This window comes from Haemaphysalis longicornis, unplaced genomic scaffold (genome assembly GCF_048455015.1).
Source record: "Haemaphysalis longicornis isolate Haplotype H1 unplaced genomic scaffold, Haemaphysalis longicornis Haplotype H1 scaffold_2, whole genome shotgun sequence".
Lineage (NCBI taxonomy): Eukaryota > Metazoa > Arthropoda > Arachnida > Ixodida > Ixodidae > Haemaphysalis > Haemaphysalis longicornis.
In genome coordinates, this window is record NW_027526295.1 from 278,345,646 (window position 1) to 278,417,734 (window position 72,089).

General features: G+C 45.8%; 1 protein-coding gene across 1 annotated transcript; it reads left to right on the forward strand.

Annotated features, from left to right (window-relative positions):
- The first annotated feature begins 548 nt into the window (after window positions 1-548).
- LOC144170746 (steroid 17-alpha-hydroxylase/17,20 lyase-like) lies at window positions 549-31,199 on the forward strand. Its single transcript, XM_077700726.1, has 10 exons — window positions 549-716; window positions 16,195-16,358; window positions 16,966-17,145; window positions 18,302-18,395; window positions 19,027-19,182; window positions 19,905-20,113; window positions 20,764-20,889; window positions 21,769-21,873; window positions 23,348-23,479; window positions 29,533-31,199. Exons 2-10 carry the CDS (start codon window positions 16,205-16,207, stop codon window positions 29,889-29,891), a joined length of 1,515 nt encoding a protein of 504 aa, XP_077556852.1. The 5' UTR covers window positions 549-716; window positions 16,195-16,204; the 3' UTR covers window positions 29,892-31,199.
- The last annotated feature ends 40,890 nt before the right edge of the window (window positions 31,200-72,089 follow it).

Here is a 72,089-nt window from a genome sequence, read left to right on the forward strand (position 1 = left end):
TCGACGTGCAGACCAACGTTACTAGAATATTCTAGTAACGCTGGTGCAGACTAGCTTGAGTTAACATGAAAGAAATATCTCAGAAATATCTTTTTTACCGGCAGGGGAGTTGCCTCCAGAGGCGGTTAAAAAACGCAAACAAAGGGGACGGGGGGTAATTGCTTACTTCTACCCCCGCCAAGGGTTTCAGCAGGTAGCACGTATACCAATGCTGCAGTACATGCCATTCCCCCTCCCGTCCCGGCCATGCTTTAAAAACCAGTCTCGGTCCCCTATCGCAAAAAGGGCCCACAACGGCCCACACATTGTGATTGTGGCCACTCCTTTTTTTTTATTGCAGAGCCAACAAGGTCCAGTGAAAAAAAGAAGTATCCGTAAGGCAAAAGCTACAACAGCTGTAACAACACGGTGACGGGCCCCTGTACTCTCGCTCGTTTTTTCTTTCCCTCGCTTGTCCATCAAGGTCAAAAGCTTTCTCGCTCTCACGCTGGGCGCCGCAGTTCTCGTGTGCCCCCATTGCGAACCTCCATCCGGTTGCGAGGAGGTCCTCGTTCGTTCGTTGGTGCGACGCGGCCAGGCCGCATCAAAACAGAACTCTTAAGCAGTTTCGGCAAGGCGGCAGAACTGCTGTAACAGTCCGAATACCACGACTTCTGCCATGAGCCTCGGTTGTGTTTAGCTGTGTCATAACTCGGACATATTTGAGAGCATCAACGGTGAGTGGATGCAAGCGTTTTCGTCCTCGTTTACGATTTGAAACAACTTGCGTTTTGTGACTAGGGCGTTCCCAGTCCACTCATGGGCTCAGCGGCCCTTCGAGGCTTCAATAGCTCCCCGTAGGCAGGCAGCATGCGACCTTAGCAAACTGTTAATTTGTAATATCTTTGAAAAGGTGTGACAACGCTGCGGAAGGCGCTGTAACACTACCGAGACGAAATTTTAGGAAAACGTTTGTGTCACATCTCTTGCCTTGGTTGTCCCCATTGTGGCAGCCTCTATTTTCATTTCTTTTTTTTTTTTTTCAAGATATGAGGATACGTTCTTAAATACACCTCACTGTGAAAAGTTGTGCATTCTTGTGTCCTCTCTCCATAAGATGTTACAACCTTCCTCTTAGACCGGGCAGCCCGATTGCCAATCCGTAGGTGGGCATGTCCCGATATCGACCCATCATACTGGGTGAAATAGAAAGACGAAATAAACTTAACAGTGCTCAGAATTAGGCTTGATCACCGAAAAAAATTTCCGAATTTTCGCGTGTACGTTGGTGAAATTCACAGCGCACACGTGCGGACTGCACTGGAATTTGAACCCGTGTCTTCTTGATAGTGAAATGAGAATAGGAACTCGCCGAATTTTCGGAGTCACTATAGAGTTTCGGCGCTATTCTTCAATAGCAATTAGAAGTGTCGCCATCGCGACAGACTAATTATTCCCAGTTTGTTGACCCCTGCGCACGTGCATGCGGTGCTTTCCGAGCGAAAAATAGTGCGCCCAGTGTTTTAAGAGAGAGCATTGCCCTTAGATACGGTGAAGCGCTGCAAGTGCGAAAAGAAAGGAAAACTGTCTTGTTTCCGTGCTGCCCGGGAGCTTTTTCAGCTTCGTGTCGCGTTTCGTCCGCTCTGAGCTCATATCCTCCCGGTTTCCAAGGCGCTCCTCGCTTATCTCCCCCTTTGATAGCTCAGTTGCTTGCTATTTAGCGCGCCGTCCTGTGTTCTTTTGTACGTGTAGTCATTTTCCGCGGTTTTTCCCAAAATGTATCTTCTGTTGTCCATTCCCTCTCGATCATCCTAGCTCGCTGGCCTGCCGGCTTTCTTGCTCGTGCTGCTGCCTCGTATGCCTGCCTGTACGCTTCTTTTCCTCGCTTATACTCGCATCCGTTCTCGCTTGGTCGGAATTCCGTTCACCCTTGGTCATAACTGTTTTCAGGCCAGCAGACATGCCATCAAGTCGTTGTCGATATTCCTGTGTAAGATAAGCGGCCCGATGACAGTTTTACGTCGAGCTTTGTGCATCTTATACCTTTTCTTTGATATTTTCTGGGGGTGGGTGATGGGGGGAGGGGGGGGGGGAGTTGGTGAGCGGGCAGGGGGGAACGGTTCACGCGAGTTTTTCTCTTCTCGTTTCTAACTTACCTATCTACGTCTTCGTCAACGACTTTTAACGAGCATTTCAACGGATCAATAACTTTCAAAACAACACCGGCATGCGTGGTGCACCCCCACGCAGATTCATTTCATTTATTTACTTTCAGTGCCCGAGGGCATTACTGAAAGGAGGGGGTTTAACAAGAAAAAATGTGCAAACAATACATTCAAAGCACTTCTTTATGGGTGATGACCTTGAAGTTATTTACGTCCGTGATGGAGGCGATGACGGCGGGAAGGTTGTTCCAGTCTGCTTGTTCGTAGAATGAAAGAGTTGTGATAAGGATTAGTTCGACTATATGGCACACCAACTTTTAAACCATGATCCAAACGGGACGAAATATAAGATGGGTTTGTGAAAAGCTGCTCTTTTAAAACGGGGTTGTGACAAAAGATTTTGTGAAAGAGTGAAAGCCATGAACACTTACGGCGGAATGACAGGTCAGACAAGTTTAGCGACTTCTTCATGGCAGTTGCGCTAGAATGGCGAGAGTAGTTGGAAAATACAAAACAAGCTGCGTGGTTTTGAATTGATTCGAGGGCGAGGTGAGTGTGTGTTTGGAAGGATCCCAGATGTCGCATGCGTATTCCGATTTCGGACGTGCTAGCGTTTTGTAAAAAGTTAGTTTCAGCGATGAAGGTGCAGATGAAAAGTTATGAAGTAGATATCCGAGTATGCGATTGGAATTGTTAGTTATATAATCAACATGCACTTGCCAAAACAGGTTATGTATGATATGAATACCGAGGTATTTTTACGAATCGACGTGTGATAAAGAAGCACCACGAAGAGTATACGGACACGGGTTAGCAGTATAAGCACGACGTGAAATTCCCATGTAATTACATTTCGTCACGTTAAGTCGCATGAGCCATTTATTACACCAATCGGATAGGTTGTTAGGATCGGCTTGAAGTTTGAAGAAGTCAGCTGGGGTAGAAATTTTCAGATACAATACAATCGTCAGCGGATAGCTTAATTGTTGAAAAAGAGATGCAGACGGGAAGATCGTTAATGTAAATAAGAAAGAGCAATGGCCTCAGCACTGACCCTTGAGGTACGCGAGAGGTTACAGCACAGGATCGGGATAAAGAGTCATTAGCGGTTACGTACTGGGTTCGGTTAGAAAGTCTTTAATCCAAGAGAGAACAATAAGGTCAATGTTGAGTTTGCTAAGTTTCAGAATAAGTAAGTCGTGAGATACAGTGTCAAAGGCTTTCGCGAAATCAAGAAAAATGCAGTCAGTGTCGAAACCTTCATCAGCGCTAACAAACAGCTTGTTAGTAAAGGCGAAAGCTGGGTCTCACATGACAACATCTTCCTGAAACCGTGCCGACAGTTGTTGAAAAGGAATTTCCTCCGAGAAAACTAATCAAATGGGAATATACTATGTGCTCTGCTCTAACATTTTACATGGAATGCTTGTCAATGAAATTCTGGCGAATTCGGGTTACCTGATTTATGAACTCCGGTGAATTCATGTTACCTGATTTATGAACGGGAACCACCTTGCCCTGTTTCCAATGAACACAGGCATGAACACTGCACAGATTGATGAAATATCTTCGAAAGAATGAGTGATGAGTACGTGTCTGTACATTTCAATATTTTAGAAGTTAGCCATCAGAACCCGCTGAAGAAGACATAATCAAGTTGCTGATTAGTTTTCTAACTCCATAGGAGCACCGACAAGTGGGCAAGTTGGTACAGGACGAGCGGTTAAGCGCTCGTCCTGTGTAGTTCTTCTTTTTGTCCCGCGTTTTTCTGCGCTTTTATTTAGTATATTTCTAACTTCTACCCAATCTATTACAAGATAATCCATGTGGAAAAAAATTATGGCGGGGGGCCGATGGAACAGAAGACGGAGAACTTTCGGAAAACCATAAGCAAAATGCATCGTTTATAAGCTTGCAGCATTCATTATTTAGAACAGGTAAGCCACAGTGTGTTAATAGCACTACCTTCTTTTGTTACCGTTCCCAATGGACCAAAATTTTCGTGGATTGCTTTGTAGATAAGAGGGAAGCGTGGCATTGAAGTAAGCGTTTTTCGCGTTAGAAACTTCACGGGCGTATTCTGCGTTAGCGTTTTGGTACTGGGACGAGCGGTCGGGTGGTCTACTCGCTTGACAGCGAAACAATCGCTTCTTTTTGTTGCGTAGTTGTCGAAGTGCAGCATTGAACCACGGCGAACGGGGGTTAGTGTGGACATGGCTTTCATAATGGTCAGTTAAATGTATAAGTTTATTTTTAAAGATAGCCCAGTTTTCGTGTATAGACCGTTCTTCAAAGTTCGCCATAAATTCATCGACGAATCGCTCCATTTCTTCTGTCATTGACCTGTTGTCTGCTCTAGAGTAATCCCGGATAGTTTTAACGCTTTTGTTAGAAAAAACACGTGCCTTTAGATTGAAGTGTAACATTGAGTGGTCGCTTATTCCTTGAAGGTAACTAAGGGAAGTAACTAAGTCTGGCGCGTTTGTTAAAATCAAGTCTAAGGTGTTGGACAAAGTAGTGGTAGTGCGTGTGGGTTTGGGAACGAGTTGGGTTACGTTGAATTCAAAACATACGTTTATCAAGTCAGCACACTCAGACGAATTTTGAGTAATGGTTACAAGGTCGCTTTGCCACTTTATGTGTGGTAGGTTAAAGTCTCCCGAAAGAAATAACGGCAAATTCGGGTATCTAATAATGACGCGGTTTAAAACATCATGTAGTTCGACAGAAAACAAGGGCGAGGCGGTAGGCGACCGGTAACATGCGCAGATAATGAAATCTTGGCTGGCGGGACACATTCGTACACAGATAAGTTCTGAGCCGGAATTGACACTAACCACAGAAGATTTGAGAGCACTGCTGACGCCAATCAATACACCTGCCTCAGAGCGTACGTCACGGACGTAACGATAAATTTCGTATGATTTTTCGCATTCAAATATTTCACTGTTCTTTATTTTAGCTGACAGCCAAGTCTCTGTACAAACAATGATATCTCCGGAACATGAATCAATTGCAGAAGATAACTGCACCTGCTTGTTCTTTATGCTTCCCGTATTTGTGAAAAGTACGGACACGTACTCGACATGTGGCTGCGCTGAAGATAACTATGAATGGGGACTGACGCGAGGTGTCTGCATTGACGCGCTACCGCTCGATGCACGCGTCTCTCGGCTAGGGGTGGATTCACAAACATCACCGGCTGCCGCGCAGTAGACGTACGTTTTCTTGTTCATTACAAGTTTGTTGCTACGTAGTGAAAAACGCTGACCGCTTGCATTGCCAAATTAAATTAGCTCTTTCCGCGACTGTCGAGTGGTTCGGCAAAAGTCCTCCCCTACTGATACGCCTGTGCTTTTAAGTTTGGCTTTTTGTGACAGGATGTGGTCCCTAATTTTGGAAGAAGAAAACTTGACGATGATGGGTCGCATTTTTCTGGCTGAAAAAGCGCCCAACCTATCGGCTCTCGAGATACTACTAGAAATTTCAGAACTTTGCATTTCGAGTTGAGAGGCTAGCTTACACACATGGACCTCAGTTTGAATCCATGTCTCCGATTCGTTGTGAACTATTCCGTAAGAGATAAGGCTGTCCCTTGTGCAACGGTCTTCAAGCTGATCCATCCTTGACTTCAATTCTGCATTTTCACTTTCGACAGCGGCAGAAACAATGGCTGTTATGTAAGCGGCACGTGGTCCGCCGTCAAGGGTATGGACAACAGATTCAAGAGCGTCCATCCTAGTTGACAAGTGGGAAACCGTTTGCCTCAGTATTTCTTGATTGTTTTAAGGTCAGCAAATTTCTCCAAAACATCAGCGTGACGTGACTCCATTTTGGCTGAAAGATCGGCGATAGCCGTTATGACTTCTTTATTAGGCCCCGGATTTAACTCTGCGTCCCCGCAAAGCAGCAACTGTTTTGATACAAACGCATTCACAAAACATCTCGCAAAGAACGCTTACAGTACAGTTGCGGAATTTCACTAACCTGCACAACACATGCCTGTCGCTCTAACGTGCCCACTAAAGGCTGGCGTGCGATGCCCGTCCTTTAAAGGGGCCCTGAAAGGCGTTTTGAGCACACTAAATGAAGTAGCGCAATCGTTAGATTGGGTCGTCAAGGTCATCTGGGTCAAGTATTACTCTTTTACGCGCAGCGGAAAGCTCACACTTTTGTTGCAAAGTTTGTCGCTTTTTTCTCACCCTTTCCTTCGTGTTTTTGGACGCCGCCATCTTCACATGTCTACATCATCGATTCCCAGATGTTCGTCATGAGCTAGACATCCTGCTATTGGGCGGCTTTTTCACGCACTTCCGGCAAAGATATGAGTCGTCTGCTCAGCGTCGGCTGGCCGGCTGATCTGCCAGCGGAGTGTCGGAGTGCTTGGACATTTTACGACAAACGAAACAAGTGTAAACAAACGCTTAACCGTTCGTATTGAATGCAACACGGCCATAACACGACATGGATATTCCCTTACCTCAGTACGTTCCATAATGAAATCGTTGAAGCCCCGTGGCACTTCTTTAGTGCAACCGCAGAGAACGCCCCGAGTCGAATTTCCGGGTTTGACGCACACACTTTATTCAACTTCAAAACAATCCAGAGATGCGTTTCGAACGAACACAACGTCACAACATGCGTTGCAAGTCTGAACCGCGATTGAGAGACGATGGGTTGCCTCCTCCTGCCCGTCGTAAATTCGGCACTCTCCTCGCGCGCGGTTTGCGGGGACGAACAACAAGTCACTTAACTCTGGCGCACAAGCCGAGATGGCTTTTAGCCACGCACACTGCAAATACCCCATACGAGGTTGAGTCGTACGTCGCTCGAGAAAGATAATCCAGACCATGGGAAGCACCATCCACCCGCAGAAGCACAACGTCGCATTTCATCGCGAAACAAAGGCGTCCACAACACACGCACCATCGCCTCCTGTAATGCCAAACGCATCTCACACTTCCCAATGGGAGTGAGTAGTACGCCTGCAGTGCCCACATGTCGCGAGGTGGGGCCCCGAGCTGAACCGGGATCACGCAACCGTAACCGACTTCTGGGGCGGTTTGTGCCAAGGCAACCGATGTTTGAGATTGTCAAAGAAATGGCGCTCGCTCCAGCGCTAGAAAGATCAGAGCCGCGCCGGAGCATGTTTTGCATAGAAATGTTTTGCCAACGTTGCCGCTCTCCACCACGCGTCGCCCCAAGCTGAACTGGTCATGATTGAAGCGTTTTGTGCACGGGTTCTGTATCGGTTAAAATGTCTTTTTCACACGCCGCCGGCAGGAATTACCACCACCGCAAAGACCCGGCACCAGCGGGGCCACATCTGATACGGCGCTTTTTGGATAAACAGTGCGCGGTGAATGAGGGGCATGAGGGACCGAGCGCACGGTCCTCCCTAGCGTCACTAAATAAAGGCTAGTGACGCTAGTCCTCTCCGAGCGGCTGCGAGTTCGCCGCCGATTAAAAGTCACGTGCTGCCCTGCAGCAACGCACACCGCGAAAGGGCAAGGCCAGGCCGCCGCACAAATGCGGCCAGATTTTTCGTTCGCTTTTCCAGCCTTAAGCCCGTAGCAGACGGCAGTAGAGCAGCGCGATAGCGGAAGTACGTCACCGCCGAGGAGCGCAGCATCACGGGAGGGAAGGCCTCGCGCCGTCAACAGCGGAGAGTAAGTTGAAAGGAGGAGGAAACGCGGCGCGACGATAATGCGCGGTTTTTGATTTACGATTTCTCAGCTAATACTCATCGCTTCAACACAATTCTTGCGGGAGGAGATTGCTAATACATTGTCTTATTTGGTTACATGTACATCCATGCATCGGCGGAAGGTATTTCAGGACCCCTTTAAGTAGTCGGTGGTTGGTGTTGTCCGTGTCTATGACGCTTGCTTGTCGAGAAAGGGCTGAAAGGTGGCTGCCAGATCCTGTAGGTGACGAAAGCACGGCTCGTTGATAATCGGCGCCGAAGGCACCAGCTGAAGTTGCGAGACTGGAACAGTCGATGCGTCATGATGCGTCATTATTGCGATTGGAATGCAAAAACTGCCTTTTGAAGTTCCTTGTTCAAACTTCTACAGGTACAAGTCAGTTGTATGATCACCGCCATCAGTATGTTTCTGTTAGTCACAAAAAAGACAACCTTTTAAAAATTGAGGTTACAGTTCTTTGGTCAGACAAAATATGCAACTTTACCTGGAAGCTTCGAAAGCAGGGACCACGTTTAAAGCTATTTTCCCTGCCTTCCCCACGGAACAGTTCTTACTTTTATTTGTCATAAAGCAGCCCTTGACCACGACAAGTACTTATTGTTGCGGATGTCAACCTTGAGTCGGTATTTTACACGCTCCCAATGTTATTGTTCAGCACAGTGTTTATTTTTTATTTTCTTAATCCTTCGGCAACGGCTAGAATGGGCAAGATTTCGCAGCCTCTTACGCACCGCTTCTATTTTCTTTTTTGCGACTCACACAAGCGTCAAAACTGGAACTAAGGTAAGTTGTGGTAGCAACAAACACAGCGAGCGCATGGCCTTTGAAGGGTGACCCGGATTGGCTGCCCGTTTTCTTTTCTACTCTAAGCGATAAAAAGGCAAACGAACATCCACCTTGTATTATTTCCGGAGTAAAAATTTTAACATGTCATAAAAGATGCTCTCTCCCCATAATGGAATTGTGCGTGAATTGTGAAGTCAATGACAAAATTCCGCGGAGGCTTTAATAGGTATTAGCCGCCAGGGCCAGCACTGGAGAAGCCAGCGCTGCAATTGCTTTGAAGGCACTTGCACGATCCCCGTTCCTATCTTGCTGCGTAGTTGGCTTGCAGCGCATGGCACTTCGTCTAGAACGCACTTTCTGAGTGTATTTTCATGTTAATTCTCGGCGTTTGAAGTTCATTATCAGTGCGTGAAGCGCTGTTTCACCTCTTGGGGACTTTATAACCGTAGCAACTGTGGTAGGCTGCCCGCAAACAACTGGAACATGGGGATGTTTGCGGACGTATGCGACCGAACCCGGTGTAAGGGTAAACTGCGGCTAGATTCCCGATCAAAACTGCAAGCTACGACGATGGCCGAGCGAAATTATTAATTTCGCTTGTCGTTCGCAAGAAATCGATAAAACAGGAAATTACGAAGCGTTTACTGCTCGCAGAAACGCTCCGCACACACGCCAGCCGTGCCTGCCAGCACGGCCCACGAAGCGGCTCGAACCGACGCAGGCCGCGCCAGCAACAAACACGGGCTTTGCGCGAAAAAGACACCACACACAGGACGGACGGGACGAGCGCTCGACCCGTCCGTCCTGTGTGTGGTGTCTTTTTCGCGCAAAGCCCGTGTTTATTCACCAAGATGCACCAACTCGCCCAACAACAAGTTCTTCTAAGCAACAAACACCTTGTCGCCGCTTTTTAAAATCTCAGTGATCGCGGAAAAGAAGCTCCACATTCGCAGTGGGGTGAAAATTGTTCTGAGCATTGTCATCGGCGATGATTTTCAAAGCGATGCTCAAATATATGCCGTCATCTACGCCGACCGGCTGCGGAGGTCGGTCCTGGCATCACCGGCTCGTTCACGCGGGGTGCAGCGAGCGGCCGAAGGATGGCGGTACCTGTGCGCAAGAATCGTCCGAGGCCGTGGCCGGTATCTTGATCACCGATTGCTTAAATGGCAGTCACCGTCAATGCAAAGTTCCACATTCGAGAAAGGGGTAACAGTGTGGTGAAAAGTTGTGTTAGGGACTATCATTCGCTACCGTAACGATAGCGGCGATCAGGGGCGTCGGAACTATTATGTGTCTTTGTGAGCGAAAAATGGGCTACCATAATCAGCATCATCCAGTCTACCATCCTTATGGCTTTCATATATACCCTAAATTATTTTTACTACTTATGCAGGTCTTGACAAAGATGCCACAATGACTGGTATACATAAATAATCACAATCGACCTACCAACACCGGACGAACTCAAGCGCAAAGAAATATTTACTGAGCATCACAGATTCTGGAGAGCACCGTAAAAAGGCCTGTTAGTGACTTAATGCTGACTGTGGTCTCCACACAAGGCAACGGTAGCACCCACCTTTTTTTTCTTTTTTTTTTAATTTGCCAACGCGGAAAAAGCAGTGTACATCTGAATAAATAGAAAAAAAATAGCAAAAGCAATTCGTACTCCCAGCACATTTATAAACATGCCTCCTAACCGCGAACAGAATACTAGACCTAGAGATTCATGATACCAAATTAAGGGAGTTAAATACACAGATCCATTGAAGAAAGAAGTTATCCTATGCGTGAAAATGTACATGTAGATTGATTCATGTGTGTTTTAGTATTCGAGTACATGTATGTACGACGGATTATTATTTTAATTTATTCTGATTAATTGTCTGGTGTGCCACTATATTAGGAAAATTGCAGTGGTATGAGGCCGAGGCATTCATATTGTTAAGTGGCGGCGAAACACAAGAAATGAACCATGGAAGATGCGAGTGATGCATTTACACTATACAGGGTGTCCCAGCTATCATGCACCAAGATTTTAAAAAAGAGTAAAGACGTAACTCGAAGGAAACCAGGTGCATATTGTTTGCAGTACTGTGAAGAAGCGTACAGTATTTTTTTCTTTAATGAGACCTAATTAACTAATTGTAATTAATTATCTAACTCGAGAAATACTGTCCTAATCACTAAAGTGTCAATGAGGCACTTGTAGGTAACCACGAGGGGCATCTAACAGCAGCATTTTCAGCGATGAACTAATTGCGTACACAATTATTCTGACTGATAAAGGAAACCCGCGAAATATGAAAAATACCACGTGACGCCGCCTCCGCGCGCACCGTAAAGCAACGCCCTCAAACAGGCTGCCTCTGAGTTAGCCAGAATGAAATAGACAAAAGAAAGAAAGAAGAAATCGCGACCGAGTTTGTCCCTTATCTGCACACGCATCCCGTGAATCTTGCTGCTGCTGCTCCTTCCATGCATGCAATTATCAAGGTGATGCGCTGTCTATTCGGGCGGGTAACACGCGAAGCAGTTGCTTTCAATCAGCTTTGTTTGGGGACGCTGCTTTACAATGCGCGCGTAAGCGTCGTCACGTGGTATTTTTCATATTTCGCGGGCTTCCTTTATAAGTCAGAATAAATGTGTACGCAATTAGTTCGTCGCTGAAAATGCTGCAGTTAGATGCCCCTCGTGGTTACCTACAAGTGCCTCATTGACACTTTAGTGATTAGGACAGTATTTCTCGAGTTAGATAATTAATTACAATTAATTAATTAAGTCTCATTAACGAAAAAAATACTCTCCGATTCTTCACAGTACTGCAAACATTATGCACTAGATTTTCTTCGAGTTACGCAATTTCTCTTTTTTTAAATTTTGGTGCATGATAGCTGGGACACCCTGTATACACGATGTTGGCCATGGGAGATCCCGCACAACTGTTCTTCTTCTTATTCGGAGATTCGGCCCACAGCTCTCTTCGCTTCTCTTCCCATGGCATGCCCCCGAGCTCGTCCAAAGCAACCGTCCCGGTAGAGGCCGTACTAAATGTACGGTGAGGTGTGGTGACGGATGAAAGGAAAAGTGCAGAAGTCCTCGCCGCCACGGATGAGGATGATGGTCGCGGTGATCGGCGGCCCCAGAACAGCAATGTCCGCCGAAGCAGTGACGCAACGTCCAAGGGCCTCCGAGACATGCCGAAGATCTTGGGCAGGGGAACGGCGTCGTCTTCTGTTCTGGTCGCGGCTGGTCAGGTCTTCTGGTCTCGGCAGGTGATGGGCAGGGGACACGGGGCCGGGGAATGGTTAAGTTCGTTGCTCATCGGGGCTGGGGTGGGCCAACGCCATCCAGGAGCCATCAGCTTCATGAGCTGATACGAAGCAAAGCTGTGGGCAGGGTGGGGATGAAGACCGCACCCTCCACGAGAACATGTTACGTGGCGGCAGGCCACAGGAAATGAACCATGGAAGATGCGAGCGATGTATATTACACTATATACACGACGTTGGCCATGAGAGAGCGCGCACAGCTCGTTCTTCTTCTTACACGGAGGTTGGGCCCTCAGCTTTCTTTGCCTTCTTCCCGTGATAATATTTTGTAATATATAAATATACAGCAGCAACGCTTATTCTGAGCTTACGACTTGTTACAATGTGAACAATTATGCGATTGGTGCAAGCGGCTCCGAGAACCGCGATTTCCTAAGAAATTTTAGCTTGTTAGCCAAAGAGATATTGGTCATATATCCAGTCGAGCTGGTTAGTATCACAATTTTATGAGAAATTAAGGATACGAAGGGCAAAGCCAGCATACCGTCGATCTTTTAATATCGCAGGCATAGAATATTTGACATGGGAGATTAGCCTGTGAAATGCCTCATATGAAGGCATTTCGTCTACTGAAGACGGGAAACGTCGAAAGCACTATTCTTTTTAAATTTGGGGGCATTTGTAACGGCAAAAAATGTTCAATTAGTGACCAGTGCCACCCGTATTTCGGCTGAATATCGCCTGATCCTTAAGCATTTTGCCTTCTGCAAATAAACCTAACCTTCCCGGAGCCATCTGCGGCTCAGCTGCAGTCTTCAGGTGCCCCTTGACTGGGGGAGCCGTGCTACCCCATCTGCCAAAGACGGGGAGCCATCGCTTCTGCTGCCACTCCCATGTTCTGACGCCGCTGGCGCCGCGGCGACGAAATATCTGCCGCGACGCTAAGCATTATGTTCCCAACATACGACTCTGAGCATCCGAAGCCGGCTGCAAGCTGTTGGAGAAGACCCTACTCTAAAACTAATCGCGAGCGACCATGTTGCGTTTGGGTTCCCCTGACTTTTTGGGGGCCCGCAATGCTTCGCTCCCCTATTCTAGAACTCCCCATTACCCCACGACGTGTTTCGCCTGGTACACAGCCTCTCCTTCTGTGGGCAGTCGCGAGGTCTAGAACTTGATGCTAGAGAAAGGCAGGCTCATTGTAAACACACAAAAGCCCACTTTGCAATTATAAACTCAAATGGCAAAGCCCTAATGAAAAGTAAACATAGGCATGTCTAAACCCACTCAAAGCCGTTGGAAAACTTGCGTTCATACCATTCACACACTGCGGACAAGTTGTAGAAAATGTAAACATATCAGCCTACAGAGTACAGCAGTGATCGTTAATCAAATCAGGACCTAACTATAAAAAAACATTGGTGGGGGAATAGGCGCTGCTTAAGCCAGACTGCAGATCATACCAGCACTTTTAAGCATGTGCGGTGAAGCAATCCGGTCACCGTTCTCGCGTAGTCATTCATATACCAGGCAATGCGCAGTACGCGCGGTGGGATCACCGCGGTGGGATCACTTATTTTATTGCGCAAGGTTTGTGCAAGCTTTATTTTCGTTGCACACACAGTCTCGTACATGTTACTTCACAAGTATTTCATAATTAATTAACTGCGTACTTTTCTCTGTATCAGTTGGATCGTCCTCGGCGTTAGCCGGCTGCGTACGAGCTGTCGGTCGCGATGCTATCTCTTTTGACGCGGCGGTGTCACCGGGAGCAAGCTAGTCGCTGATTGCTTGCCCGGCGCATTCGGTCTGTAGACTACTTGTTTGTGTAATTTGTATGAAAGCCACGGGGAGGGGGCACACGGGGGCACAACTAAAGAACACGCGGTCGCATAAACCCAGGAAATGTGTTCTACCGGGCGGCAACATAACCCGCGGTCCCATAAGTGGCGTCACTCGTAGGAGGCGCCGCGGTATGTCCTCGAGGCCAATACTAATGAATTTATGAGGAAAATTGGACTATGTAAGAACATGTGAATAAGTGCAGACCGATACGAAGACGCTGTAGCAGGTGGGCCCGGTTGTCTCCCGCCCTCCACCTCTCTCTCTCTCTCTCTCTCTCTCTCTCTCTCTCTCTCTCTCTCTCTCTCTCCTCTCTCTCTCTCTCTCTCTCTCTCTCTCTCTCTCTCACACACACACACACACACACGCACGCACACGCACGCACACGCACGCACGCACACAAAAGCAATTACGTCACGCTGATTCGTAAGCACTCCATCGGTGCCAACGGTAGCCTGACAGTAAGTTACCGTAGCACCAACCGCAGGGCCTTTCCAAACAGTGGCTGCCTGACGCACACGCAGCCACGCACATGCGTTAGGCGGTACGCATATCATTGAAATAAATTCATCCTTGGTTGAAATCGAGGAAAGTAACATAAGCTCGACATCCCACAATCTTAAACGTATTTTGAACTGCAAATACAAAAGCATTGAATAGAAGAAGGGCTAAACATGTACAACAAACGTTGCAGAGACTAAGCTAAAAAGTCTATACTGCTGAGTAAAAGTATCAATTTCTACGGCCATAAAAAAGCCCGGCACAACGCATCATCAATACCTGGTCATGCTACTCTTATTGCGCAGAAATTACTGCTAGTCAACGCAAAAAAAATACAGCATGTTTTTGCAGAATTGCCATAATTCAATGTGCAGAGGAAGTAGCGGCCACCCCAAGAAACTGCAGAGCGAAAGCCCGATCTTTGCGAAAGACAGTAACAGATGAGTACACTGAGCACGAGGTCGCGGGTTCGATTCCCGGCCGCGGCGGCCGCTTTTCTGATGGAGGCGAAAAGCAAAAACGCCCGTGTGTACGAGATTTCGGCGCACGTTAAAGATCCCCAGGTGGTCAAAATTAATCCGGAGCCCTCCACTACGGCGCGCCTCATCGCCTGCGTTGCGTCGGCGCGTTAAACCCTACAATCAGTCAACAGATGAGTACATCTTTGTATGGTAGAGTGGGGTGACACGACTCCTATAAAGGGAGACGAGGCAGTAAAACCGCTCCTTACCAACCGCGTGCGGAACAAATTGAGTGTTCACTACTTTGTTAGAGTTCAGGCCAAGGTAAGACTGAAAGATTCGTTGTAAAAAGATACCGAGCCATAAACATTGCTTGCTTCAAAACTAAATAGTATCAAGCTTGCACCAATAGACACACACACGGACAGAAAATGGACGCGCATAAATTGTATTGTATGTAGGAAAGAGATGTTCTGCTTCACCCTAAGTCCGTAGGAACCATTATCCTTCCCATCGCGCACGAGCGCTTTCAAGTACAAAATAGACAGCAACCTGAAAGGCGCTACATTATCTCTGCCAGTGCACACAGTCTGACAAACGTCCCCGCATCAAGGTCGTACTCCATGGCTGCAAGGCGACCCAAAAAGGAAATGTAAATATTTTCGTTTTGATCGCTGATGGATAGCCATTGTCCCGAGCCTGTTTCAGATGTTGCTATGGAAATGGTATGTTTCTCTCATCGCATACATTTTTCTTTTTATAAAACATCAACCCAGTTTTCCTTTCTTCTTTGTTGAGGTAACGTTTTATGTGACTGACGCAAGTAAATTTGGTCACTTGTTTTTCCCTTTAACGTCTCAGTCTTACTTCTCTCAGGTTCACCTGTAGTTAGAATAGCTGACGTCTGTTAAAGCGACTAGCCATTTAGAAATCAGAAAAAAAATTCTGCCGCGTGGCCACTGTAGAACCATGACAAGAGGTTTCTTCTGCCGTTGAATGTTTCCAACTGCGTGTTATTTCCACACCTGAATTGCTGAGAGTGTCATTGATTACGCCTGAAGTTGCAATGAGGCAACAACCAGCATGTTAGGTTCAGGGAGACAACTGAACACGCTTAGAGGGCTCAATGATGTGCTCACCGCTAAACACACTAAGCTTGCTGATTTGAGCGAGTAGTACGGGAAGTTTCGTGGGACGGGTAGAGAACTCTACGACACTTTTCGCGCCCTTCATCATCGCGAAGGTGGACCGAAGAGCTCGTACGCTTTTCGAAGTCCTCTCGCAAATGCAGTTGTATTTGATCAGCATGACCAACTGTTTTTGGCTTGGCCCACATTCGCCGTGGTAAATATAGTGGAGCTTCTTATCAAGCATTTTCTCTAGGTCTTTTATTTTGCTTGTCTTTTATTATGCATGCCAAAATGGGTGTGTCGTTCGTGATTGTTATATCTACTGTTTTTTTTTTTTTTTTTTTCAGTGAAAGCAGCATGACGCTTCTTGCGACCTTCGTGGCGTGGGACTGGCGTTTTCTGACAACCAGCCTGGTTTTCCTTGTCGCTTACTACGTGGTACGCTTCTACTACAAAGTTTCACAATTTCCAAAGGGACCATTGCCCCTGCCTGCAGTCGGCAACTTGTTAGGTGAGCTGAAGAAACCCGCACGTCAGCATGATGACGGCTCAATGAAACCATGGTGCAGTTTCCCAGCGCTATCAATATAACTTTTTTTCCTGGAAGGCATTTTGTTTCCCATGAATTTTGATGCCCGGCTGTCCCGCTCATCAGCTGTTTAGCTCAGCAAAGCGCCTGTGCATAGTAGAGCTTTTAAGTAAAATCAAAGCGGAAAGCCTATGCGCTAATTAAACGTGCACTAGATAATTTGTCGGCGCAAGATTTGTAGCTTCTGTTATCGAAAACGGTCTTGTGAGAATTAAGGAGGAAGAAACACGTAATGCTTTCCGACCGCTGCCTGATCTCGCAATTAGAATAGAATTTCCGGATGACGAGTATGTAGCTTGTGAATGGTACCGCTCATATTTCCTACTTCGGCGATGTTGCTTAACGCCGATTAGGCGAATGCTTCTTGCAGCATGCACCAAAACACATAATTGCCCCGCATGGTGTGCGAGTTACTTTACGAAGAACCGGCAGACGGATCATCATTAGTCTTTCTTTCCGGCGTTTCATCTCCCGAGGCACAATGGAGACGGTTGACTCAAGCGTGCGTTCTGTCTACCTTTCCAAACAGCCCTCTACCGGGAGAAAGAGTTGCATAAGAAAGTTGTCGAATGGGCAAAGGTCTACGGCGACCCGTTCACGCTGTGGATGGGATCAAAGCCGATGGTAGTTCTCAATGGCCATACCGTCATCAAAGAAGGCTTCATCGAAAAGCGACACCAGTTCGCCGGACGCTTCCCCACCAATATGGGTCAGTCGAATTTTCAACTTCATTTCTGGGCTGGCGGGGTAGTAGTACTAGTAGCTTATGGTACAGGTAGTACTGGTAATAATGGTAGCCAGCAGTCTATAAAAGTGTACAGCATAATACCGGCAGCCAGAACCGAATTCACCACAGCCCGAAGTTTATAAAAAGAGGGGGCCTCCCAGGGCAAGAAAAAAGGAAAGTGAACTGAGCACTTTCGGACTAGAGTAACCCGTCAAAGTACGCAATGCGTTCCACGCTACCGGCTGCCGTGGATTAGTAGCTAAGTGCCGCTCATCACGAGGACGGGGGTTCGATCCCGGTCATGACGGTCGTCTGGCATGACAAGATCTCACGCCACTTCTCTAGCTTCGCATTCCATGCCCTGCTGTGTACTCCTGTCTGAAATGTAGAAGGATGGGTTTACGAAAGGGGTGCTTTGCGTCCAGCAAGTATCTATAGAAAATACCAATGTAACGAGAGAAATTTGTGCACATTTTTATGACATTTCTGTCACTAAGTGTCAACTGGTACAGCCGATAAAAATACCTTTCATATGTCTGGATCATAGGAAAACTTAATGTTAGCTGTGCAAGGAAACTTTGTACAACAGCCCGGAACCTCAGACCAATCAGTCATCAGAATAATGCGATGTCTAAGAGTGCTGGACATTACCGCACTTGATACTGGTTGGTACATCTCACAAAATGGAGAAGCAAAGACAGATGTATAACTGGTCGGCTAGAGTTCTTTTTTCTTCTACGATTTTTTAAATGTGTTCAAACTGTACAGCACCTGAAATCGTTTCAATAAACAATGAGCAATTAAACACAAGCTTACGCGGCACAAAGCTGGAGTGCCAGATTTTTGCAGATTTTTTTCTTCTTACAGGCGCATAGATATTACTGGGTTAAATATAACGTGTAACAAGTGTGCGTAATTAATCCAGAGTTCCTACGCACTCGTTTTAAGGTAAGCGTCTCTCTGACTACCAGTTTGGTTTCCATTCCCGACGACGTTTATTGCGGGTAACAAATAACTATGTGATTCGGAGAAGGTTGTGATAGCTAGCTTTCACGACGCCAAATTTCGGAGCAGCAAATACCCGATAGTTCTATTCGAAGCTTAAGTTCGTGCTTTCTGCGGATTCATATATGAATAGGGGACGCCCAGAGACACAATGACTCCGACGTCATTTTCGAAGACTACAATGCCACTTGGAAGGCCCTCCGCAAGGTAGCTGTCACTGCTGTCAGGTGAGACCGCATTCGCTGTATGCTTTCCCAAAATCCGCACCAGTTGAAACATGGGACGAAGGAGGCCATCATTTATTTCTAAGAATTGTCAGAAAAGATCGAGCTTTACACTAACCTTGGGCTTCACCATTTCACATGCCTGCTATGTATCGCGAAGTTCTAAGGCGGGAACTGGCCGAATCATTTTATAAAATGACCACGAAAGAACACGAGGCACTACGATTATTATGAACTAAATTGTTGTGCGGTGGCATTTGCAATGTGAGATGGAAATTGAGAATTCGGGCATGACTCCGTGCAAATGTGAGTGAGTGAGTGAGTGAGTGAGTGAGTGAGTGAGTGAGTGAGTGAGTGAGTGAGTGAGTGAGTGAGTGAGTGAGTGAGTGAGTGAGTGAGTGAGTGAGTGAGTGAGTGAGTGAGTGAGTGAGTGAGTGAGTGAGTGAGTGAGTGAGTGAGTGAGTGAGTGAGTGAGTGAGTGAGTGAGTGAGTGAGTGAGTGAGTGAGTGAGTGAGTGTGTGTGTGTTACGGTTGGTGTTCGTGTTAGACAGCCAGCCAGGCAATCTACACATGTGTCCGTTGCGACATACTCGAGCGTTGCGAGGCTTTAGCTGCTTGCATTTCTTGAAACCAGGAAGTATGCCGCAAGTGAATCACTGGAGAAGCTGTCTGCGGAAGTGGTTGACGTCTACGTCGACTCACTCGATGATACACCCAAGACGGTTGATGCCAGGGATCCGCTCCTTTTTATAATAGTAAATATCATCGGAATGTCTGCTTTCAGCAAAAAGTAAGTCAACCTTGTGGAAATCATACAGCATGTCTTGTCTAAGTCTGCTTAAAAAGACAGAGCGGTACGATCTGGAGAAATTTACTTATGGGACACTGAAATTGCAGCCTCTCTCTCGAAAAGTGCTGCTTTATATATTTGAAATAGAACATTAAAGATAACCAGAAACTGCAGGAAACTTGTCTACCTCTTTCTTTGCTGCATGGTAAAGTTCGTGGTATTTCATGGTAATTTCATTCTAGCCACTCTACTACTCTGTAGGTCCACTGATTGTTCGTTCTCCGCCTTACGTACACAGCCCAACTGCACTTTTTTTTTAATTTTGAGCCAGAATATTCACAACCTTGTGTATTTTTATTGCGACTACTCTAAGCACTGCCCTGTTTAGGGCCCCCTATTAAAGCGCACTTTACCTGCATACCAGCTCGATAATCTCGGTACCACTGAATGTAGACACGCTAAAGAACCCTGTTCCGAGGCATACTTACCCCTCAATGTTGACACTGAATGTAGACACTAAATGTAGAATGTAGAATGTAGAACCCCTGAATGTAGACACTGATAGAACCCTATTCCGAGGCATACCTTCAGTTCGTCCCCGCCTATTTCAGCCTTCATAGAACCAAAGTAACTTCGTACTTGTTTCGCTCATCTCTTTATGTCAATATCTTGTTCGTCACCAACTGGCGTAATTTCTACTCTCTGCTCTACTTTCTTTTCAGGTTTGATCCAAACAGCACTGAACTTGCTCGGATAAAAGAAATAAACAGTACCTTTGCCGAGCTCGCACCGAACGGGTTCCCAAGTGACATATCACCTTTTCTCGGTGTGCTGTACCGCGCTAGGGAAAAAAAATTGGAACGATTGTTCGAAGACATACGATGCATCCTTAATGAACTTTATGAAGAAGCTAAGTCAAGCTATGCACCAGGTAAGACGCTAAGACGCGAGAGATTGGGATCGCCAACTATGACCACATTACACGTAGCATGATAAGCGCACCTGGGGCTATATCGCAGGAAAAACTCCATCAGCTCTTTCCTCTGGACGTTCTAGCCTCGCAAACTTTGTCTGCGTCCAAGCGACGTGCTCTTTAGTCATAGAACATGACGCATGCCCCCCTCGCAAGAAAAAAATACTCTACCCCTGTACGTACGAGCGTACTTTCGGAGGCGCTTACAAGGCGCATGGGTGCTATTGCAACCCTCTCCTTCCTTATCGGGTGACGGCGAGCGCTGGGATAAGGATCCGCCCCTCACAATAAATATATGCTCACGAAAAAGTAGCGTGCAGACTTCAATGACATGCGATTCCCTCTCGTAAAGAGCCGGGCATCGTAAAGACCCACAGTCTTAAAGTCGTAAAGACCCAAAGTCGTAAAGACCCACAGTCGAGTGATCTTGATGTGGCCTCCTTGATGTGAAGGAGGAGTGCCGTCATGATGCCCGCGGGTGTGTTTCCGTGCGCTTGGGTGATTGTATTCATGATCTATCGTCATATCAGTGTTCTTACAAAAACATTAGAGAGAGGAAGGGGCATTAAATTCAAATGCTCATGCTTTCAACAATATTCTCGTTCCAGGAAACATAGAAAACTTCACCCACGCAGTAATGTCGGCAAGAGAGGAAGCTATCAAGCAGGAGAAAAGCGACGCTGAGTTTCTGACCGAGGGCAACATGGTGCAGATCCTGATAGATTTATTCAATGGCAAGGGACTATGCACATATACCTTTGCTTGTTGATGCAGGTAAAAGCACTAGGTAGGTCTGTGGTGTTCGAATTGAAAGCAACAACCAGTGTGGCAGAGCCAGCATTGAGCGGGACAAGTGATCGAAAGAATTACCTGCCTGTTGAAGTGCTTGAATAGGGCAAGCTAATGGGCCTGGAAATGACAGTAAGCTGGTAGACATTAACAGTTTCCTTTGTGGAATATCGGACAAGCACCAATAGAAGCAAATGTTATTGTAGACGCAGAATAAAATAATGGATATGGCAAAGAGCATGGTTATTTGAGGCCAGTTTAGGTTCTTTTACTGTTTTTTTCTTGTGAACTAGAAGGTATGTGAACGCTGTCGAGACCAAATTCTCAGGCAGAACATGAGAGGAAATGTTTAATAGAACACAACACAGGGAAGTAATTCAGAAAATGAATACTGTAGCACTGAAAGCAATGATAGAATCGATCCGTAGCAGTTCTTCAGATGCAAATTTTATCTAACACTGTGTTTTAATTACCCAAAATCCCGAAACACGTCTGATTATTTTGGGACATTTAAATGTCATATCGGGGACAATTGCGAGAGAGATGTGGCTTCAGATATCAGATGGTATTTGCCGGCTTCCTGCCGGCACAAGGAGTGGTTTGTCGTCACAAGGGGTGCTTCCACCTCACATCACCACCTTCAAACGTGTAGCTCGGCCACCAGGCACTAAAAAATTAATTTTGATGCCAGAAATCGCGTCCCACAGACTTATCTCTCATGCGACGCAGCAACATACTCAGAATTCTGGCCTCCTTAAACATGGCCTTTTGAACAAGTGTTTCACTGTGCAAGCCCGCTTCCTGACGCTTTTTTTCTGCCGTAGCTGGAACGGACACGTCTATTGCTGAGCTCCAGTGGCTCCTTCTGAAATTATCGCGGGAACCGAAGGTTCAAGAAAAGATCCAGAAAGAGATCGATGACCAAATAGGTAACTCACTCTGTCAATTATTTTTTAGTATTTCAATAATGAGACCTATATCTGACACAAGACGTTCCTCACCTATATCTTACCTACACCTCTATAACTATATCTATACATATATCTATTCTTACCTATACCCATGTTATATCTCGATCTCACACCTGTACACAATGCGAGAGGTTCCTCAGTGATCATCTGCATTTGTTCCTTTTGCAACACAGGGAATGCGCCTAAGTTTCGATCGGTCCGATTTTTCATTCTTCCTCTGCTGACAAATGTCTCTCGTCATCGTGTTCATTATCGTCATTCGCCACGACCACAATGTTCGTATCCACTGCAAACTGAAGGCCTTCCCATGTTCCTTCTGCCGTATGTGCTTTGCTCTACCCTAGTGTATTTGTTGCCTCCAAATTTTCAAAATTTATCCTTCCGTGGAGTTAATCTTGTTACTTTATTCATAGACCCTTCTTGGTAGCCACTCCGTTATCCTGGCGGTGCGCCGGATAAAACGCAAGAAACCGCCACTGCCTCACTCAGCGGCGCAGTAGCCACCAGCGAGCGGTGCCATTCGTGGCACTGCGGTCTCTTGCTCCTCTCAATGGCAAACGAACAGGAGCACTCAGATACGCACTGATTTTTTCGCATTCGCAACATCATAAGCACCGCTTAGGTACCCTCGTAGTTTTCACTCTGAATGCTCCTGCGAGAAGCTTGGCAAGAAGACATCCCGAGGCATCAATTTACGACTGTGTAACATGCCAACATCCTTAACGTTTCTTGTAGTTGCACTCGAAGAATGTGGTGGTTGTGGTGGTAAAAACTTTATTTATCCAAAGCTGAATAGAAATAGGCCCCGGCTGGGAGCACCAGCACACTGCAGACCCCTAGTCGACGGCCAGGAGCCCGTGGGCCTATATAGGCAAATTCGGACAGCTCGATGACACACTCTTGCACTAATGGGTCGCAGCTGAGGAGCGTAGCCTCCAATTGCTCTAGCGTGCTAAGGGGCAGGGACAGAGTAGGATGGGGTAGGGGGGAGGGGGGTTGTGTTCCAGGGCAAGCGCCCACTATGTGGTGTATTGTGTCACCTCCACTTCTCAAACAATGTAACATTAATTTTCTCGGCTCCAAAAGCAGCTCACTCGCGGCAGCTTGCTGTTTTCATGGTCAAACAGTACTAGATAGCAACAACTGTGCTTCCGTCTACCACTACGCGAGCAGCGGCTGTCACAGGTTGGTAGAACCATACAGTAATTTAGAACATTCCATTTTCTCCTGCCTCATTGCAATTCAGTCCCCCAATTTTTCACACGCTCCTCATTCAACATGGCGGTCTTGGCTGAACTAGGACCAGCTGATAGACCAGTTGGCGTTGGTGAACCTTGCATGGTACATTCTCTGCGCTTAATGTTGCGTTTTTATAAAGCTTTTTTGTTGTCCCTCAACAAATTGGAACAATGGTCCTTTTTTTCATTTTTAGGGCACTCCCCGCCGACCATGAAGGACAGAGAGAATCTTCCATACACAGTTGCCTGCATAATGGAGGTTCTTCGCTTCTACCCAGTCGCTCCTATGGGTCTCCCTCACAAGGCATCCCGTGACTCGGAACTCGGTAAGGCGAAAAAGAAAAAAAACAAAGAAAATTACGGAAAAACTTGATACAGACTCATTCTATGGACGCAACTAGGCCTCATTAGCGCAATTAGACGGTTACCAACGGACCTTATTCTTTTCCGCGCCAATAATATAAAATCCCTTGCAGCGGTGCTCGGGCGATGCGAAGCATACATTTACCCAGTAAATACAGTTCCTGTGAGGGATCATTTGTCTCGTTTGATCAAATGAGGCTGCTTGGTACGACTACGAGTTCAGTTCCATGACCTTCAACTTATACGCCGAGGCATCCTCGTGCCAAGAGAATGGACCCGCACGGGCAAGTACAAAACATTCAACAGAGCGTTGAAGTTTAGATCAGTTCAGTTCAGTTCTTATTTCCCAGAAACTGGTGTGGTTTCCCGGGTATCAGCCTCCTCCTCCTAAAGTCCTCCTAAAACAAAAAAAATCTGCACTAAATCGGAGAATTGTCTTCTTATGTGTGGCGTTTTTATGCCGCTTCTCTAGAGTGTGAGTTCTTCACAGCCAAATATGGTTATGTGTAGCAAAAGATGTTGGATAATTTTATTCTTTTTAAGTTTTTTTGTTTCTTTTCGCCAATGATGTGAATTTATACCATTATAGCGATGAAGTGCCTTTACATCACTAATTATATTGTTTTTTTAAAGGCACAGTGAACTGCTAAGTAGGCCTGTCCAAGGTATTTTTTCATTCGTATTTTGAACGTTCTTTTGCCGGCTCCTTTGTTTATTCATCGGTTTTGGGGGGAGATGTATGAGATGCATATTTTTCATTTTGTCAGATCATTTTTGTGAATTTTTTTAGTTTTTTTTAGTTTTCTTATTATCGTGTTTTTCACAATTTTGTCGGTGTAATTATCTCCATTTACGTTATTATAGCGCTTAAAGGCGTTACTTCCGCTAAATATGCATTTTTGTAGAAATGCAGGGCGGTACACGATTCGCCATTTTCCGTATTTTTTATCAGTGTTTTAAACGTTTTTCTGTGGATTTTTTCCTATATTCTTCGGTTTTGTGGGGGAGATGTATAAGATGCGTATTTGTGATTTTATCAAATCTTTTTAGCGTAGATTTTATTTTATTGTTATGTTTTTCTTAATGTAGGGTTTTTCGAAATTCTGACCGACCACTTATCTCCATTTATGCTATTTTAGCGAATAAAAGTGTTACTTTCGCCACATCTGCATTTTTGTCGATGTATAGACACGATTTGCCATTTTCGCTATTTCCTATATTTTGAACATGTTTTTTTTTTTTTTTTTTTGCGGACATTTCTCGTTTATTCCGCGGTTTTCGGGAGAGATGTATATGATGCATATTTTTGATCTCGTGGGATCATTTTTGTGAAAATTTTTTTTTCTCTTTTTCTTATTTTTTTATTGTTCACAATTCTGCCCGACCAATTATCTCCATTTGCGCTATTATAACGATTAAAGGTGTTACTTTCGCCACATCTGCATTATTGTGGGAGTGCAGGGCGTTACACGGTGCTGGCTGTGGGGGTATTCTGCAAAGAATTCTACCCATTAAAGAATATATACAGAATCCCTCGTTATAACTAAGTCAGCGGGACGGCGGAAAATTTCGTTATAAGCGGTATTTCGATATAAGCGTCCTGTCAAGAAAAACTAAAGCACTTGAGCTTTAGTTGCGCCACAACTGCGAGGATAAAAACAATGTATTCACAGAAGCAAAACTTTATTTTCAGTGCAAAAAAGGCAGTGAGCTTTCACTGTTTTAAGTTCTTGCCTGGCGCGAGCAACTCCTGCTAAATTTGACGACGCCTTGAATGAGGCTGTGGTCGCCGTGATTGGGCGCCGTGAAGAGCTGTGACTGGCGCCCGAACACCTCGCAGACTGGAAAGCGAATGAGAAGGAAAGGCAGTGGCAACATTTATAGGGGCGCGCAGGCGTCACGGAACGCTACGAGATTTTCGTTCTGGGAAAGACCGCAAATGCCGTGACTTGAGTCTGAGGTTGTGTTTGGGAGCTCAAAAAACAACTACCTGCTCATTCTGGGTCATACCGCAATCATAAAAACAGACCGATTTGGCACTAGCGACTTTGCGTGATCAATGGACAATTTTTTTCCGAGGTATGCAGCTGTGATCTTTGCAAAACAAGAAATTTTGGCGCCCCGTAGTCGACGGCGCTGCTAATTCTACGGTTCGAGTGCCGTTGTAAGCGCACCGTCGCGTCCACGCCTTTGACCAATGTCTAGGAACAAAATTCAATGAACCTACCACGCATTTGGGCCGTTTGTCTAAAGTCGCATTGCGCGAATTGAGCATGACTGGTTCGAGAAAATCGCCGAGGAAACACTGGCTTGCATTGATCCGACTTGTTGACAGCCTGACTCGCCGCTGGGTCGCCGCCACTCGGAGACACTCCCGCTCGCCTTTTCACTCTAAGTGCGTCACGCTCTTCGTGCGCTTCGAGTAATGCGGTCCGAAATGCATATGTTTGGGTTGGGACCAGAGGAAAATTCGAATACAGCGATATTTCGAGTAGAGCGATTTCGTTATAACGCGGGAATACTGTATATAACTTTCCTCCCTATGTCTCCCTACGTCGTATACTACTGCACGCCGTATGAGCTTCAACAGTCAGGGGACGTACGCACTCATTTACTAATGTGATTGAACGATGTACCAGATGAGGAACTGAGTAATGACATGAGACTCGCAGCCAGATTGTTCGCTGTTCCAGTTGTCGCTTGTGGGCGTAGTGCTCACGACGACCGTCGTCCTTCGTGGCCGCCACGCGTCGTGGCGTTGCCTGGCGTCTTTGCGCCTGCGTACATTCGCGATCTTAACAGCGTATCGCTGCGTAACGCAAGCGCTCACGTTCCGAGCGAGACTTCTTTCGGCCCCGGTCGTTGAGACGCCAGTTCCAGCGCGGGATTGTGCAACGCTTACAGGGCGCCGCCGTCTCCGATGCGGGGAAGCGAGCGCCATCTAGTGCTTTAAAAGACAAAACTGCGCGTGGGGGCGAGGCAGCAGCACCTCCGGTGAAGTCGGCAGGAGAGGCAAAGAAAAGCTTCGCTTTAATATACGCGTGCAAACGGGTAACGCACACGCCGGTCGTCTGGCTCGACACAAGCCAAACCACCGTTCATCGATTCGTGCACCTACTTCCCAAGAGTGCAAAACTTTCTCCTCCGTTGAACATAATTTCTTCCCTTTTCGGTTTGCAACTAGCTTTATTCCATTCGGAAGTGAAAATTCCGCGCTGTGGGGATAGTGGAAAAACAGCCAGATGTCAGCGTTTTATTCATGTCTCGCGGAAATGAGGGTTTAATACATATAGTAGCGCAAATACTGATCAGTGTCAGTAAAGCATTTTGAAACTCACGGTTTATTTCAAGCTTGTGATGACCTGGGCCGTTCGACTGTAGGCGCGCACATAAGAGCACTTTTTAAGGTGATGCAGTTCTTGCGGAAGGATTTTTGGCTGTCACTGCCAACGATACATCCCAAAGCAATTAGCACCGGTTGCGATTGCTGAGTGCCCCCAACAGTCCCTCCGGTGGCTTTGCACGAACTTAATACAGTCCTGCGCACATTCGTAGTGGGTAGCCAGAGCAGGTGCAATTAAAGCAGGGCGTGGCACAGAAACTCAGCAAGTACACTATTTGTAAACCAACCTGATTGTGTAACATTTACAGCGAGGAACTAGCTGTCATGACGACCGTTCCCCGCTGGAAGGCTGTAAGCATTGAGATTTTTCTCTAACGCTGTCATGTATGCGGTGAAAAAAATCTGCGCGCAATCAATTCGAACTTCATGTATTGTACTAACAGTGGCTGGGTGATAACGCACAAGTGCAAACGTTTAGCCGTTTGCAGTATTGGAACATTGTCGGCCTCAGCTTGGAGCTGCTGCTTAATTTGTCAATTAAATAGTTTTATCAAGTTGTAAAACGGGGTTCAATTTGACTCAAAGCTTAGCTTTCTCCGCGCCTCCATTCATAGAATTTCAACGTTTCCAAGCATGACTTTCGCTTATTTATTTATTTATTTATTTATTTATTTATTTATTTATTTATTTATTTATTTATTTATTTATTTATTTATTTATTTATTTATTTATTTATTTATTTCCAAACGATCTTCCGAAGATTCTACCATGGGATGATGAAAATGTCTGCCGGCTCAATCCTATTACACGAAAGATTACCCAAGTGTCCCACGCTTTCCAGCGATCCGCTTAGGCTGCCTGTGCAGATGCCGATCCTGGGGCCATTTTCACAGACGCCTCCTGGCATTCTACCACAAACCGCGCAGGCATTGCTTTCTACCACCCTCAATGTGACGTGCGCCGTGGCCTGGTGTTCTAGTAGAATGATCAGGAGTGCCCCACGTCTTGTGAACTGGAGTTGCGCGCTATTCACATGCCCTGGACTTCTTATCGCAGCAAGTGTCTCAAGGCGCCTTTCCCCCAGGGACGCGCCTCACCATTTACACAGATTCCCTTCAGGCCATCAAAAAACTACAGCAGATTCAACAGCACGGCTGCCTAACTCATCAAATTAAGAGCAGTTACCGTGCACTTTCCGTAAAAACATTGTGGACGTGCATGTGACCTGGGTTCCCGGACACGCGGGCGGCTTCGGAAATGAGGCCGCTCACGCTTTGGCGAGCGCGATTCTCAACTCCCGCTCGCCGTCGCTGGAACACGGGTTCACTACCGCCCGTCCACTCCAGGACCCCGACGACTAGCGTGACTTCCCGAAGCAACGCGGACGTCAAGTGCTCCTCGCGTCGGTACCTCTTGACCCCCATTCATTGCCGAGAGGACTGCCGCGTACTGCTGAGGTTTTTATCCATAAGGCTCGAGCTAGAGCGGCACTCACCGATGATGTCATTGCTAGATGGCGAGCGTACATCCCTCGTCGTGGACGCCACAAACCTGAAGACGCTGAGCCCTCCCATCCCGACGTCACCTGTCGAACATGCGACCTGGGGGTCCGCCCCACTATGCAGCATCTTGTATGGGAGTGTCCCGGACTTGAGGCTGTTCGCGCGCGCCATCGCCGCCAAGTTCCGACGTACGAGTACTAGATCTCGCCATCACAGCACACCCACGCAGCCCGAGTCCTGCTTCCCCTCTGGGACTTCACACGCGAGGCTGACCTTCTGAGCCGGACTTAATTTTACCCCCTCCTTTCCCGCCCTACCATTCTTATAGGCCTCTGAGCCAGCCCCTCCCCTAATAAAGTTGCATTTATTTATTTATTTATTTATTTATTTATTTATTTATTTATTTATTTATTTATTTATTTATTTATTTATTTATTTATTTATTTATTTATTTACAGATACTGCTGGCTCAATACACGAGACATAGCAGGAGTGGGTACACAAGACCAAAAACACGCGCCAAACAACATCAAACAAACATACAATGCATTTGAAACATATACACTATGGTGAGGCAGTTCTTTCGAAAACAGTTGCATTGCTTTTTCCCGCAGGGAACCATCTTAGTTGAACCGCCGTGGTGGCTCAGTGGCTAAGGCGTTGCGCTGCTGAGCACGAGGACCCTGCTTCGCTTCCCGGCCGCGGCGGCCGCTTTTCTGTTGGAGGCGAAAAGCAAAAACGCCCTTGTGTACAAGATTTCGGTGCACGTTAAGATCCCCAGGTGGTCAAAATTAATCCGGAGCCCTCTATTACTGCGCGCCTCATCGCCTGCGTTGCGTCGGCGCGTTAAACCCTACAATTAATCAACCATCTAGGTTGTTCCACATATCAACGCTTGGAAAAAATAATGCTTAAAGCAATCTACAAATGGTTGGGAGGGCACAATTATTAGGTGGTTGAGATCATGCGTGGCACGCCGAGCTGAATGGTAAAAAGAAATCAGCGCTTCAATACAACTGCGACCATGTACATTCTTATGTAGCAGAGGGATACGATCAAGCGTGTGTCCAAGAGCTAGGGGTTCTAACGATAATGCGCATGCGTGAGATGAGGGAGGAAAATTGCGGCCATATCGGCCGAAAATTATTGATTGTATCATTGATATGTCCAGGTGGAATTTTCATCCCCAAGGATACCAGGCTGCTGTATAACATCTACGCCGTGAATCACGACCCCGAGCTCTGGACGGATCCGGAAGAGTTCAGGCCAGAGCGGTTCTTGGAGCCGACCACGGGCAAGCTTCTCGCGACAGAGAAGATGCCCCCACTGCTGAGCTTCGGCTTGGGACCACGGTCTTGCCCGGGCGAGAAGCTGGCCTTGGCGGACATGTTCTACGTTCTCGTCAGACTCTTACAGCGCGTTACAGTCGCCGGCCCCGAAGGCGTAATGGGCGGCGAACTCCGACCGCAGGGGCCTGGCTTTTTCCTTCGGGCAGGCCAGTACAACATCGTTCTCTCGAAGCGATACTGAAGCTGACTTATTTATTTTTTATCACTGCAATACAAAAAAGCACAAAAATTTGTCGCATATATGCTTGCTTAGCTGCAACTGACGCCGAAAGACGACGAAGTCCCCCACCCCCCCCCCCTGCCAGGAAATGCCCCTGCCTCGTCTCCTCCACTCCCGCTCCACTAACCTCCTTCTCCCCTCCTTCCTTCTCCCACTCACTCCCCTGTCTGCCTTTCTTTCCTTCTGCCTCCCTATACCTCCATTTCCTTACCCTCCACTCCTCCTTCACTCCCAATTCCTCCCCTTCCACTCCCTGTTTTTATGGTTCCTCCTCCGTTTTTTTTCCCATACCTAGCCCATCCTAACCTCATCCGCCTCTTCCCCCACCCATCATACACTCCCGTTCCACTCATCTTCCCCTCTCCCTCCTCCACTTTTCATCCCTTACCTACATTACCTACATTCTTTCCAGCTCCCTGCCCTAATTCACGTGATCCGCGGCCCGAGTGACTGATTTGTAAGTCACTGGTGGGGTACAGGTGAGTCATTAGTAATTTAAAATCAGTGACTGACCAATGGCCCGAGAGTCAGTTAACTTATTAGTGAGCAAGCCCACTTAACATTTGTGTCCGCCTCGGATGAAACAGACCGCCAGGCAGGCATAAAATTTTCTGCATTTAGCTAGCTCAAGAATTACTGTCCTTAATTTTTCTCAGTTAATGCAACCACGCCACATCGGCGCTGCCTTGTGAGCAAGGTGACATGACTGGTCCAGATCAGTATTAAGCTACTGTCCATGTCAGCTGCTGTCAAGAAACGCCCGGGACACGGGTCTTCAGGGCGGGGACTAACTCCCACCGCGATAAAGAAGTGCTCCCTCTGGAGGAAAACTAGGTAGGTGTGAATGAGCGGGAGCGTAACAATCAGGGTGGAGACATGGGTTAATCTACGTGCCTTCTTGCGTTCTGGTATTTTGTTTTTCAGAACTTTGATGATTCACCTCATTTTGACACTCGAGATTAGTCTTGGACGTCACAGTTTCATTTTTTAAGGCCTAAAGAGTAAACACAAGAATTCGGGCAAAATGTTTCTAGTTTTTTTTTTATGTAGTTTTGTTCGCCTTTGTGGACGCCTTATTACTTTCGTATAGTTTTTGTTCGTTTTGCGGTTTGCTGTTGGATTCTGTGTTACCCGTGTGCACCTTTGATTTTATGATGAATGCAGCTAATGCGAAACAGAACATAACTTCAAGTTAGCGTACTGCAGCAAGCACATTTAACAACCGTAAAGTTCCGAAAGAACGACCACCCAAAGTACCAAGATATTAAGGGGAAATTACGACATGCGCGAACTTTCTAGTCAGGTGCGAAAAACTACAAAAATCTGGCTGACCAAGCAACTACAACTGCAAAGGTATTTAAAAATGAGATTGACGAACTTTCGGGTCAAGTGCGTAAACGACAAATAAGGGACCGTGTCAACACACGAATAGATGATTGGCGTTTATATTGTTCACGAATCTACGCTAGAGTCAGCGATTTCAGGGGCTGGGCGGTGTTTGGGGACTTTTAGTCAATTCAATATTTTACCCCAAAAGGGGGGTGGGTGGTGTTTCGAGGTGGACGTTCTCTCAGAACCTTATGGTAGTAAAGAAAAATTGTTTCCTTCAGCGGATGCGCTGGAATGCCGAATTTATATGACCTAGAGGGGAAATAAATGTTCCTATGACAAACGTTTAAGTAAATACAATACCATAAAATCGAAAACACCAGCGGAATCGCTGAGAAACTCAAGGGAAGCTCACAACATCAAAAGTGTGTCATGGTCTTTGCAACTCGCAAAAATGGTTCGCACACGGAAGAAACGCATCGTTTATTGGCCTGCCGTATAGTGCGAGGCTTCTTCTTGAAAAGAATAAAGTCTTTCGCTGTTGGCGTTCATGTTCCAATCTCATCATTCGTATAGCCACAACAGATCAGATCACAAACATAACAAATTTCGGATAACACATGTAGTATAAGCGTCGCAACGAACTTAGTGTTCCTTTCAGTTTACTCATCGTGCAATTTTTATCACAGACATTTTATCGGCATACACCCAAAGTTGCTTCCATAAAAAACTGTACAGACATCATAAATAGTTAAATTGCCGAACCCCCTCTCAAGATAATTTGCATGTAGAAACCTTCTTTATTTCATATAACTACCACAACCAGTCAAGCAACGAATCTTTTCTTCAATTTTTGAGGATCAGTCGAATAGCCATTGTGCTGGCTCAGGGAACAGAAAATAAAACTGAGCCGAAAATGAACACTGATACTGCCTACTTGTATTATATGAACCAACTCGGTATATTGTATTTATTAATTTGATCAATTGTTGGTATGATTGATTTCTCTGGCCAGGGAAGCTTAGCTGTACTAGTAGGGGAGCTATGCTTTCTATTATCACCCTCAATCACGGCGCGTCCTCCTACAACAATCACACAGAGCTTCATCCCGCATAAACCACAGCCACCCTATCGCACGAATAAGTGGACACACCTCTGCAATGATTACCTCTTTCTCTCCCAATGGGATAACACTGTGGAACAAACTACCTGATAATATAGTCACGTGCAATAACCGCTGAATTTTCCGCAATAAACTAAAATGCCACATGTCGCAATCTCACTGGATGTGCTGTTTATCCGACAATGTTTAAATACTTTTTTAATTACTATATAAACTGTTGTCATTTTTCTCTCGAAGCGTTTACCTTGCACCTGTACTTTTTCTTTGCATTTGATAATGTTTACTTTGTACATTGCATATTCTAGCTTTTTTATTATCCTTGTTCTCTGAATGTTTACGCTTGGAACCCTTTGAGTTTTGTTGAGTTGTTTATTATACTCTGTACGCCCCCCCCCCCCCCCTCCGTTATGTAATGCCGTCGGGCCTTTATGGTGAAATAAATGAAATGAAAATGGGATATTATAAACAGAGTAGGAGAAAAATCAGTGGGAAATTTGGAATAGGCAATCGCAACTGTCGAGGACACACACTGCTTTAACTTGTGGATAGAAATTAACTGAAGATAATGAACACATTCTTCCGCAAACGAAAGAGTGGGCATGGAAAAGCCCAGACAGGATTACAAAAAACGATGACTGCATTTTAAGGGGCAACCCAGGTATTGTGCAGAACGTTGAAGTACTAAGAAAAGATTCGGTGCTGCGATCATAGGGTGGTCAAGGTACAAAATAAGGCTGAATCTTCACAGACAAAGAGGGAAATTAGTGAAACGTAAGAGAACCACCTTGGAGTCAGAGACAAGACGCAGGAGTTTCAAGTAACCTTTCGGAACAAAATCACGCTTTTAGCCGGTGAGAACGAGTAACGAGGACAGCGTTGACACCCTAAAGGACTACCTAGCAGCAGTAGTCACAGAGTCAGCAGCTGCTAATGGAGAAGCAGCATGTAGGAAACAAACTGGAAAACTAACTCAGCAAACAAAGGAACTTATTGCGAAACGCAAGAAAATGAAATCGTCGAGTACGCTGTATCAAACTGAATGAGCGGAGCCCTCAAAATTGATTAATAAAAGTAAAACAAATGATATTTGTGCCTGCAGCATGGCAGTCATCGAGGAAATGCTGGAAATGGGAGGAAGCTTGAGGGCAACGAAGAGGAAGTTGGCTATTGACAAAGACAGTATGTACGCACTCAGAGATGAACAGGGTAACATTATGCACAATACAGACGAAATAATAAAAATAGCTAATGGTTTTACACCAGGCTATACGGCAGGCAGAGACGTTGGACCTGTGGAAACTATTGAGCCTACAAGCGTAGCTTCCAATGTTCCGCCAATAACTAAAGAAGTATAGAAAAGGCGCTTAATGGGATGGAAAGAAAAAAAAGCTTCAGGCGACGACGGCATAACCATGGACCTTTCAAAGGAGGGTGGAGATATAATACCAGAAAAGCTTGCTAAACTATTAGCAGAATGCTTAAGGACTGTAAAGGAGCTACCGCCTGAAAAAACACCAACATATCACTCGTAAGGAGAGATGCCAAGTATCTTGAAAATTACAAACTCATTAACCTACTGTCAGTTGTATACAGGCTGTTTACAAATGTAATAGTTAACCGAAATAACCGACAGCCTAGATTTCCAACAACCCAGGGAGCAGGCTGGTTTTCGAAAAGTATACTCTGCAATAGATCACATTCATGTCATCAACCAAGTACTACAAAAATGCGCAGAGTAAAATAAACCGCTCTACCTGACATTTCTAGAATATGAAAAAGCGGTTGATTAAATAGACATTGCCGCAGTGAGGAACACCTTCAAAGATCAAGGAATAGAGGAGACCTAGCTAAGACTCTTAGACAACATATATGAGGTATGCACAGGCAGAAAAATCCTTCATAAGCAAAGCGAAAAGTTCCCCATCAGAAAGAGAACACGGAGATACCATCTTTCCAAAATTCTTCACAGCCTGTCTGGAGACGGTATTCAGGAAGCTTGATTGGGGAAACTTAGGTGGACTGGTAAACGGGGATTATTTGAGCCATTTGAGGTTTGCGGTCGCCATAGTCTTGCTCAGTGAATCTTCAGAGCAACTCCTAGAAAAGATTAAAGAATTAAAACCAGACAGCCTCACCATGGGAAGATAAATATAAGTAAATCTAAAGTAATGATAAAAAAACATGCTGAACATGCCCTTTTCCTCATAGGTAACGAAACACTGGAACACGTTAACGAAAGGTGGTCAGTGCTGCCCCACCACGAGAAAGAAATCCGGCGAAGAACAGGAATGGCTTGGGGTGCCCTCAGCAAGCACTCGCAACTAATAAAAAGTAAGCTACCTCTATCCTCCAAAAGAAAGGCATTCAACCAATGCATCCTACCGGTGATTACATACGGAGCGGAAACTACTACTAAACAACTTACTTACTAAACAACTTACCTACCTTACTAAACAACTAGAAAGCAAACTTAGGTTCGCCTTATTTGCCATGGAGCAAATACTAATAGGAGTTTTTTGCCATGATTTTAAGCGCAAAAGAAAGCACGGATGAAGAAACAGTGTAGATGATACAGGCGCTATTTTTTTCCTAGGAAAAGAGAAGGCGAGAAAGAGGGATCGTACACATACACAGAGGATAACAAAAACAGACGCGTTTAGAGCACGTTTTTCAGAAAGCCCATTTCGCTATTGTACAGTGCAGTCGAGGTATCACCTACACAGTCATTCGCCCTCTCCCTGATGTAATACGCTTCGGCAAATTCCCTCACCTCCCTGTTCTTGCTTTTGTTTAGTATTTTTATCTCATTGAACCATGGCTCCAACCGCAGGCACGAGAGTGGGTGGGCAAATGTGCTCCGTTGTCTTTTCCAAGCGGCAAACCATTTCCCCTGGCTCTCTCGTTGACGCAACAGCCCGTTTTGCCAACGTAAGACCTTCCGCAAGATAGCAGGATTTCGTACAAAACACTGACAGAACAATATAAATGGCGACTTGAGTGTTTTTTTTTTAATGCCTTCTTTCTGCGTTCACCCGGTGTGCGCGATTATAGGCGCGCAAGTTTATACGGGGCAGAGAACGCAAGGGTGATCTCGTGTCTTTCGGCGACTTTTTTCATGTTGTGGGACACTGTGCATGTACGGCATGACATCCATTTTTTGCGGACGGGAGATATCTTTGGCCTTCTTCTCTCCTTTCACTTTTTTGAACAACGTCTTTGCCACAGCAACGACGGCAGTGCCAGGGAAACCGGCCGAGTGAAGCTTGCCAATTCGCTTGATGAAACTGTCCTGCATCTCGTGAGCACACGATTATGTTAACGCAGATTCCATAGTGTGTGAAGCGATTGCCCTTTTCCGTGTTTTTGAATGCGCCGATTCATAGGGCAGCAGTTTGAGCGCGCGTATTGTACCACGAACAAACATGGCCTTCAGGAAACCTCATGGCAATGTCTGAAAACTGCAGTTTATTGTCTACAGGCCCTTTGTGGATAAAGGCTAGGCCTTTCCCGTGACGATTACAAAGGTCTAAAATTTTCCGTACCACAACAAGGGGCGTTTCCGGGGTTAGTTTCTTTAAAAAAACGGAAAAGTCATCAACACGTCTAAAAACGGTCAGAACAAAATCAGTGTCAAGGGCATCATTAATGGTTCGGTCCAGACTGCTTAAAAATATATTGCACAGAATCGGCGCGACACATGACCCGATACAAATATCATGACGTTGTAGGTAATGCTTTCCTTCAAAGGAAATAAAAGTGGAATTAAGATAAAACTCCAGCACCATAAAGTTTGCAACCGACATTCCAGTGGAATTCTGGAACTGTACCGCTCCACTTTCATCGATGCAAGACTGGACAGAAGGGAGCAAATTTTCATGCGGTATAGAGTAGTATAGGTTTGTCGCGTCAACAGAAAAGACAAACCCAGCTGAATGGTTATCTTTCAACACTTGTAAGACATCAACACTGCTTCTAGTGGTAAAAGGGTCATCAATGTGCATAGAGTTCAAGTGTTTCTGGAGAAACCGGCTCATTTCTTGTTGCCAGGACCTTCTTTCACTGACAATATTCCTAAATGGTACTTCCGATTTGTGAGTCTTTGCGGCAAAAAAAAAAACACATTTAGTGTGTTGTCCTTGCTGGCTTTCACGGCTTTCTTGAAATGCTTCGGATTCACGTCCTCGCATATCGCTAACGCTTCTTCTTTCACTCGAGAAGGCTTCACTTTCTGCTTTGTGATCGCGGCTAGGGCTCTTCCGTTTAATTCGATGGACGGCGTCACCACAAAGCATCCTTCTTTATCGGACTGCAAAAGGCTCAAGTCATTTTCTCGGAACAAGGTAACCACATGCGGGATGGAATTCTGTGAGTTCCGTGGGCGTTTCTCGGCGGTCTTTGCTAAGCAGTCGACCCCATCCTAGATGCATCTTTCGCGATCTTCGGTGGCGGCTTTTTTAGACATTCGCCTGTTAATGGCAAGTAGCTCATGAGGCGGTATCCGGGGTTTGTTGCTGTACTCTGGACCTTTTTCTAGTACCTTGGAGACATCATCTGGCCGGCCAACATCTCCAAACACAATCGTCTTCTGAGTTCTTGGCTGCCTTACTCCTTCGACGTTAAGCAGCTTGGTAGTTGTAGCAGTTGTTAGTTGTTAAGTAGTTGGTAGACGTAAAAAGCTTCGCTTTAAAACGGCCACCGGGTACGGCGATCGAAACCGCATCCTTGTGGTCAGCAGTAAATAGCTTAGCCACTTAACAGCTCTTGGGGTCCCGCTGGTCAAGTATTTACACTTTACAGGTGTACGAAACTTTTGATTCAACCATGACCACAGCGCTAGCCTTAGCTAAAAGAAACCGCTTATGGTCCCTTCCTAAGCATCGTCACCATTTCCTACACTCCACTGACCCACACATGAGATTGAGGCTGCTAAAACCACTCCTCCACTAACTGGAAACATAGTTCCATAGACAGCGGCTCAACGCGGCGTCCACACATTCCCACTGTAAATCGTATAGGCTATCGAGTTCGAGCCCATACTGCGAGAAATGTGGCTTCCTCGAAATCGCCGAACACGGCCTGCTGAGTACTCCGCTTACACCGACGCCAGGTTGCGTTTACAGCAGAAGATGGAATGCCTCAACCCTGAACCAGTTGTCCTGATACTTGGACCGTGACACTCTCGCTCCTGTCAGCGGAAACTGTAATTATTTGTATACCTTGGAAATACTGTGCCGCTACGACATTATAGGGCCCTTAGAGCCGGCATTTGATTGATTTTAGGGTTTAACGTGCCGACGCAATGCAGGCGATGAGGCGCGCCGTAGTGGAGGGCTCCGGGATAGTTTTGACCACCTGGGGATCTTAAACGTGCGGCGAAATCTCGTACACACGGATGTTTTTGCTTTTCGCCTCCATCAGAAAAGCGGCCGCCGCGGCCGGGAATCGAACCCGCGTCCTCGTGCTCAGCAGTACGACGCCTTAGCCACTGAGCCACCACGGCGGGTAGTGCCGATATTTCAAGTCTCAAGTTCTAGTTTCACGTTCAAGGTCAAGTTCGTTTCTCCTTTCCCCTACTGCTCTTATTATTATTCTACTGTCTTTCCCCCTTTCCCCTTCCGGCAGAGTATAGCATGTCAGCGAACGCATGTCGGCAAACCTCTCCGCATTTTCATTATTAAAAATTTAAAAAAGTATCTCTCTCTCTCTCTCTCTCTCTCTCTCTCTCTCTCTCTCTCTCTCTCTCTCTCTCTCTCTCTCTCTCTCTCTCTCTCTCTCTCTCTCTCTCTCGCTTCCTCTGTCCAGGTGTGCGTCCTTTTTCAGCAAATTATAAAATGCAACAAGTAAGCGCACCTCAAGTGTGGGTGGGCGGGTGTTTGCCTTTTCGTGCTGCAGTGACCTTGCGCTCCTATTGTACCTACACAGTTTCAGCAAGGGAAAGACTAAGTCGATGTTTCGTATCACCTGCAGGCTGCCGAGTGTTTGACCTTTCGTTTGTTCAGTCTTCCACACTGCTCGCGCTACCAGCAGCAGCATACCATTGCAGCATTTGTGTACATTCACTTCATCATGTAGCTACCATGAAGAAAACCTTGATATAGTTTGGAGTGATGTGAAACGAAAACGCGTAAAAGTACAAAGTATATGGTGCGTGAAAGAAAAAAGCCGTGAATGGCATTTATCCAATCCAATCCACAAAAATATGAACCGGAAGAGGCAAAATTAAAAAAATACTGTTTGTGGAAATCCAATGATGGCGCGCTATGGATATATTTGGAAAGTCACATTTTCCAACTTTGTTTTTCTGATTAATCGACGCGTCATTTTGAATTGCATGGTCGAACCGTTTTGCAATGAACAGGTAACCGCGTTATTTCTGTTTTTCGTTTAGTTTCTCCTCGGGTTCAGCGTGCTCAACAAGTGACGGTTCGGGTTCTGGTTCAGTTCCGGGAAAATACCTGTTCGGTTCCGATTCAACACCCTGGTTTCTAGTACGTGAGGGTTGAGAGGCGGCTGTCTGCATATATGTTTCTATGCTGCTTTCTTCATATACGTGTGTATGTTGAATGTAATAAAATCAGTCGCCTAAAGGGGTCTCGCGATTCTTTTTTTCTTTCGTCCGTCTTGTTCCGCTGTCCTGTTCAAGTAATCTGAAGCTTTTTCAAATACACATTGGGTTCTCCCCCGGCAAACGAAGTAAAATTGATTTTCGGACGTGATCATTAAGAAAATTAATCCCCTAATTACAGAATAAATGTGTTTTTCCAAGGCTGAAGCAGTGCTTGGGGGAATAGGAATGGCTCGCTAATTCTCAACATTCCTTTTCTCTATTGTTTTACCTTTGTAAAATTACTTCCTTTTTACATTATTAATCATTGTTAGAACACTTCATCGAAGCGGGGAAACATTCTTCGGAGTCGATTAATGGAGATATTGTCTTGTCCTGAAGTATTTTCTGGGAACTAGGTAGAATAATGTAACTGCTGCCTTAAATGCACCCTGGCTGGAAAAGGGAATTAGCAACGGGCCTTAAAGGGACAGGTTAAATAACTTTTTGTTTCAACTTAGACATTACCTCCCCGTCTAGTTGTTCAACCATAAACTTTGCGCATGTGGGTAGGTACAGTCAAGAACAAATGAAACGCGAACACAAAAATATGAACCGGAAGAGGCAAAATTAAAAAATACTGTTTGTGGAAATCCAATGATGGCGCGCTATGGATATATTTGGAAAGTCACATTTTCCAACTTTGTTTTTCTGATTAATCGACGCGTCATTTTGAATTGTACGGAAAGAAATCGTGCTATTTGTGTGTTAATCACTGAATTGGTTTGCAGCTGCCTAAACACAACCGCCTCATCAGTGATTACCCCAGTGCTCGCGAAACACCTGTGGCCGGAGGTGTACGTGACTGACGTGTGCAAACTGTGCGGGAGTGAACGGGCCACACTGGCTCACATCCTGAGAGACTGCGTGAACCAAGAATATACAAACAGAGGTGATGCTCTCCCACCGCCGTTCGAGGCGGCCAAGAGATCCAATGACTACGAAGAGCAACACAAGGCCGTCCAGCAGGTCCTGGCGGCGGTCGAGAGGCAGCGACCGGATGGGCGGAGCGCTGAAGGGGCCAGTCCCCGGAAGCCGACGCCCGCAAGACGCTAGTCTCTCCGCCAGGACGACGTAAGGCCACGTCGATCCAAGCCTCCGCCTGAATAGGTTGGGGCAGGGAAACTGCAGGCGCTTCAATAAAGTTGTATTCTCTCTCTCCCATTTGTGTGTTCTGGCTGATATTTTCGGGCTCGCGTTTCCTTAGTTCATGAATGTGCGTGTGTATGTATGTATGTATGTATGTATGTATGTATGTATGTATGAATGTATGCATGTATGTATGCGCGTACGTACGTATGATGTATGTATGTATGTATGTATGTATACTATGTATGTATAGTATGTATGTGTATGTATGTATGTATGTATGTATGTATGTATGTATGTATGTATGTATGTATGTATGTATGTGTGTATGTATGTATGTATGTATGTATGTATGTATGTATAGTATGTATGTGTTGTGAGCATTTATGGGTGTGTTGGTCGCATCAGGGGACTCATAGACTGAATTGTTATTCGCTAGTGGGGCCAATCTCTCAGCTGTACGCACACATTATAATTATCATTTGGGGATTATCACCATCATCTGGGCTCGTTCTGCAAAGGCACCGAGTTCCCTGTGAGCCGATTAAAGAGGCGTGTTTTATAGCTACCGTTCGCTTGTGGCCGTCTGCTTCCGCCTTACAGTATGTATGTATGTATGTATGTATGTATGTATGTATGTATGTATGTATGTATGTATGTATGTATGTATGTATGTATGTATGTATGTATGTATGTATGTATGTATGTATGTATGTATGTATGTATGTATGTATGTATGTATGTATGTATGTATGGAAACCAAACCATATGCTTGTTTGGTTTCCATGCTTGTAAACCTAAATACGAAAAAGAGTTGCGGTCCTGACGACATACCCAATGTCTTTCTCCGACGTTATGCCGAATGCGTTGGCAAATTCCTGTTTGTAATCTTCCATGCTTCCCTGTCAACAGCAACATTGCCGCGTGACTGGAAAATGGCCCGAGTGGCGCCTATCTTCAAAAAAGGCGACAGATTATCAGTACTTAATTACAGGCCAATATCTCTAACTTCCTCATGTTGTAAACTAATAGAACACATTATAGCCAACCAGATTACAGAATTTCTTGAAACACATTCCATACTAACACATTTCCAGCACGGCTTTAGAAGAAAGTATTCCACCGTGACGCAGCTTGTTACCGTTACGCATGCGTTTGCCGGCGCCCTCGACAATAACATTCAGATAGACACCATTTTTCTAGACTTTTGTAAGGCCTTCGATAAAGTTCCTCATGAGAAATTAATCTACAAATTAAATAAAATAGGTCTTCCGAAGGTATTGGTCGCATGGGTAGCTGAATACCTGAGCAATCGGGTGCAGTACGTCACCATCGAGGGTCAAAATTTGAGTCTTTTGTCAGTCACGTCGGGTGTACCCCAAGGCAGTGTATTGGGGCCCTTGCTATTTTTGTGTTACATAAATGATATTGTAGATGTAATTGAGCCAGCCGTCCAGATTCGGTTGTTCGCAGACGACTGCATTTTATTTCGTGAAATTCGTAACACACATGATCAAATAGAGCTAAACAAAAATTTAGACTACATTTACACATGGTGCAACAAATGGGGTATGATTGTAAATACAGAAAAAACAGTTTCCATGAGTATAACTCGAAAAAAATATCCCCTTCACTATGCTTATTCCCTTGGTTCATCTACTGTTAAACAGGTCAATAACTACAAATATCTAGGTGTTACGTTCACTGCTAACCTGTCTTGGAATTCACACATTGATAACATTTGTGCATCTGCTTTCAGAAAATTATGCTTCTTGAGACACAAGCTTCGCAATTCACCACCAAATGTAAAACTTTTGTGTTATCAGTCCTACATTCGACCAAAATTAGAGTACGCATGCGTAGTGTGGGATCCCTACACAAAATGTAACATAGATAAATTGGAAAGAATTCAGAGAAAAGCAGTTCGCTTTATATATTCTAAATTTCGTCGCACGGATTCTCCATCCGAACTAATGTCAGCTAACAACATTCCACTCCTTCAATCTAGAAGAAGGCAACCCCGCTTAGACTTCCTGAGCTCCTTGCTTAACCATAGATTTGCTATTGACCCTTCAGTGTATTTAACCCCTTTGTCAACCAGAAATACACGACATCACCAACCAAACTCTTTAACACCATATCTTGCCAAAACAGATACATATAAATTTTCCTTTTCTCCGCACACAGTGTCTGAGTGGAACTCCTTGTCAGAGCGCGACCGCCTTGCATAGTATGTTTGTCGCGTTGTGTATATTTGTTTATGTAGCACTGTATATATTTCCTCATTTTAATCACTTTGTTATTTTTTGCGTTCGTGATCAATCTTAGTTCACTGTTTTGCTCGTTGTGATTCATGATTGCCCGTCCTGCTTGGACCACCTGTTGTGGTCTGCAGTATGAAATAAATAAATGTATGTATGTATGTATGTATTGAGAGAGACGGGTTGTTCCTTGAGGCCGCGTTTATTAGCTGCTGACTCCGACCGTTCCGAGGAGGCCGAACCCACGAATCTAGGCAACTGTGGCGAATCTAGTGTTGTGGCGAATCTAGGCAACTGGAATTTTCAGTGTCGTCAATACGGATGGCGGGTTCACGGCAGGAAATAACGGCAGAGGCAGAGGAAAGAAAGTCCCATCCGAGGATAAGCTGGTGAGCACATGGTGAAAGAACAGCACATTGAATAGAATGGCGGAGTTCTCCAATTAATACGCGCACGGTACAATAAGCGGAGGGCCTGATGTCCTGATTATTTGCGCCATGTAAATAGGGACCGCCATACGGAGTCTTGACCTTTCGCAGACGGGAACACAGATCAGCATCAATCACAGAAATACTAGCTCCAGTATCCACTAACGCTTCCACTTCAATTCCTTCAACGACAACAGATAACAGGTTACACGGAAGTTCGGGAGGAGTTGTAGTCGGTCCACAAAATGCAGTTTTCCCTCCAAAAACTGCATCGTCTAGTTTTCCTGGTGTTGGTTGGGGACATTTGAGTTGGAGACAGAACGGAGAGGCGACAGAGCAAGACGGAAGGGTGAAGGGGAACGACGTCGTGTCGAGCGGGAATCGCGAGGGAAGCTTCTGGCGTCATGAACGGGCGAAGGTTGGCGCGGAGGTGGCGAGTACAGACGCTGACGAGGGGCGTATCCAAAGTAGGCGTCGCGCTCATACGGTGCGTAGCCCCGGCGTTCGTCCAGCTGGCGTCGCCGACAAAACCGCGAAATGTGCCCTCTGATGCCACAGTAATAACACACTGGCCGCTCGCTTGCTGGACGCGGTGGTCGCCACGCTGGGAATGGAGGGGGCGACGGCGAAGGCGCAGAAATAGCCGTCAAGTGGCCATGAGTAGTAGGAGGGGGAATTCGCCCCATGGGCTGGGATGGTCTCGTAACAGCTTCGGAGTACGAATGGACGTGCGTAGGAGCAGGACAACAAGGCTGTGGAACGTCGGTCATGCACGCTAGCTCCTCTTTTATCAAGTCACGCAGCCCACGGGCTTGTACATGAGTGTTCTGGGAGCAGGTAGTGTCACGCTGCTGTAGCTCCTCTCGTATGATTGTTCGGATTAGAGTACGGAGCTCTGAATCCGGAAGGGAGCAAGAACGCGTACAATCATGTTGGAGGCGAATAGACTGCAGGTGGTCCAAACGCTGGCAGATCGTGCGTACATCCGCAATGGTGGTAGGGGTTTGAACCACCAGAGCATTAAAGGCGAAAGGGGCGATCCCTTTCATGATGTGCTGCACTTGGTGTGTTTCGGACATGTTACTGTCAGCCCGACAGCACAGTGCGATGACATCTTCGATGTACGACGCGTACGCCTCGTTCGGGAGCTGCACACGGACCGCCAGTTGCCTTTTGACTTCATCCGACCGGTTCGAGGACGTCCCAAAAATACGACGCAGCTCTGCGACAAAATAGGCCCAATCAGACATGTCTTTCTCATTATTGCGGAACCAGGTCTTCGCCGCTTCGATCAGAGAAAATTAGACGATCTGAAGTTTGAATCTGTCATCCCAACGGTTGAATGCGCTTACCCAGTTGAACTGATCAAGCCAGTCTTCAACATCGTCACCGCGGAGACCAGAGAAAAACGGAGGTTCGTGCTCACGGCCGGTGAGGGCAAAAACTGGCTGGACCGGGGCCGCAGCGGTGCTGCCCGACTGGCTGCTCCCGTGCTGCATGGGGGCGGTGGGCAGAAGCAACCTCCGACCTGAACGGAGCTCCAGTGGTGCGACTGCGAGAGGTAGACAGCGGGACGAAAAGCACCCTCCACCACTTGAGAGAGACGGGTTGTTCCTTGAGGCCGCGTTTATTAGCTGCTGACTCCGACCGTTCCGAGGAGGCCGAACCCACGATGAAGATGATTATCCGCAGATGATAATCACGATGGGCGGCTAGCTGTGAGTGATTGAGGAGCATACCCCTTGGTGACCAGAGTGGATGATGATGATGCCAGGTTCACGGGGAACAGTCTCAATGCACATCCCTGATGCTCACAGTATGTATGTATGTATGTATGTATGTATGTATGTATGTATGTATGTATGTATGTATGTATGTATGTATGTATGTATATATTTATGTATGTATGTATGTATGTATGTATGTATGTATGTATGTATGTATGTATGTGAAATGTCATCATCATCATCACCACCAAAAACCAAGGAATCATCATCATCGGGATTTTAGCTGCGTGGAATAAAAACCGGCTTCCATCTTGCCATGTCGTTCGTGGCTGGTGCTCTCAGCGTTATTCGCTCGGAAGCGATATGGCAGTGGCGACGAGGATCGCGCTTGTGCTAGGCGAGTAGTCCCACGCGAGAATGAGTGCCGGGAGGCCACCGGAATTCGCCGACGATGAAGGTACGTGGCCTAGGTACCGGGTTCACCTGGAAGCTTACTTCGAAGCTCATAGCATCGAGGAGCCGACGAAGAAGCGAGCACTGCTTATAGCTTCGCTAACGAACAGTGCGGTGCGAGTGGTGCAAGCGCGATGTCACCCGAAAAAGGTCAATGAGCTCAGCTACGAGGAAGTGATCGGGCATTTGGAAGATCACTACGCCCCGCAAGTCAACGAGATTGCTGCCAGTTATGCTTTCTTCAGGCGTTCACAAAAAGAAGGTGAAAGGGCCCAGGATTTCATTGCGGAAATTAGGCGGCTAGCAGAGAAGTGTAACTTCGGAACTTCACTGGAGCGCATGTTAAGAGACCAAATTGTTTGCGGTGTGCGGGATGAAGACGTGCGGAGAAATTTATTGACGCAACGAAAGCTAACACTGGACCAGGCTGAAGACTGTTGTATCAGCACAGGAAGCGGCTGAGAGCGCTAAAAGCATGCAATCTGCACAGCCAGATGCGGTACATCTTGCCCGAGAAACGGTACGTCCATGGAAGTCACGCCCTAAACAGGGGAAGAGCCACACATGTGGAAGATGTGGTGGCGAATCGCATTCAGAGGACGAATGCAAACACCGTTTCGCGAAGTGCCACCGATGCGGAAAACGAGGGCATCTACGCCGGATGTGTGGACAATGGCGCCAGGGCTCCTATGCAATTACAGCGGAAGCGCGCACAGACTCGGACGAAAATGAAGCCCTGCACACGATAGCAGCGGTTCTTCACCAAGAAGCCAGCATCCGCAAGGTTAAGCCAATTTACAAGGAGATTACCTGGAATAACGTCCCCATTAGAATGCTGGTGGACACGGGATCGCCCGTAAGTGTCATTCCCGAAACGGTCTTCCGGAAGTACAAGACGATGTGGCCACCATTACGAAACACGCAGCTACGGCTCTCTTGTCTCTTGGGGGAACTTCCAGTCGTCGGACAACTTAGTATGACTGCTGTGTGTGATGGGAAAGATGTGGCTGGTACAGTCATAGTGGTCGGCAGCTAAGGGTCATTCTTATGCGGCAGAGATACAATCAAGGCGTTCAACGAAGTGGGCGTCGCAATGTTATCTAATGTGGTCGCGAGTGTGCAACCAGTCGAGGTAAAAGTGGCCGAAACGAAACTACAACAGCTGCTCAACGATTACGCCGACGTGTTCGCTCCGGAGCTAGGCCTCTGCAAGGGACCACCGGTGACGTTTCAGCTGAAAGAAAACGCGTGTCCACGGTTTTGCAAGGCACCCACGGTACCCTACGCCTTGAGGAATAAGGTGTAAGACGCGCTAGACCAGCTGGTTGCCCAAGATGTCCTGGCACCGGTGAAAGCCGCCGAGTGGGCGACACCAGTGGTACCCGTCGTAAAGGGCGATGGTTCCATTCGAGTGTGCGGAGACTTTCGCATGACAGTAAACGCAGCAACGCTGATGGAACGTTACCCGTTGCCTCGAGTGGATGACATCTTTGCCAAGCTAGACGGAGGGGAAGTCTTCATGACTCTGGACTTACGTCAAGCTTACAACCAGTTACCATTGGATGAAGAGGCCAAGAAGATGACAGCCCTCAACGCGCACAAGGGCCTGTTTTGTTTTAACCGGCTGCCTTTTGGCGTAAGATCTGCTCCGGCCATATTCCAAAGGCGGATGGGTGGGCTTATGGGCGATATTTCTGGCGTGCAAGTATACCTGGATGACATTATCATCGCGGAGAAAAGGAATGACTTGTCCAGGCTAAAACAGGTCCTACAGAGGCTGCGGGAGAACCTTCTCCGACTTCACAAAGGGAAGTGCAAGTTCCGGCAAGATGAAGGCATTTTCCTAGGTCATCGTATTGATGTTAAAGGCCTGCGGCCAAAGGATGACAACATGAAAGCTGTCATCGAGGCCCCAGCACCCACTTCGGTGAGTGAGCTGAAAGCCTTCCTGGGACTAGTAAACGATTACGGCAAATTTCTGCCAAATCTTGCCACCGTGCTGGCCCCACTATATGCCCTTTTAGCTAAAGGGACCCGGTGGCAGTGGGAGCGGGAACAAGAGCGAGCATTCCAAACAGCAAAGGAGGCAATAGCGGCTTCCAAGTTACTTGCTCACTTCGACCCTGATAAGCCGCTACGACTCGAGTGTGACGCGTCACCTGTAGGCATTGGGGCTGTTTTGTCGCACCGTGTCAACGGTGTTGACTACCCCATCGGATTCCGGTCCCGGACACTTACAAAGGCCGAGCGCAATTACTCCCAGTTGGAAAAAAACGCGCTGGCTCTTGTCTTCGGCGTCGCGCGGTTTAAGGACTATTCGTATGGACATCGATTTGTGTTAGTAACAGATCACAAACCTCTCACTGCATGGCTTATTCAATCCAAGTAAGGCGATTCCACTGATGGCTGCAGCGAGAATCCAGCGTTGGGCCTTATTTCTGGGAAATTATGACTACGCATCGCAGTATCGCAAGGGCAGTGAACATTCTAATGCTGACGCCCTCAGTCATCTGCCATTGCCGGTCACGGAGCCGCGGGATGACTGCCCCGACGCATGTGTTTTGTATACCCAAGGCCTGGAAGAAACGGCGATATGCGCTCGCGACGTGGCACAACTGACTAATCAAGACGCCATCCTCCGGAAGGTCAAAGAGTGGACTGCAGAGGGATGGCCATCTTCCCTACCACAGGGTCACAAACACCTCCGTCCGTCCATCCGTACTTTAACCGGAGAACAGAGCTAACCACAAACCACAATTTGGTATATTGGGGACACCGCATTGTTCTTCCCATGGCTGTGGCAAAACGCATGTTTCGTCTGCTGCATGAGACACACCCCGGAATGACATCCATGAAAAGCATGGCCCGAAGCCTGTTTTGGTACCCGGGTCTGGATACCGACATCGAACGGCTCGTCAAATCATGCGGTACGTGTGCTCAGGCCTCGGCGATGTCACCAGCCCAGATACCTTTGGCGTGGCCGGACACCGACAAAAGATGGAGCCGACTATATGCAGACTTTGCCGGTCCGATAGACGGCCAGATGGTATTGGTTGTGGTGGACGCCAAAACAAAATGGATGGAAGCAGTTCCTATGAAATTTGCCAAAGCGCAATCAATGGTTGATGCCCTAAGGTCAATGTTTGCACGCTTTGGCCTTCCAAAAACTATCGTTTCAGATAACGGACCGCAATTTGTGAGCGCTGTCTTTCGCGAGTTTATGGCACGAAACAGCGTGCAACATCTCACAACTGCCCCGTATCATTCACAGTCCAACGGATTAGCTGAAAGAGCAGTGCGCACCCTCAAAGAAGGGCTAAAGAAAAACCCTGGAATAGACCTGAAGACACGCATATCTCGCTTTCTGTGCCGATATCGCCGAACGCCTATCAAGGATGGAAAGTCACCTGCCGAGCTGTTACTGGGATATCAGATCAGAACCAAAATGGACTGCATCACACCGGACAAGGATAGGGAAGAAATCCAACCGAGAGCGATAAGGGATAAATTTAATGCCGTTGACCCCGTCTGGATGCGAATTTTTGGATCAGGTCGACGGTGGATTCCCGGAGTTGTGCACAGTCACCAGGGCTCACGGATGGTTACGGTTGACTCAGGACAGGGACTCCAGCGACGGCATCTGGACCAGTTGAGGAGTCGGGCTGAAGAACAAGACTGTCACTCGGGAGACGTTAACAAGCAGGGACCCGCCGCCGAAAGTGCCCCGTCCTTATCGCAGGCGGATTCGACCTCATCTCCCGGTACTACGACCTCAGTGCACGACAGCCCGGAAACAGCGAAGGCGGGAGCTGGCTACCCGCCAACTTTGCGGAAATCGACAAGGCTCCGACGGCCCCTTGACCACTACAGCTTTTCTCCTGAACGCTTTACCTATTATGGGGGGAAGAGTTTATACGTAATCATCATCATCATCGCCAACAATCAAGGAATCATCATCATCGGGATTTTAGCTGCGTGGAATAAAACCGCCTTCCATCTTGCCATGTCGTTCGTGGCTGGTGCTCTCAGCATTATTCGCTCGGAAGCGATATAGCAGTATGTATGTATGTATGTATGTATGTATGTATGTATGTATGTATGTATGTATGTATGTATGTATGTATGTATGTATGTATGTATGTATGTATGTGCATGCTGTAAGCCTGGTTTAAAGAAACCCCGCCAGGGCCCGTCTTTCATTAATGACAGTTTAACTCTCACAGAAAAAATTACACCCATCTCCCCGAAGGGAACCATGAGTAGGATGCGGAGCGCGGAGCGTCATGGGGGTTCCGTTTGCGTTTCCGTTATGTTTGTTAGCCAGATTTGGTGGAAATGTAGTGAACCCCGTAATGCTCATATATCCTACTCATGGTTCCCTTTGGGGAGATGGGTGTAATTTTCGTTATTGTATGCGTATATACGCGAGTGAGACGAGATTGAAGTGGTATCTAAAGGTCTTTATTTAGGTTTGCACGTCTTCTTACTTTGAGTATGACGGCCTTATGCTCGCTGAAGTGCACAGTCAGTGGATCTCGTAGAAGCGGTTGTATGTAGTCGTCGCCGTTGCAGTTGGTAAAGACGAGATCGATGCACGTTCCGTGGATTGTAGTTGGGTGTAATTGCTGTTAGTGTTTGCGCTGATGCTCTCACTTAATTGCGTCAGCACACTCACTGAGGGGGCTGTTGCTTCCATCCTACTTCGTCTGAAGAATCACGGAGTCAAGCGCAAGCACAAACGGAGTTGTTGTTGTTGTTGTTGTTGTTGTTGTTGTTGTTGTTGTTGTTGTTGTTCCTCTTCTATGGCACGTACCCACGTGGGGGATTGGCCAATAAACGGTGGTGTGCTGACGCCGGACCACCGCCGACGCCGCGGGACATACCCCCGAGTATAAGACGTGGGGGATTGGCCAAGAAACGGTGGTGTGCGGACGCCGGACCACCGCCGATGCCGCGGGACATACTCCCGAGCATAAGACGCTCCGCATCTAAAAGGCATAAATGAAACAGCCCAATGACGCCACATTTATTAGGAAAGCTCCTATGAACACACTAAGCAATTGAATTCAAACCATGTCCTCTGTAATGCGAGAAGAGCACGGAACCCCTGGGCCAGCACGGCTCCGTGGTTCCAGCTTATTATAGATGAGGTTATTGGATGGGTTCTGGCTTCAGACTTCAATACGCGTCCTCGAGACATGCGGCCATTGCTAGATGAGAAATGCCAGCATGGTGATAGCGAACGTGGCCATCAGGTGAGCAGCAAAGTGCGTTCCCGCTAGCAATAAACTAACAAGGATGGTTTTCCTAGCCTCTCAGCCATATATAACCAACCGAGGAAGAAAACGTCGCTGAGCGAAAGAGATGATAAGGATAATGAGACACACGCGCACTATTGAACACGTGCCACTGTAGGCACAGCTTCATCACAATGCATAGGAGGAACGCGCTGCCTTTCGCCTGACACTTGTGCCACAAATTTCATCGGTGAGATATATGAAGCCATGTACCCCCAATCACGGTCTACATCAACGGGAACTGTGAAACGGGATGGCGCACGCAATACCGGCGTGTCCTTTCCACAATAAGCATTAATGCTTTTGCATAACATCATATGACGCAATTAGGCGTCACGGAATTTCGAGTATGCCATAATATTCTAGAAAGTACGTGAGTTGTTTATTGATCGTTTTTCCGAACAGCTTGCTCAGCCAGGTGGTCAGGGCAGTCGGACATCCAATTAGAGAACCGGGCGAATTGGTCTTCATTAGTACTGCCACGAATTTGTCTGTTTCCATGCCTGCAGAAAACGTCCAGAACTATGTTTTATTTGACAAAAATAGAAAAGTATCAAGGCTACCTGCGTGGCGAGGTGTGTACAAGTGCATATAATTTTATCCGTACGTGGCGCTGAAGACAAACAAACTTTCAAGGAAGCCACTAGCTCCTGCGGAGAAAATTGAGTTTTAACGTCGTTTTGTTTTCTTGACGCGATTGAGCTTTCGTTCGGCGGACTTTTCGTACCGCAAGAATGTGTTGGTGTAGTGCCCGAAATGTGTCGTTGTGCTTGCCTTGTCTTTAAGAGCGTCACCATATGTGCTGACAATAGGTTCCCTATGCTCCTTTGTGCCTCGAGTTGTCTCGTATTATATTCCAAACATTCATGTGTGCGCGCGCATGTGTGTGTATGTGTGTGCGTGTGCGTGTGCGTGTGTGCGTGAGTGTGTGTGTGTGTGTGCGTGCGTGTGCGTGTGCGTGTGCGTGTGCGTGTGTGTGTGTGTGTGTGTGTGTGTGTGTGTGTGTGTGTGTGTGTGTGTGTGTGTGTGTGTGTGTGTGTGTGTGTGTGTGTGTGTGCGCGCGTAACAATTTATATGTGTAACAATTTATGCGCTTAACAATTTTTTGAGGATAAGAAAAACCTCCTGCTCGTTGTATTGGTGTACCGGCGAATGTGTTTTCCCATTGCTTTAGCGGGATTGAAAGAAATTAGATTTTCTGGAATTGGGCATCTTCGAAGAAGTCTCGAGGCCTTTTTCTCAGGCTTTCGTGCGTGCTTATACTCTACACATCACTACTGCTTTCAAAAGTTACGTGGAGTACCGGAGACCTGAGGAATACAGTTTCTGGCAGCATCTAACTTAGTGCTCAAAAAATAACGAAGTTAAACTGCAAAACATTTATAAATATGTTGGTCAGGATATAGCGGTCATCTTCACCGCGTTCGTAAGGCACGGGCTCCGAAAAGGAGCTAGTGCTCAGTAGGGCTGCGAAAGAAGGTGCGATGTCAGGCCGCGATGAGGCGGAGCCGTAAATCGACTCCTGCCTACCGCATGATCTTTGCCAATAAAGTCTTTTCAAATACAATCCAGGTAGCGGTCATAGATGAACACAAAGCTCTTGATATTACGCTTTTATATATTTTAGCCTGGAATGCGAACATCAAACAACCTTGTTCGAAATTGTCCGTAGCTGCCGGTGTTCTTTGGTGATGCCAAGCTTTATTTCCAGCGCACGCGAAACTTAATGTACAAGACGTGTTGTTTGATTCCCATCTTCCACACTGCGCTCCATTTAAAAATAAATGCAAAAAAAGGATTAATAAGTTTGTCGCGCTCAAAATAAAACCCTTAACGTAAAGAAACATAGATAATTGGTCCCATCTCCATACATTGTTTCCCTTCCATATTGTCGCCAGCATCGAACTCATGCGTGGAGAGGAGCCAGAAACCGAAAAGGCAAAATAAGAAAAATCTGCAGAAATAAAGAAAATTGCCTACTAATGTGTACTATTCTTATGCCGCTTGTCTATAGTGTACGTTCTGTACAGCCAAATATGACTATGAGTAGTAAAAGACGTTGCATTATTTTATTCTTCATAATATTTCTTTGGTTCCTTTTCTCCGATGATGTAAATTTACACCAATATAGAGATGAAGTGCCTTTAATTCGCTAATTATGTTTTCTTTTTCTCGAAGATGCAAAGCGTACTGCAGAGATGATCCAGTTACACTATTTTTTACGTAGTTCTAATGTTTTTTGTGTAATTTTTTGTTTATTCTTCGGTTATTAGGGGAGATATATAACATGCATATTTTTTATTTTGTCAGATAATTTTTGTGAAAATTTTTCAGCGAAAAGACAGGTGCAGGTCGACTGTAGCACGCATACCGTACTATGTGCGGCAAGTCCAAAGCCAAGAATACAGGTCCCAATCTTCGTATGAAGCTCGACATGGAGGCGGCGACGTATGAACGGAGCCTGGCGACCACCTTGTTTCCCGAAGCCACAAACGCAAGCGACGAGAGCAAAGAACCTATGTACGACCCATTGCCCGTTGTTTCTGAGGAAGACTCAGACTCGTTGTTTACCTTGCAGAGCTCGCAGCGGCGATCGAGTCAGGTAATGCAAGAAGTGCACCAGGCAAGGACGGCATACCTGGGCGATGTTCCGCAATCTGTACGAACTACAAAAAAAAAGTTCCGCAGAAATTTCAGCATTGTGTACTAATGCGTAGCATTCTTAGACCGCTTGCGAGTGTGAGTTCTTGGTTTTTCTTGGTTTTCTTGGTTTATTGGTTTTTCTCAATCCTGACCGGCCAATCATATCCATTCACGCTACTATAACGATTGCAGTTGGAACTTTCACGAATTCTGCATTATTGTGGAAAAACAGGCCATTGCATGGTGCGCTAATTTCCGTAATTTTTCTTCATTTTTCTGTTTTATTTCTTCAAAATTTTGTTCTACCTATTGTCTTCATTTACGCTATTATAACGATTACACGTGGAACTTTCGCGAAATATACATTTCTGAGCCGGATGTTAGCAGGTTTGCCATTCTTCCGTAATTTTTATATTTTTATTATTTATAGTTTTTCCAATTTTTTTCGACCAATTATCCCCATTTACGCTATTATCCTGATTATAGGTGCAACTTTCTCAGAATCTGCATTATTGGGTGAATGCAAGGCGTTACACGTTTCGCGCTTTTTCGTAATTTTTGTATATTTTTGTTGTTTTTTAGATTTTTTAAAATTTAGTGTCAGCAGTTATCTCCATTTACGCTATTACAACAATTACAGGTGGACCTTCCACGATATCTGCATTTTTGTGGAAAGGCGAGTTGTTACACAGTCCTGGCTGTGGGGGTAATCTGCAAAGAATGCTACGCATTAAAATTGTTGGACCAGCTGCCTCATGCCTGACAACTTGCGCAACTCCGTAGTGCACGCTATTACAAAACCCGGGAAGCCTACTGACCGATTTGGCATCATTGTACACGTCTCACTCACGTCTACTCTGTGCAAACTGCTGGCAAGAATGGTGCTCACTAGAGGTACAGCACTCGCCTAGTATGCAGGCGGTGGCGGGTTTAAATCCGCGTACGACCGGGCACCCACCGGTTTCTTTGTTAGGCACACGCGTCCCGTGTTGAGTCATTGAAAGCAGACCATTCAAAGGGAATTGAAACCTATAAAGCTGCGTTTACCCTTGCGAGGGGCGCCCCAGCCTTGTTCATCTGGCGCCAGATAGACAAGAAAAGGAAAAAGAAAAAGAAGAATGACGGCAATGGTTGAACGCAAAGCTTTCTCGTGAGCGATTCCCTGGTTGTCTCCTGAGTTCGGACTTTGACTCGTTGAGCTTTGACTAGAATGCAATTCAAACTTTTGATCGCACCGGCTTTGACTTTCACCATTCACCATTAATTTCGCACGAAGAAAGCTTCGCGTTCACAACCGTAGTCGTTATACGCAGGGGTGCATTTTCTGTCTAACTTTGCACGTCCATCCACCCCTCTCCAAGTCCAAACTGCTTCGACCGTGTCAGGATGGCGCAGCGCCAGGGTAGCCCCCTGAGCCCACTACCGTTTGCCATTTCTATCGAGTCCTCGTGCCAGAGCAACATCCGAAACGAGGCCACTAACGGGTACAAACTGCAGGAGACCAAGGTGAAGCTTTTGGCTTACGCGGATGATGTGGCGGTTTTTTTGCACCGACAAGCAGAGCTTTTCCTTGGTGGTGCTAACTGTCAAGTCCTTCGGGGAAATCGCAGGACGTGGGGTCAGTTGGGGAAAGTGTGTCGGCTTTTGGCATGGAGCTTGGTTAATGACCTCAAGCACTTTCGAGAATGTGAGTTGGGTGACAACACCAGTGAAGTACCTGGGTACATCCCTTCAGCATTGTCGCGATAGCGAGCGCTACTGGCGAGGACAGATAAGTGATTTCAAGGAAAAGACAGAAAAATGGAAGGGGCGGCTTGACTCTCTGTATTCACGAAGGCCAGTGTAATTTCAGGCTGCAAAAATTTGGTTTGTAATGCAAACATTGCGTCACACCCCAATTCGTTCAGGCGGGTCCGTGATGGTTGCCTGTAGCTGGTACACTTGTACGTAAGACAGCTTGTTAGTAGCTATCTATTTTTGCGTGATACTCGGGATCCTTTTCTACGATCATTCATATTCAGCTGGCCCGTGATCTACCGGAATTTGTGGTATGGTCGGGTAGCATGACGGGTGGCGTTCATGGATACCTGAAAGCGGTTGTTGTGTCTTTTCAGTTTCTACCTGCTCGTTTTTATCTGGAATAATTGAGGTCAGTCGCACGTAGAAAGCTGTATAAGCATTTCTACAATACTGTCTTTCCAATACCGTTGTACAAAGCTCGGTACTGTGGAGGCCCAGGATAAAAAAGTTTTTAAACGTGTAAAACTAATGGAGGTTAATCCGGGAGTCAAGTTCTCTCCCTTTAAATTGCATACGCGTACACTCTCAGTGAGGAACTGTATGCAAGAAACATTACTGTTTGTACCCTGGGAACTGCCCCATTTGCAAGCCACCGGAGAGTATAGAGCATGTTTTTCTGAATGGATTGGCGGCCTTTTTTGTGGGATGTCCTTCAGAGAACAACCCACAATGATTTTCCGGTGTATCCTCACGGCATCCCGTTTCTGAGTGTGGAAAACAAAGGGGGGTTCCCTACGATAGAACGATGATGTTGGGTCTCCACAGCATTTGGCGTTCTCGCATGGCCGGATTTTACGGTCACGTGGATGCGAGCCGACAAGACAGTATTAATGCGTAGCATTCTTTGCCAAGGTACGTCCGAAGCCAGGACACGCCCTGCATTTCCACAAAAATGCAGATATCGCGGAAGTTCCACCTGTAATGGCTATAGTACCGTAAATGGAGACAACTGGTCGCACAAAATATTGAAAAACTAAAAATAAGAATACAAAAAATTACGGGAAATGGCGATACGTGTAACGCCCTGCATGTCCACAATAATGCAGATTTCGCGAAAGTTCCAAATGTAATCGTTATAATAGAGTAAATAAAGATAATTTTCAAAACTCAAATAATTAGGAAAATATAAAATAATCACGCAAACTAGTGAATTGTGTAACGCCCTGCATTCCCACAGTATGCATATTTCGCGAAAGTTCCAAATGTAATCGTTATAATAACGTAAATGGAGATAATTGGTCAGACAAAATTTTGAAGACTGAAAATAAAGAAAAATATTTAAAAACACGGAAAATGGCAAAACGTATGCCGCTTGCCATTTCCACAATAATGCAGGTTTCGCGGAAGTTTCACGTTAATCGTTATAGTAGCGTAAACCGAGATAATTGGTCGAAAAAAATTTTGAATAAATGCAAAGATAAGAAAAAAATAAAATAATTACGGAAACTGGCGAATCGTGTAGGGCCCTGCACTTCCACGATAATGCAGATTTCGCGAAATTTCCAAATGAAATTGTTATAATAACGTAAATGAAGATAATCGGTCGGACGAATTTTTGAAAAAACTACAAAATCATAACAGTATTGAAACATTACGAAAAATGGCAAAACGTATCACGCACGGCATTTTCACAATAATGCAGATTTCGCGAAAGTTTCACCCGTAATCGCTATAATAGCGTAAATGGAGATAATTGGTACAACGGAAACTAGTAAACAATTACGGAAACTGGTGAGCCTTGTAACGCCCTGCATTTTTACAATAATGCAGATTTCAGGAAAGTTCCAAATGTAACCGTTATAATGAATGAATGAATGAATTTATTGTAAACAAGGAAAGGAAAGACCACCAGCAGGCGTAGTTTCTCTCACCTAAGGGTGGACACTTGAACGCCTGCTTGTGGGGGGGGGGGGGGGGGGGGGAACAGGGAAGGGAGGATAGAGAGAAGAAGAGGTTACATATATACAAATATACAGGTCTAACAGGACATATATGTACAATATATACAAGGTAAACACTTTTTTAAAACACGAAGACAAAAAAAACACAAGAAAAAAAAACGAAGCACCCACACACACACACACCGTTTAGTTTATGTGGGGAGAAAGCGGAGAGCCGGGAGGAGTCCTGAGGCATCCAGGTACGACTCCAGGGCCTCATGGACTCCGTCCCGCTCTCTGGCACTGCCTGTCGGCCACAGAAATTCTTCGAGGGGCCGAGCCCCTCCCCCGAAGGCGGCCAACACTTCGGTCCTCCCTGCCACAAACTGGGGGCACTCCAGGACCAGATGTGGCAGGGTCTGGACAGCCGCCCGGCAGTGCTGGCACGACGGGTCATTGATGAGTGCCAGGCGGTGTTTTCGCTCGGCTGTCCACACGCACCCCAACGTAAATGGAGAAGATTGGTCTGACGAAATTTTGAAAACTGACAAAGAAGAAAAATATTTAAAAATAACAGAAAATGGCAACACGTTTAACGCGTGGCATTTCCACAATAAAGCAGATTTCGCGAATGTTCCACTTCTAATCGCTGTAACAGCGTAAATGGGATAATTGGTCGGTCAGGATTTAGAAAAACCAAAATCTTTTGCTGTAAAAAACTCACACTCCAAACAAGTGGCACAAGAATGCTGCGCATTAGTAGATAATTGTCCGAATTTCTGCAGAATTTTTTAATAGAGAGTATCACGCAATTCGTGGAAGTGCAAAAGTCAAAGGACTGCCTTCCTGAACGGCTGTCAAGGGTAGAACCCCTGATGAAACTTAAGGAATTGTAAACGACAATGCCCGCATAATGCAGGCTGGTAGCCGAACGAGAGATTTTGTACATCTTTTGTGCACCCATTGCTTGTAATGTCGAAGACTAGCAATGAAAAAAAGTGCCGGTGTGGCGCAATCAAATAGACGTCGGCTTCGTAATGCGCGAGATTCAGTTTAGAATTAGAACACGGGGAGTGTGTTTTTTTTCAGCTCACCCACCATCATCATCGTCAGAGAAAGTTTCCTTTCCTGCAGTGCGTTTTCGACGTGACATACGCATTCAATGAGACATAGAAAGCTTCAATTTAGAAACAACAGGGTGGTCTATGCAGACGTGGCAGACTACGCCAGGGACCATGCAATGACGACAACGGTCACCGAAACGGTGCAGACCCTCGCGAGTGTGACGCTCAAACGCACCAATATATTCCAAGCGGAAGGAATAGCCATTACTCTTGCAATTGCTCGAACTATGTCATGACAGTTATATCAGACTCGCAAGCATCCTGCAGGAATTTCGTCAACGAAAGAATCTCGAAATCAATCTGCAAATTTACCAGAAAACCCACCCAGAAGAAAGGTGACTATCGTGCGGACACTAACCCACTCCAATCATCGTGGAAACAAAGGCTTCGTCTCGTCTGTGTTTTTGTTTTCTTCTCCTGTCCCCGTGTTAGTTTGCGCTTCCCGCCAATTCAATGTATTACCAACTCGCTCAAGCTTTCTATCATGCAAACAAAGGCTCAATACGGTCTCTCTCTCTCTCTCTCTCTCTCTCTCTCTCTCTCTCTCTCTCTCTCTCTCTCTCTCTCTCGCTCTCTCTCTCTGCCGTTAGTCACGTACACAGATATAACCGATCTCTACAGGCTTCCCCGACAGATGTACCCGTTCTGGCATTAGTCTCTCACAAAAGAACAAGAAATCACACTTAGGCAGCTACAGTCCAATACTTTCTCACCCTACAAGACTTCACGCTTAGTCCCCACAATGGATACATCCACTTTCCCTCACAGTGGAAAGCCCTCCACTTGGTTTTATGTGGACTGGGCTTGACAACAAAATAAGAACCTCGAAACCATACCCAATTCCACCTAAGAACAGTGGAAGCGAGTCCTGACCAGCTGTGACCCTGATGAGCAGCTTCGGCTCGTCGAGAGGGCGAAGGGGGCAATAAGTTCTCCTAGGGTCCTGTCATGGCCTGTCATCAGGACGGCCATGTGACCTCTGGCCGTCGTAAATACGTTTGGGCACCACGTCGCCGCCGGCAACGCTAGGCCATGACGATATCTACATCGCCACCGATCTCCACTTGTTCTCGCTGCCCTGCTCATCGCTCCTTCGACCAGCTGGCCTGATCAGCACCACTTCCTATGAAACGCCTGCCCCGCTCATCGCCTGAAGCCGTCAATCACATTTCCCGCGCTACCAACCGCCAGCTGCGATCAGTCGGGAGAGACTTTAGAGAGTTATAGCAGAGCGGAGAAGCGGTCCGGGTACGGTACCCGGTAGCTAGGCGACCGGCGCTACTGCGTGTGCGCAGAGGCGGTACATCTGGTTGTGCGCATGCGTAGGTGTACCGGGCATCGTACCGGGACCGTTTCTCCGCTCTGCTATAACTCTCTTATATTTTTGCATACCGCAGGACATTTTCAACCTCGGTTGCTACATCATATCGTTTTTGACCATTAACCACTTCCTTGTAGCGTTATTGTATGTTTGTTTTTGCCTACTCTAACGTTCTGTCCTTGCGTATCGTCCAGAATAATTGTTAATCATAATTGCTTCTGCTGAAACCCATGTTGTTGTCTTTCATTCCCGCATACGTGCTATCGTTGCACGTCTCCCGAACAAGTGCTGTTCATCACTTAGCACGCAAAATTGTTCTGTGGCTTCATATGCCTCTTTGACGGAGAGTATCAGATGGTTTGTCAAGTGAAGCACAGATGAAAGGTTCGTGCCGCGTTTTAGAGCAAATTACTAATTTTAGATGCGCCACCCCAATATTCAGTTTTTTTTTTTTTTGCTTAAACCGTTAAAATTCTTTCATCATCCAAGGAGATGCGGCAATATTACGTCAACAAAAACTGATACTGTTCACTTTTTATTTACTTGACACGTATTCTTATTTGCGCTACTAGTAGTGTATTGTGTTTGTGATATCTTTTTGTACCTTCTTTCTTTAACGGCTAATAGAGTTTTCATACTTTCATTTTTATACTCAGTTTCCCTTAACATAAGCGTGTATACAATTCTGTTTTGAAGCGAATTCTCTTTGGTTGTAAAGTTGCGAACATTTTTTTTCTCTGGATATCCACCTTTATGGTCATTAAGGGCACAAAGTAAGCTTTATACTTCCCATGCATTTTTTGACATTATGAGGCACTTTTTTCTCGCCATCTAATAAAGGTATCTACATAACGTATATATCATTTTCTTTCAAATTTTGTGCTCTTTTAACTGAACTAAAAATGAACATCCTTAAAAAATTCAGTTTTTGATCATTTATTGTCCGTTAGTACCTAAATTTTGGCATTATTTTAGTATTAAAAGTTGTGTTACGAAAAAAGCTGTTGCGTGCATATTTTCAATTCTAGTTCATCAGGTGTGACAAGTTATGTAGATGACAGGAAAAAACAAATCAGCTCGTTGTCCTGGAAGATACAGGAAATAATTGTACCTACGTAATAAAAAACATTGTTTTGAGATAATTGAGTTTAAAGTAAAAAAGAGGGGAGAAACAATACTTTTTTGCCAAAAAAAACACTGGAGCCATTTATTTAAGAAGCACGAGCTTCGTAATCACCGTCAAAGTCATTTTTTTTGCTTTTCAGCTGGTCGTCTGCTCTTCCTTGACTTTTTTGTGCACCATCGTACAGATCTGTTCACAAAGCATTTCACTTGTGGTCAACATCTTTAAGCCACTTGATGGTGGTGTAGCGCCCACGTTTTGGTCTGAATGATTTTAAAAATGCTGGCTCATGCGTTGCTATCATTATTTAATGAAAGAACAGCATCCAATGTTGCAGTCACGAGAGGGTGAAGCCCAAAAAAGATTATTTTCGTGCGCGGCTTCGAAAGGCAAATGTGGAAAAAACGTGCGACAGGGCCTTTGAATTGTCCTCGCTGAAAAATCAGCTATGCAATGGTTGCTAAGAAATTCCTTAATACAGCTGGTTCCAGAAAAGCGTTTTGATCTGGAAAAGGAGGTTTTTTGTGGAAACAAATGACAATAAACACTGAGAACATTCTTAAAGAGGATGTGGGCACTTACGACTGCTTACCGGAAAACTGTTTTTAGCGAGAAATAACACTTTTTAAGGCAAGCGTGTATATGAAAAATGTGCACAAAGAACCGAACTTCCCTAATTGCGAAGAAAAACAAAAAGTAATTTTTTTTCAAAATTTCGCCGTACCCTGTGCCCTTAATTAAGTCGCTATAAACGGCAACGCGTTAACTGCATTGTATTGTCCCCTGGGCCCCGTCCAGCTGTCTGCAATGGCTTTTCCAAACGGCTACTTCTGCAATTGCGGGGCTCAAATTACTCATTTCAGCTTCAGTTCGTACATTCTCAATCAATCAAGCTTTTTTATTTTCAGTTTTACAGAAAAAACGTAGGGTGGCAAGAAAAAGCAGTGTTTTCCACCACTTGAATAGCCTCTCCACCCCCACATGCCGGAAACAGTTGCACAAATTGATACATAGTATTATCCAGAAGTGATTGCACAAAAACGATTTACGATACACAATCATTTATCAAAGGCACAACGTGATTGTGCGTACCAGCGCACTTTAAAGAAAAAAATGCACTCTACAATACAACTTTAAACAAACGAAGCGCGAATAGCACGAAAGGACACGATGTTGATATTATCGAAGGAGAGAGAGGGAGACACTAAATGTTTATTGAAAAGGAAAGGAGGTCGGCCTAAGAAAGTGATCTTGGGCATGCTACTTCCCACTGGGGGGGGGGGGGGGTACTGGGGATAAACAGAAAAAGAAAAAGTAATATGGAAGGTATGGGAAATGACAATGAAATCGACAAATTAACTATGTACAAGCCGTAAAACATCACATACAACGGGATGCTGAATCAGAGGAAAACAGTCCACTTTTCAGCACGTGATTATTGTCCATAAAAAACAATAAAACATTGAGACATTATTTCGCAGTCTATTAAATTTTGTCGCAACCTAGAGCTGCGAATCCAGAGAAGAGTCACTAGGAAATGTAAGCAGACCTTAACGGCTAGGCTTTGTTTCCTGTTGTCAGCCCACATGGCCAAAATCTTTTGTTCGGACAGAGGGTGAGTGTCCAAGCGTAGTAATGCTGCCTCAAGGTTCTTTCGCTCACTTGCGTACTTTGGACAAGAGCTAAGTAAATGTTCGATCATCTCAGGACAACCGCACAGAAGGCAGTCCGGGCTGTCCTCCCGTCCGATTGTGTGGAGATACTTTCGGTTCAATGCTACTCCAAGACGCAGCCTGTGTAGCAATGTCTCTTGACTTCTGCGAAGTCGATGGAGCATGACTGAGTCAGAACTTCCCCTCTGGATCGAGCCTGTGTAGGCGTTGATGTAGATTCTGCGGGACCGACGAATTCAAGGCTGCAGCTTGTTTGCGTGCTCTGTAGAGTATCACGTTAGCATCCTGCCTTGTTATATAGGTATAACCAAGCGAGTTCCATTGTGGTGTGCCTGCTGTGCTTCTGCATCTGCCAACTCATTTCCAGTGATGTCACAGTGACTTGGTATCCACTGCAGCACCACCGTGAGGCCTTTTTCACTCAATTCTTTAAACAGGATGGCGACATCAGTGGTCAGCTGATCATATGCGCCTCGCTTCATTGGGTGCCTTAGTACCTGCAGCGCTGGTTTGCAGTCACAAAAGATAGTCCCCTGCGGTGGCCTTTAATAATAAATGGTGTGGAGTGCTTCGCGTAAACCGACCAGTTCTGCTGCGGTAGACGACGTCCTGTGAGCAATCCTGAAACGTTGGATGAGGTCCTTCCGAGGCATAACCACTGCTGCTGCCTACGAAGACGCCGTGACCAAGCCGTCAACAAAAACATGCGACGCCTCCCTCCACATTTCACTGATGTAAAATTGTGAAAGTTGTTTTAAGATCGAAGACGACATATGGGATTTTTTTACCGATTCCAGGAATCGATAACCGCACCTGTAGATCAGGTACAACCCATAGAGGCACCTCTGAGATGTTGGCGACTGCAAATTTGGGGGACATCAAATATTGCTGCGCCGAAATAATTCGGAATAGTTTGAATTCGGCCAGTTCCTGAAAACACTCGACAGTGGATGACACTTATGCCTTGTCACATGTCGGAGGTACACACAAAGAGGTTTTTGCGGGAGGTAGACTTGAACTTGGCAGACTCGCGCTTCTGCGATCGTTCCACGTGTTGATGTGCATCTAGGCAAGCCCATACAGATTCGTAGGGCTTGTGCCTGTGCACTTTGAAGCACTCGTAGTGACGATCGCTGAAGTTACAAAGTATAGGGGCATTGTATTGTAAATAGCCAATAAAGAGGCCTGGTAAAGGCGCAACATCGAAGGACGTTGTGTTTAAGAACTTGGGAATGATGTATGTCAGCATGGAAAAGCCACAATTTGTCCGGAATCGGAGCAACACATAAGTATTTGCTTGTTGCATGAGATTAGCCCGATGGCACGTAAGGGATACGAAACTTGAGAGGAATGGGTCATTTATGCCAATCAGTTTTTTTATAAAAGCATGACACCCCGTACAAAAAAAATGTAGACGGCTACTATTCTTAATTCAGCGTAAATGGGTCTGCTTTAGGAGTCATATGGTGCGTTATTAATAATATGAAGCATTTTATTGTAATGCTTATAGTTTCTGGATATTTGATTTTGTGGTGTTGTCATAGACAAGAAAGCACTAATTCGAGCATGAGTGAAAAAATGCATTACAAAATCAGCTAAATTCTCGATGGCAACAGAAATTTATGGCGCGAAGTTATGCAAACAATTCCGGAAAGTTTCAGCGAAACATAAGTGACATGGGCATCCCCAGACATTGTAGGTGTAAACGTATCACCAAGAATTTGAAAGCTGATAAAATACTTAATGATACCACCCATAAAAAAAATAGTGGGTGGAACAACTAAACGTCTAGCGTTAACGTGGGAGGTTATGGCTTTGGCTTTTTCGTTATTAAGTTTTAATGCATTAAAATACGACCTCCCTGTTTGCACCTTCGCTGTTTGCACCTTTAGTGAGTTGGTTTAAAGCGGGAGACGGAGGAAAATGCTGCAGTTATCCGCATATAATTTGTACTTTGCCTGTCGGCCAACATTGCAAATAGTATTTATAAAATGTCGAACAGGAGTGGTCCCAAAATACTGCCCTGTGTAAATTGATGTGTATTATTTATGGCATCTGAGGAACAGTGGTCAATCTGAACATATTGTTTTCGTGAGCCTGAATAAGACCTAATAAGAAGGTGTGACCCCGTACACCATAGTGCTCCAATTTCGTGGATACGAGATTATGATTTAGGGAATCGAAAGCCTTGCTTAAGTCAGCGAAGGTTCCAGTTGTTTCTGTGCTCCATAGTTATTCAGGATGTATTCTTTTTGGTCAAGCATGACATGCTCAGTCAGTTCATGTTTAGCAGCAAAGCTATTTAGCAAATCGTAATATTTCCTGTCCGCAGTTAAATTAAAAAAAAAAAAAAAGTCGAGCGCGCGCCTCGCGGCAACCACCCGCCAGTTAAAAAAAATGAAGAAGATGCCGAGCACTCGCGTGTGCGCGACTCGCGACGACTGCCCGGCAACACTTGCTCGGAACGAAAAAGACTCCAGCGTTCGCCGTAATCGTGGAAACGCTTGCTCGGGAGGATAAAGACACGTCACAGCGTACGCCCCTCCAAGGTGACGTTCAATCATTATCAGTTCCAAGAAATGAAGGACGCTCACACTTATAGCCACAATGAAGGTGTGAGGGTCGTTGCGGCAGCGAAGAAGCAGCAAGTCGGCTGCAATGGTGGACTTAAACCATCGTGATGGTCGTGAAGGTTGCGCACAGCTTCGCTACCTTCAAGTCTTAAGCGTTAGTGTGAGCCTCCTTCAGTCTTTTCTAAACCCATATTGACATTCAATTTTTACGGAGTGCTTGACAAGAAAATTTGTGAAGACGCTGATGAATAGTATACGTTCTAGTCCTTTGGAGAAGTATGGGAGCACTGATATTGGTCGGTGACTACCAAGGATGTTTTTATCGCCTTTTTTTACATCACGGATACTCTTGCTAGCGGCATAACGGCACGAAAGTGCCCTATGGCTAGTGCGAGGTTATATATATATAAGTTAGTCAAGGTGCGATTACACGCAACGCATATTTTACACGGCGAAATCTAACGTTGCAAGCGTCAAGTCTACTTGTATCCCTTAAACTACGAAAAATTTGAATAACTCAAAGAGAAGTGGTTCCGCCAATTTACGGTATCACCCAGAAAAGGATAATAATACCCACTGTAGTTACCTACAGCTACTTCGGGAAAGAATCGGTTAAATGCTGTAGCCAATGGCGAACCTTCTAATTCATCTCCACTGATATTTAATCGGGTAAGATATTCACCATGCTTGTTCTTAGTTAAAATCATGTTTAGAAGCTTCGATTTTCCATTAGTGTGTTTCGACGGGGCGTGATTGAAAAGGTTGTTGTGGTACGCAGCCTTGGCTGACCTACGTTCCTTTAGGCTGTTCCGCAAAGGGACTTCGCAAATTTGCGTAACTTAAGCTGTTACGCAACTATTGAAAACGCATTAGAACTTCAGCGTTTTTAGTTTTAATAAACACGGCAAATAATTAGTGTTTTTTTATCAGACTAGCAAGGCGGGGGTAATCCACGGTTTACGCGCATTTTTACTAGGCTTCCCATTCAAAATAGGAAAACATTCCTTGCATATTTTAAGAAACATTGCAAGATATGTGCTGTAAGCGGTCTCATCTGATGTCTTATTGTATACGGGATCCCAGTCAACCATTTCAATACGATGTCTCCAGTGAACCATTTCAATACGATGTCTGAATAGTTCCAGTGTTACTTCATAAATTGGCTGACGTCGATTAGTTATGATGGAATCTACGAGCGTGTGCTTTTTTTTCTGCGCATAAAAATATAGGCAGGTGGTCACTAATATGCGCGAAAAAACGGCGAGGAAAATATGACTTGTCATCATTAGTGACAATAAGGTCTAACACAGAAAAACAAGAACGCACATTTCCAAGTCGAAGGCCACAACCTGTTCACTAGGTACACTTGAAGTCAGGTAGATCCGCCGAACTCCATGAGCTGGGGATGGGAAGGCGTGCTAGTCTAGCATCGCAATGGTCCCAGCTTCGGATCCCATCTAGCCTCGAGTCTGCCGAGCTTTTTCCAACTCTATTTCCCTGCTTTTTTATTATTTCAGGTGTCGACCATTTTTCATGCCACCTGCGTACGGTACGCCGCATCGAAAATTGGCGGCTGCCATGAAGGCGCTGCAACTGCGGCCAATAAATAGCGGCCAAAAAATCCCCAGCGTATATTTCCATGTTGGAGACGGACTTCGCGTGCAAACCCTACGACAGGATAGAAAAGAGGAGGAGTAGCGTGGCTTTTTTATTAAACAGCCATCTTAAAGGGGAGATTTTCAGCTTCCACCTGTGCAAGCAAACGCTCTCTGGGCCACATCCCTACTGGTGTCCAGAGCAGCCGGCTACAGCGTAAAAGCACCGCGCGCTATCATATTCCCATTAGCTGAAAAATCGATTCGGAATGCTGACGCCCACCCGTGCGCATGAGAATGCATAGGCAGGTGTGTAAAGCATTTGCCCCCGTACCTCCCGCAGCGGAAAAGCACTTTATTCACTTTTTTTGTAGGTAGTGGCTCAGGGGCTTGGGTTTCTTTTTTTTTTTCTTAGACCTTACACCGAGTAAAAATGGGATGGTGATGGATACTAAGTGCACCATTGATGGTCAAGGTTCCCCTCTCGTTCCGATAACTTGCGTACTATCCGACACTCGTTACATGGCTGAGGCGCGCACACACAATTAATTGCCGTACGCATGCAGGATTTCATTTTGAAGGGTGAGGGGAGGGGGGTGCTTTTCTAAAAGAGGGCATGATATAAGGAAACAGTAAAACGACAGCAAACCAGGAAAAAAAACACAGCAAGGTATTCATTCAAATGACAAGAAACGTAGGGATGAGGCCGTACTCCACATGACATTCTGATTGTTTTGTTCGTTTTTTTCCTTGTGACATTCAAAATTGTTTGTCGTAGAGGTACGAGGATATATGGAAGCACATATGGCGGGTGCTTAGCTTGAGACACAATAATAATTATCGGTAGTCATTATTCGATACTCGGCAAAGCTTGTTCTCCTGCCAGCGTACGCCTGTGGTTTCAACTAACGGTTAGAACGAAACGACGGAATGATTTTCCTGCGTTTGTATAGTGTCCTGGCGCCACATGCAACACGTTAATCACCAAACAGCGTTATAATACCATTTTTTTCTTTTGAGCTCGTGCTATTTACATTACCTAAAACACGCTTCTCCTGAATAAGTTTCCAAAAGCTTTGGCAATCACGTCTTTTCCGAAATATTATCACTGTGTCATAAGAAAGGCAACACAAACGTCCCCTACAAGTTATCTGGAACTGGAATTTCTCGTTATTTTTTTACGCCTATAGCGCTGAATGGGCATACCAGCACAAATGATAGCTTTATGTTAGCAAATATTTGTCTTGCTAGCACGAGGACCTTAGTAGGAGTAAAAAGCTGGCACATGTGGCGTTTCTGAACTAAGCGACTCCTTGGGACACGTGGTTTTGTCACGTTGCTCTTCTCACGCCCCCTATCATACCTACCGCGGCTTACTCGAAAACATCACACATTACGCTTGATTGCGGCCTCCGGTCATTGTTGTGTATGTACACCCTAAACAAACGACAGCCGGCTCAAAATACGTGAGTTCCAAATAGACAGGCAGGAGTTGCGGAGAAAGAAGCAGTAGCAGCCGCCGGTTTAGCGTGCAGCCCCACCGTCATCATTTCCCGCATCTTGACGCAATCATCATCAACGGTGCATGGCCCCCCCGTGTGAGCTGCGCCGCGCGACAAGTCGTACGGCACACGACCACCACCTGAGCGCTGGCTGTCGCCGCTCCCAGATCCAGCCGGGCTCGCGCACCCGAAATAAATGCAGGAGGCCACAGCTTTCCGGGTCCACGGCCGCTTCGTACAAAGCCACCCGCAGAATAAAAGTGGTCAGGATGCGACAAGAAAATAGTTGCCATGCAGAAAGGCTGCAGTAAACAGCAATAACTACAGATGTTAAATGTGTCCAAACTGCCTAACGTTGTACTCCCAAAATGGTTGAGGGTCCTGCGAGGCATGACGGCGGCTGTATCCCTGAGGGGACCTAACCGTGCTCTGCTTTTCACAATAAGTCAAAGCAACCGTCAGTGAGGGTACCAGCCGCAATAAGGCGAAAATGCGCCAATGTCAGTGGGAATTTGACTTCAGTATCTTCGATGGCACATAAAATGCCAGTCATTATTATCAGCAAGTTAGCCTCAACCAAGATTAATTCCCCCCGCCGACTTTCCTTGAACCGCTGACTTTCCTCGCGATACTTGACCTCGCGTCAACTTAGAGCATTAAATAAGTTGATTCTGCTAACCTGAACATAATTCGGAGCTTTACAAAAACGCGGCGCTCTTGATGCCAGAAAAACCTACGCCGTGGCTAAACTTTTTGTAGGATCGTATACCGTGCGCCCGTTTCAACACAATCCGTACGACTAACAAAAGATCGTCAAATGATCCCGCACAGCACACACTCGAATGAAAAACTGGGTCTGCGCAATGGCCTTACGCACTGCAAGCCCGATGTTTTGCATTGCGCAAGGCCAATGGAGATCCTTCAAGAAAAACCAAGCCAAGCGGTTCGCACAACTCTCATTCGCTCAAGTCGCTACCCTGGTCGCAGGGACCAGACACCTGTATCGCAATGGCGAAGCAGACTTACAGAAAGTGTTATTGTCTAAGTGACATTAGCTGCTTACACGGGTGATTAGCGGTACATAATTCCCTCAGTACATTTCCACGAAAGTTCTGAGAACATTTTTTACATGCATGGCATTTCTTGCCGAGTATTTTCAAAGCCACGACAGTGTGACGCCCTGTATTTTGACAAAAAATGCAAATTTGGCGGAATTAAGACCTTAGATTGTTACATAGAGATAATTGGTCGAATCGAATTTTGAAAAACTGAAAATAAAGAAAAAAACATTTTCACAAAAATGCGCTGACAAAATTACCAATATACATCTCATATACCTCTCCCCAAAACCCAGAAATAAACAAAAAAGGCAGCCAAAAACGTTCAAAATGCAAAAAAAAAGTGCGAAAATGGCTCACCGTGTAACACCCTGCATTTCCACAAAAACGCAAATTTGGCGAAAATAACACCTGTAATGGTTATAATAGTGAAAATGTCGGTAACTTGTCGGACAGGGCTATGAAAAACAAGAAATTAAGAAAAATAGAAAAATAAAATCTTCACAAAAATGGCCTGACAAACCGCAAAAAATGTAGATTTAGCGTAATTAGCCCCTGAAATCATTATAATAACGTAAATGCAGGTAATTGGTCGAAAAGAATGTTGAAAAACCAAACAATAAGATAAATAGAAAAATAAAATTTGCTCAAAATTAATCTGACAAAACCAGAAATATGCATCGTATAAATCTCCCCCCCCCAAAAAAAAAACGCAAGAATAAACAAAAATGCCTGCAGAAAAACGTTCTAAATACGAATAAAAATAATGCAAATGGACCAACTCTGTAGTACGCCTTACTTCGGGAAAAATAGATAATTACCAAAGTAAAGGCACTTCATCGCCATAATGGCATATATTTAGATCATTGGCGAGAAGAAACAAAATTATATTCATATTTGGCTGTAATTAACTTACACTCTAGACAAGAGGCATAAGAATTCTACGCATTAGTCGGCAATCTCCGGGATTTCTGCATTTTTATGTAACCCCAGCGCATTGCGCAATCCTCCAGGGAAAGGGGGTGGGGGGGTCTTAGCAGAAGGAAACAAAAGGGATTAATAGAGGCCTAAACGTTCCATCTAACCAAATGACGTCTATGGATGCAAGGCGCATAATTTTAAGGGAATGATCTGTTGAAAATGTAGTCGAAGTGCATGGCGAACTTTTCCGAACAGGCTTACATGTCGCTCGTTCGAACGATATTTGACTCGATCATCTGTAAAAAAGAAGCTATAGGGCCAAAAAAGAAATCTAGGAGCATCTCCACTAACATGAAACCTGGGGAGGAGCTAAGCATGCAGTGTATAATTATCGGCGCCTTGGTGTTTTCGCCCACGGAGATCAAAAAGTTGGGAGTAGAGGCATACAGCTTTGCTGTAAAAGACTGGTGCGCTGAACCACGAGGCGCTGGAATACGAGAGTCCCGGTGTGCTCTTTTAGTACGCGTTTTCGCCCACGGAGATAAAACGCTCCAGCGCGAGACGTTGGAAAACGAGTGTCCCGGTGTTTTAGTACCGTGACTACATGTAACGGTGGCGACGAACGGAGACTCGGACAGCCCGAGCGTCTAAGGGGATTCGGCCCTAAAATTCGCGACTTTCACAGCTAAGATGCGTACACTCAGGAAACAGCGGAGCTGGCGGTCTTCATTGTAGCTTTCACTTGGCTTTTCTTAGATCTGCCCGCCTAATCGGTAGGTCTGACACTGACGCCGCCGAGCGCACGCCGTCTCGCTCAACAAGGAGAATGCCTGCACGTTAAAACTTTCATCACTAGGCGCAGCCAATCTCCGATGCGCGCCTCCCCACTTGAGCATCGGTCCACTCAAACTCAGCCAAAGTACGAAGCTAACGGCCGCTCTACGAACCGAAAGGAGATTACTGCACTTGGAGCGCTCAGCATTTCCCTAGGGAAAATACTGAGCGCTCCGAATACGATCATAGCCCACAAAAAAAAAAAGCGATGATAGCGCAATCAGATGGACGCCGGTTTCAGAACCCGAGTGCCCCAGGTTCGATTCCGACAGCGGAAACATTCTAATGCGTAGCATTCTTTGACGAGTTTCTCTACAGCCAGTACCGTGTAACGCCGTGAATTTCCTCAAAAATGCAGACCGCAGAAGTTCCACCTGTAATCGCTATATAATAGCATAAATGGAGATGACTGGTCGCGTGAAATTTTGAAAAACTAAAAAAATAAGAAAACATAAAAAATTACGGAAGATGGCGAAACGTGTAACACCCTGCATTTCCACAATGATGCAGATTTCGCAAAAGTTTTACCTGTGTTGGTTATATTAGCGTAAATGGGGATAATTGGCCGAACAAAATTTTGAGAAACTAAAAAAATCAGACAAATATCAAGAAATTGCGGAAAATAGAGAACCGCGCAACGCCCGGCATGTACACAATAATGCAGATTTCGCGAAAGTTCCACCTGTAACCGTTATAATAGCGTAAATGTGGATAATTGGTCGGGCAGGATTAAACAAACCAAAAAAAATTCTGCTAAAAACACGCTCAAGACAAGGGGCATAAGAATGCTTCGCATTAGTAGATAATTCTCTAAATTTCTGCAGAATGTCTTTTGTTGAGGCGCGCACTCCCACACCTTTTTGTCGGCTCCTTACTTTCTTGTCACTTTCCCTTGCGGTTTGCTGAACCGAGTTTTTAGCGACGCAACGCACGGATAGAACTCAAGCTTACATAGCTCCTTGATTAAAAATTGGAAGACGCTTAGGCTTCGCCTTCAGGCGTGCAACGCCATAGCGTTATCGTACTCGGCTATGCGGAAGAATTTGTGGTGGCGCGGCACAGATATACGTTGGCGCATCCATTACACATGCAAACATAGCGCGCGCATCGGCGCTTCACACCCTATAGTTGACGTCATCACTAGCCCTGGCGGCGTCCGCGAGCTGTGAAAACTTTCCGATTCTAATCGCACGCCATCTCTTGGGGCATCGCTTTATGATCCAGGGGTTTCAAGTGGGCACCGCAATGTGGCGCTATGGGATTTTTCTATGGGCGGTGCTACCGACGACGCCGGCTTTTCTGAGGCAGGGGTCCCTCAAAGCCACAAGTTAAAACTGCTCGTGCTAAAAAATAGGAATTGTGATCTTCAATAAAACGTAAACCCTCAATTCCAAACTCAACCTTACTCAATACAAATAAGCTGAGATTACTGCCAAAGACACCAACCATACTCATTGATGCATACCTAACCTTACCTAAAGATTACCACATATGGTGAATTCGCTGGATAATTGAGGTTCGTGCCTACATAACGAGAGTAAAACCTCATGAGGCTGATCGCACCCTCATCCTGTGAGGCATCCCTTATGACTTAAGTGCGTACAAATCCATCCTGCTGCACGAAGAAATACTAAAACTAGCACAGATGTGACTAAAATTATGCTCATTAGTCCATGAACTACCAAATTATTAACCACACAGCTTCTCTGACCATCCATTGCTTGGAGACAACAATGTCTGCCGATTCTTCATCCGTGGGCAAAGAGAATCAAACAGAAGTCTGCACGCTATGACTCCTGTG

Bases quoted from the DNA above. Each gene is read 5' to 3' on its own strand.
- LOC144170746 (XM_077700726.1), top strand. From the start codon at position 16,205: ATGACGCTTCTTGCGACCTTCGTGGCGTGGGACTGGCGTTTTCTGACA. The intron at 16,359-16,965 runs GTGAGCTGAAGA...CTTTCCAAACAG, and splicing joins TGCAGTCGGCAACTTGTTAG to CCCTCTACCGGGAGAAAGAG. The intron at 21,874-23,347 runs GTAACTCACTCT...TTTCATTTTTAG, and splicing joins AGAGATCGATGACCAAATAG to GGCACTCCCCGCCGACCATG.